This window comes from Ipomoea triloba, chromosome 2 (assembly GCF_003576645.1).
Source record: "Ipomoea triloba cultivar NCNSP0323 chromosome 2, ASM357664v1".
In the NCBI taxonomy this organism is placed as follows: Eukaryota; Viridiplantae; Streptophyta; class Magnoliopsida; order Solanales; family Convolvulaceae; genus Ipomoea; species Ipomoea triloba.
The window spans coordinates 25,024,881-25,096,969 of NC_044917.1; the positions used below are offsets into that span (position 1 = coordinate 25,024,881).

Below are 72,089 nucleotides of genomic sequence, written 5' to 3' on the forward strand. Positions count from 1 at the left end.
TTTAATGAATGATTTGTTTTTTGGAAATCACGTTTCGCGATTCGGTCGGTTTGTGTATGTGTTAATATTCTGTGTATTCTTTGAAGACATTCTATGTATTGTAGACTACAATTTTGTGTATTCATGTTAGGGGTAGTTGTGACGTGTTTTGTGTATTCGAATGTTAGCAGGATGATTTCTGTGTAGCTGTATTAATATTATGTGTATTCCCTCAAGTCATTCTGTGTATTCTAGACAAGGATTCTGTGTATTCATGTTAGTGGTACTTAAATACAGGGGTAATGTGTTTGTGTATTTGGTGTTTTCATATTCTGTGTATTCTTTGAAGGCATTCTGTGTATTGTAGATTACAATTATGTGTATTCATATTAGGGGTAGTTAAACATAGGTTGTGGCGTGTTTTGTGTATTCGAATGTTAGGAGGATGATTTATGTGTAATTGTATCAATATTCTGTATATTCACTCAAGTCATTTTGTATATTCTAGACAAGGATTCTGTGTATTATAGACAATGAATTTCCTGAAATCATTCGTATCCGCATCCACTAACATTAAAACGACGTTGTTGCGGACCAGGATCCACAGTGCACTGTGGACCCTGGTCCACGATATAACGATTGAGCAACAAGCCGACAATGGCCTCAAATACTGCCATAGCACTCTGCATTGCATGCTAGTTTTGTATGTGACACAAAGGCTGCCATCGCTTCCAAACTGTTTGAGACTCTGATTATTGCTTTTATTTTGCTGGAGTCTATGCTCTTAAAACATGCATATCTTTTAATTAGTTTACGGTTTTCTGGTGAACCATAATTAAGGTTGGCCTACATTGTTACAAGTCTTTGTCTAACCAAACCTACTACTGCACATGCAGTTATGCAAATTCATACCACGCAAAACTGTCTTACATTAAATGTCTTGCCGATTAGCTGCAGCTATCTTTTCCTTAAGAAATAAACAGAGAGAAACGTGCACTTATTTGAGCATAGCAGTATTATTAGTGGATTTTTTGTACAATCCAACTAAATTATTCAGACAATTAATTTAATAATCACAAATTTTAAGTTTTACATTCATTGAGAGCAGTCTAGCCATTGATCTTCTTATTTTTAACCCGTCGTCAACTATGGACAACTTAAACTAATCAATTTAACCCATTGTGACCCTTTGCCGACTAACATTAAGATTTACACTGTGCAAACTCTCAAATAATGATGATAAGTTTCCTTTGTTTTCGTAAAAAGTTTATTAGTGAATTTTTTGGACAACTTAGCTAAATTAACCAGACAATTAATTAACTTAATAATCACAAATTTCAAGTTTACTCTCAATAAGAGTGGTGTATTAATATTGGTCTTCTTATTTTTTATCAATCACTATGGACAATGGATTTAATTCATTGTGATCCTTACCGAGTAATATTGAAATATACACCACGCTTACCCTAAAAAATAATGATGAATTTCCCTTGTCATCCTAAAAAGTATTATTAGTGGAGTAGACCTTCTTCCCATCTAAAATTGCCAAAAACAAGTAAGTACCTCCATGGCCAACCAACAACAAGAAGTTATTAAAACAGAGATTGCACAACATAATAATAAATCATTTATCTTCAATTCACACCTAGAATCAAAGCAGTAATTATAGACTTTAATTAAGAGTAGTTGAAGATTTTCAGGTGGGTTTCAGGTTCTGAAACATCGAATCCCACTTGATGTCTTCTATGGTGGGTGACCAGTACTTTCCGTCACCGGCGCCGCCCATCTTCTCCTCGTCGTCCTCGTCTTCGTTGTAACGAAGATTCGGGGAGCTAGAAGCGGAGCTGTAGCTCCAAGCATCACGATGATCCACCAACGGGCTCCCATTCGTCAACATCATCAATCTTCCCTCACCACCCAAAACCTTATTAGTACGAGGAGTTGTGTTAACGTTATTAGCAATCATCCTCGGCGCCCATTCTTGATTATTATTAGTCTTCTTCCTCTTCAACATGGCCGCCTTCCATCTCAGACTGCAATTCCTCGCCGACACGATCGTGAGGCTGCCGGGGGAATCCTCCCGGCGAATCCAACCCCGGACCTGCTTCGCCAGATTCTTCCTCACTTGCTTCACCGCAAACACCAGCCACAAAATCTTCTGCTTCGAACTACTACTACTGTTACTGTTACTGTTACTGCTTCTGCCCTTTTCTTTCCTGGCGAGTTTGAGGATTTCTAGCCTGTGTTTGGCGACGGAGACGCCCATGCTTTGGAGGAATTCATGGTTGAAGAAGGGTATGTCTTCTTGGTTGAGTTCGTTGTGGGCGAAGGTGAGGGCGTAGTCGTAGACGAGAGAAGGTTCGAGGGTGGATTTGGAGAGCCATGAAACCCAATCCATGGTGGATGGGATTTGGATTGAATATTGATTGATGATTTGATGATGATGATGATGATGATAAGATGGAGTTTCTTGTGCGATGAAAAAAGGTTATTAAAGAGCGTTTCTTTCTTTGGTTAGGGGGTAGTTGAGTTCAGAATGACAAAAGGGGAAGAGGCTGTGACCTCATTAATTAAACCCATGTTCACGGAAGAAATGGCTAAAATATGATCACTCTTCCTTCCATTAAGTAGCACCCAACCCTAATTATAGCAACAAGAATACTAAGTACAAACCCTGGCCTTGGTGCAGTGGTTCATCACCTAATTTAAAGTTACGATTGTAGATGGTGGTGGGAGAGTTCAAATTTGGGTATATGAAAACTAAGGTAAGACAGGTAGGCAGTGGATTGATTGCGCGCAACTCGTGATTTATCTTTGCAGAGTGATTTTGAAAATTAAGATTTTTACCAAAAGAGGTTCACTTTAAAGATGAGTAAATTACTTAATGAAACTATTTTTTTTCTAGACATGTATGTCTTTACTAGTTTAAAAAGTATGAGTGTGTGTGTGTTTTTTATTTTATTTTTAATTATCTATATCAATTTATTTAGTATGAGTCTGTGTGTGTGCGCTTTTTTTTTTTTTTTTAATTATCTATATGAATTTATTTATGTATAAAATTTTATATCATTTTTGTTTTTCTTAAAATATAGGATCCGTGGACCCTTGGGAGAGTATTATACCGCCTGTCACGGCATAGAGAATGCGACTAGTCCCACTAATTGTACAGTTGTTTTGAGCATTAAATACTTTAGCATTTCACATGCATGCATGTCATAAAGTATTTCCAGTTTTGACAATTAACCTCGCATTGGTGTGTTGTTAACTGTTTTCCTTATGAAACCAAACATTTTATTTTCTTAATTCTTGCCCACAAAAAATGAAATTCTCTTATCATCATACCCATATACCATCTCTAACAAAATAATAGAAGGATAAATCACGATAATTCAGTAACCCATTTGGTAAAATATCGGTGCATGTGTGCCCACAAGATGACTAAAATTATATGTTTATCTCGAACCTGATTTCAATATATTTATATTAAAATAAAACTTGCATGCACTCCAAATCGTCTCCCAACACCTGTGTACTATAATAACAATTGTCAACTCAAGCGCTTATCCCTATCTCAAAACTTATACGGAGTAGTTAATAGTGAATATGCAATTTTATTTATTTATATTTTCGTAGCATAAGCTCCATGTTTCAATGATAAGATATTGAATTTGACCCTTCAAGCCTCCATCGCATAATAAGGTATTTAAGTTGTACAGGTTTGAAACAAATTAAAATTAATAAGTAGAACTGACTCTATAGCTATGTTGGCCTGTTGGAAAGGAAATATGAACGGAACATATTAGTCAACTTATTTGATTTTTTAACAAACTAGAGCAAATTATTTGACTTGAATAGATTGAACATAACATGATTCTCGGATATTGTTGTCCTAATCTATTGACTTGGTCGGGTTGGAAAGCACCACTTGTTTATTTTGAAGTATCCTGCACTCTAAAAAGTAGAAGTATGTGATATGGGCCTAATAAAAGATTGATTATGGGCCTTGGCACATATAAAATTGAGCAATTAATTTCTACCTATTATTGGGCAAATCATTCACAACGTTATTGGGCCAGGAGAAACCAACCACTTGATTTTAGTTTAATATCAATTGTTATACAATGGACCATGGTCCACACAACGCTATATGGATCATGGTCCAATATGATTTTCAAATTAGTAGTAAAATAAAAATAATACTTTAGTGTTACTAAAATAAACCTAATGTGTGTGAAAAATAAAGTTAAAAATAGAGCTCATGCAATAACGTAAATTTTCAAATAAAAATGTAGTAAGATTAAAATGATACTTTATAGTATTGCTATAATGAAACTAGTGTGTGGGAAAAATGAAACAAAAAAATAGAACTCATACAATAACATATATTGTCAAATCAACATGATGTGTATTTAAAAGTATACTTCAACATTACTATAATTAAACTAGTGTGAAAATGAAACTAAAAAAAATAGAGTTCATGCAATAACATATATTGTCAAATGAAACTGTAGTAGAATCAAAATGATACTTTAATGTTGTTATATATAATAAAACTAGTATGCAAGGAAAATGAAACTAAAAATAGAGAAATATTGTCAAATGAAACTAAAGTGTAATTAAAATAATAAGTCATTTTACTTTATGGTCTATGCTGCTACATGGACCATGGTCCACAGTAAAATTTTCCTTATTATGTAATGTGGACAACAATCCGTATTACAATTTACAAGGTAGATCACAAAAATATAGATTCATTTTTAGTATACTAAATGTTCATTTTTAATAGAGTAAATACCTAAAATGGTCCCTTGACTATAGCATAATTCACAAATTGATCCTCGACTATTGATTGAATCCAATTAAGTCCTTAACTTTTCAATTTTTACCCAATTAAGTCCTCCGTCTGTTTGACTTTTTGCTGACCGTGATCTTTAAGGATATATATGTAATTTCATGTTCAAAGCTCAATGGACCCAATATTAGGGAATGTTTGAGTACTGCCACCACTCTCCCTCTCCTCTCAGACCACCATTTCTGAGCTCTCTCCCCTCTCTGCAAATTTCACTCCCACCATTGCAGACCCAGAGAAGATCCTTTACCAGAGCGTCAATGGCGTCTTCTCAGTCATTGGGGATAGGCCAAAACCACCCAGCTACGTCGCTGCTATCCCACTCCCCCTCTTTCGCCACCTCTGCTATGTCGCCCACCTCTTTCTTAACCCAAACTACGATTATCAAGACTGGGTCTGGGTTTGGATCAGCAAAAAACCGAGCTTTCTTCTTCTTCTTCTTCCTCTCTTTCTTCACTCTCCCTTAAGAACAAAACCAAGCTTCTCAAACCCACTTCAGACTCTTCTAAGGTTTCCCAGAAGAATCAGTTCAAGAAGCTGAATTCTACTTCCAATTCATTGAAATTGAAAGCCTCAAATTCAACCAAAACTACCAAGAAATCCTCATATCTAACCAAGCTTAACTCCTATTTTTCCAAGAACAAAACCAGCAATGCTGCTGCTCAAGCAAAAGGACAGCCCAAATCCCAGCTAGAAGAGAAGCCTTCGACCAAACTCCAAGAACCCAAATTGCAATCCACCAAGAAAAGCTCCTTCGGTGGCACAAAACCATACTCGATTGACGAAGAACAAGACAACTTGATTTCCGAGTACAGAGACATGCCTCTCATCTCCTTCGCCTTCATCTTCATCCCTCTCATCCTCGTCTCCCTCATCTTCAACCGCTTCAAAGTCTATTTCTCCCTAAAAAAACTCATCATTTTCGTCCAGATTTACCTCGCCATTTACTTCTCCATTCTCTGCCTCTCCTCGTTGGTCACTGGGCTCGAGCCGCTCAAGATTTTCTACGCTACGTCGCAGTCCACCTACGTGGGATCGAGGTGGTTTTGGAAGTTGAGCAGATCTGATAGTAGATTCAATTCACGCTTTTTCTTCTTTGCTCAATCCTGGCTGACCACGATCGCCGCTGGTCGCGATGGAGTCGACAATGGAAGGCCGACCACGATCATCCCTGGTCGCGATGGAGTCGACAATGGAAAGGGAGACAAATAATAGAACGACGACGTATTTAGGTCTTCATTTTAGGGATGGTTTACTGTATAACTAAGGAACTGATGAAATTACTAAATTGACCTCAAAATTGACAGGCATTTAAACGGAAGAATTGACGGAGGACCTAATTGGGTAAATTTTGAATAGTTGAGGATTTAATTGGATTAAATCAATAGTCAATGATCAATTTGTGAATTATGCTATAGTCGAGGGACTATTTTGGGTATTTACTCTTTTTAATATACTACCAAAAAAATAAACACATAGTACGCTAAAAATGAATATTTATTAGTAGTCAATTTTAAAATGTGGACCATGATACAGTGTACTTTGTTGTAATTGTGACCATGGGGCATGGGCGAGTTCTAATTTGGAAAAAATGTAGGATATTATCTAAATTTGAACCATTGTAGTAAGGCTATCCTTATCCCTGCAAATAGAGCTGTCAAAACGGGCCCAATCCGTCGGGTTGGGCCCGTTTACCCGTGCTTTTGGGCGGGTTGGGTTGAAGAAATCCCAACCCGGGCCGTATAACCCTGTTCCCGGCCCGTTTTCCGACCAACCCGAGATGGGCCAGTCCGTATGGGCTGAAAACATAAAACAAAAAAACAAAATAAAAATTAATTAACGGGTTGGCCCGTTTAGCCCGTCATACATGGGTTGGGTTGGCCAAATCCCAACTCGTGGGAAAACGGGACTGTTCTCGGCCCGTTTTCCGACCAACCCGAGATGGGCCAGTCCGTATGGGCTGGGCTGGCCCGTTTTGACAGCTCTACCTGCAAATCTCTCTTACTTTCAAAAATGGGTCACACTTTCATATTATATTATAAATATAATAATAAAATAATATTAAAAGAAATAATAAAAATTACAACAAAGGAAAATGTGAAATGATTGGTGGACAAAGCTGCCACATTGCTTCTCTCTCTCCACTTGCTAAGTTATCAATTTCTCTCTTCCTTTGCTATCCACGTAGGTTGAAAACTAAAAAAAAAAAAAAAGCTATCTATCTTGCCATATCATTTAGCAAGGCATTCAATTTCTGGGATGAGGTTAATCTAACAATTTATAAATAATGTATCATGGTACACCTTATAAGATAGAACAATTGTATAGTAGTTGGAAACCGCTTTATTTATTTTCATCACATCTTCTAATTTTCAAATTTCCTATTTTTCAATCTTCAAATTTGTAAATTTGAAGTTCCAAATTCATATTTTATAGTCCAAAACTTATTATTTGATTTGAATTTTCAAATTTAAATATTCGTTATTTTTTTTTAGAATAAAATATTCGTTATTTATTATAATTATATTTTTGTTATTATATATATACACACACAATGTTTTTTGGGTCGAGGTTTTTATTATATTAAGGTTCAATTTCTACTGCATATAAGCAGGCCCGGCCCTGGGCAGTGCAATTTGGGGGCCCCATTTAAAAAAAAAATTTGTATATAGAGGTCGTAGAGGATTACATGCTGGAGGTTATTTATACAGTAGGTTTAATTAACTTTTATTTCCTTTATGAATTTAATAATTTATGGTAGAAATTCCTTACTGATAGATTTGATTACGTTAATTATTTAATGGTTATAGTACAATTCTTTTACGGAGACAGATTCTACAATGCACAGTAACTGTTTAATTCCAAGTTAATCCAACAAGTTAATTTGATAATCACAAGATTTCAAAATTCTCTTGTGAGAGCCTTCTAATAGCTTTCTTAATTTGACCGATCAACTATAAACAATTTAAGCTGGTTATTTCAATTTAAGCTGGTTATTTCTTTGTGATCATTTGTTGGTTATTAGCTGACATACAAATCATTTTAAAAATTGCGCATCAATTTCCCATCACCGCTCCGCTAGATAATTCAAATATTACTATATTAGTACATTATAATAATTATAGCGGAGCTTTTTTTTTTTTTTTTATTTGAATGATGATTATCACTTTTTATTTTACATAATGTATCAAAATAATTTTTTATAGTGCAATTGAGCTTTCTTGGTGGATGATTTTGCATCTAAATGTGCACGACACATGTCACTTTTTAAATGAAATTTAGATGCATTTTTTATACAATATTTATATTTTGAATTTCTAACACAACTTTTTGAACAATTATTATTTATATATAAAAATTACTTTAAAAAGGGTCCAGTTTAAGATATTGCACAGGACGCCAATTTTTATTGAAACGGCCCTGCATATGAGTTAGTTCGAACTAGAACCATGCATGACCATCTTTTAAGTTATTGTTGTTGTTGTAGGTTTGACTGCCGCGAGTACGGCGGAGTTATACTACCGTAAAATAAGAGAATTAATGAAATAAAAAAAATAATGAGACAAAGTAATTATACTTGCATTAAAATCAAAACCCTTTACAATGTAACTATAAGAGTATTTATAAAAGATTAATGAACCTTGAGAAGGAAAGAAAGAAGAAATTAACAACTTTAACTTTAGGAAAATTAGTTAAACTGTCTAAACCGCCATAAATACTATCTAATATGAATTAGAAAAGAATCTCACCAAATCCCCTAAGATTCCCCGCGAATCCACGATTCGCCACCCATGAGTGTCACACCCAGTCGGGCCCTGCAACCACCTACACCAGGTGGGCTGCTCGGGCATAATTATAATATTGTATGATATGATATGATATTATATTGTAAACTTTTATTTTAATAGTATGTATGTAAAATTTTCAATTTTAAAATTTATAATCTGTTTTGAAAAAAAAATTTGTAGTATCACAAAAATAGAAGAATCATATTGTTACCCGCTAGAAGGACTCCCCTATTTTGGGTTGAGAAAAAAAAAATCAATTACGCAACCGATGATTGATAATCAAATTGATCAAAATTTTCAAATATTAATTATAAAATTTTCAAAGAAATCAAAATATTCATTACTTTAATTTTTCAGTCAATTACATCTTAAAATTTTATATTATTTCAATTTTTTTGAAAGGGATATCATTTCAATTATTCCCCACACGGCCACCTTTCCCATTCATCACGAATTCACAAATTCAATTCCACCACTACATTCGGAAAATTCTTTCTTCAAACACGCGCATTAGAGCCTTTTTCTAAACCTCCAAAGTTCAATTAGCTGTGAAGTAATAAGTACTTTTGATACTCTTATTATTTTCAAACTATTAAGTCTATAATATCTACCATGCATGTGATATTGATCATATTTATGGAAAACAAAATTTTTAAAAAAAAAAAAAACAAAAGAAATTCATTCTCAAATTAAAATAATTTAGCTTATACAATAATTTTCTTTGTCCCAATTAAATGAAAATAAATTTTTGGGTTAATTTTGTTGCCATTTTCTAGCTTATAGAGGATTAATCATATTGAGAATATAATATATAAACATAAACGTACAATTCAACTAACAGCTTAGGCTTTTAGTTGATATGGAACACGTACTTCAATTTGATATTAGAAAGGTCATGAGTTTGATTCTCCGCCTAAAAAAATAGGCAACACATGCGCCACTCATTGTTTAGTTAGGTGTATGTGAACCATGGTCAACATAGTTGCGTTGATCATACTATCAAATAATGTATTTTTAGGATATTAAAAATTTACATTATATTCAGGGAAAGTACATTATTTGAGTACTGAAAGTATATTATTTTGTATAATGTACATTCAGTACACAAATAATGTACTTTTAATATATTAAAAATGTACATTTTGTTATGATCCACATAGCACTTTATGGACCATAGTCCACACAGCTGTGTGGATCATGAATATAAGATACATTTTTAATATACTAAAAGTACATTATTTTTTAAATGAAGGTACATTATATGATATATATATATATATATATATATATATATATATATATATATATATATATATACTTTCAGCATTTAAATAATGTATTTTCAGAGTTTCAGATAATGTATTTTACGTACAAAAATAATGTACTTTTAATATATTAAAAATGTACATTTGTTTTATGGTCCACATAGTTGTGTGGACCATGGTCCATGCAATTATGATTGGTAATTTGCCCTCTTGTTCTTAATGGGCTTCTAAATCTGGGCCGCCCCATAAATAAAAGATACTTTTTAAATATAACAAATGTACATTATTTGAATACTGAAGTTGGAAGGTAGATTGTTTTGTATATTATCAAATAATGTACATTCAGACAATCAATACATAAATAATGTATCTTTTTTTTTTGAGGAAAAATAATGTATCTTTAATATATTAAAATGTGCATTTTATGTTGGATATTTATATAGTAATGGAGATTAATGGTTCAGATGTCTACCATGCAAGCTTATATAATATTTGGAGTTGAGGAGTTGTAAGTATTATTATTTAGTTTGGTAGAGATGATTTTGGATAATCGAGAGATACCTCGAGAGGTCAGTTTATTCGAAAGATCAGTTCGCGGAACATCGTTGTCTCGAGAGATAGGAATGTTCGAGAGATACATCGAGAGATCAGTTCGATTGACAGATGTCCCGATGGTCTTTATGCAAACTTCCAACTCTCGAGAGATGCGAATCTGTAAAGCTTTCTGTGACTCGAATGCTGATGTGCTAGAATGTGCTTTTGACACGTTTTTCATGCATGAGTACGTAACTAACGTGAATCAGATTATCCTATCCAAAATCAGTTTGAATTTCAAATATATGGTTGAAGGTGGTTTACCAAACAGCCATAAACTTCCAGTAACTGCTCCCGATGCTTAGAATTTTCTCTATAAATTCGAGGGGGTGTCATATGATGAACGGGGAAAAAGGTTTTGCATTCTATCAAGATATTTCACAGTTCAACACTCTACAGAAAGTTTCTTTTAGAGCAACAAAGAACTTTGTTTCATCTTCTTGTATCCCATAAGATTTAATCTTGAAACCTCGTTGCTTGTATAGAGGGAAGATTAAAAGCTTATAGGAAAGTGTTATCACGCCTGAAGATTCCCTTTTTCTCTCTGTTCATCTATTTTCAAACCTCTTTAAACCAACAATCTATAAGCTTTTAATCCTGCTTTTGGAAAAGATGAATGCTGGGTTCCTTGACTTTGCTGTTAACATCCCAAAGTTGGAACACTTTGAAGGCGTGGGATTTCGCAGATGGCAAAAGAAGATGAAGTTTCTCCTTGCGGCCCTGAACGTGGCATATGTGTTGAGCACCCCGAAGCCAGTGGAACAAGAGAATGAGACGTTAGAAGCTACCCGTCGCCGGCTCAAGTGGGAAAATGATGATCTCGCCTGTCGTGGTCATATTCTGAACGGTATGTCTGACACCCTCTTTGATATTTATCAATATGAGGAATCCTCTAAGGACCTGTGGGATGTGCTTGAGGCAAAATATATATCTGAGGATGCCTCTAGCAAGAAATTCCTAGTAAGTGAATTCAATGAATTCAAAATGGTGGACAATCGTTCCGTCATGGAACAATTCCATGAGATTGTCAGGATCCTTGGACAGATAAGGCAACATGGCATGAATATGGATGACTCCATTGCCATTGCCAGTATCATAGACAAGTTGCCACCCTCATGGAAAAAGGTACATTGTTCCTTGATGCAAAGAAAGGATGAACTTACCATGGAGCAACTGGCTTCTCACCTGTATGTTGAGGAAGGGATCAGACAGGAGGAAAGTAAGAATAAAGGCGGGGCAAGGGTCACCGGGGCCTCGGGTTCTACCATCAACTTTGTTGATGAAGGCAAACCATATAGGAACCGCAAAGGGAAAGGGAAACCGGGAAAGGTCACCAAAACTTCTAAGTTTAAGAAGAATGGAAAAGGAAGAGGGATGGCTTCTGTTAGATGCTGGGTGTGCAACGGTCCACACCTTAAAAAGGACTGTGACGTTTGGAAGATTAGAAAGACACAAATGGAAGGTAAATCTTCTGGTGAACTTGGCCAAGTAAGTGGCCAATAGACACAAGGTAAATTCATTAATCTTGTTTCTGATAGTACTGAAAACTTCATTGCTAGATATCTGAAATTTGGGTCATGCAGTCTGATGACTCGTGGTGGGTTGACACTGGGGCAACCAGGCATGTCTGCAAGGATATAAATCTTTATAAGATTTATAAAGGTCTGGAAGATGGTCCAAGCCTGTACATGGGAAATGATTCCATGGTGAAGGTGAAAGGGATTGGACAAGTGGAGTTGCTTCTCACGTCTGGAAAGAAGCTGACTCTCACGGATGTGTATCATGCCCCAGATGTTAGAAAAAATTTAATTTCTGGCATTGTATTGAACAAGTGTGGTTTTAAACTTGTTTTTGAAGCAGATAGGTTTATCTTATCCAAGGCCGGTATGTTTGTAGGCCAAGGATATCTATGTTGTAATATGTTCAAATTGAATACTAGTAAAGTTGATGGTTCTGTGTATACAGTGTGTTCATCATCTTTATGGCATTTTCGTTTATGTCACGTAAATTATTTTCGTTTATCTGACATGGCTAAAGATGGATTAATTCCATCATTTGATTTGAACAAGGAACCATGCAGTGCATGCATGCTAAATAAAGTTACTAGGAATCCCTTTCCTAGCATAAAAAGGAATTCAACCTTGCTTGAATTGGTGCACAGTGACTTGTGTGACTTTTATAGCACCCCTTCCTTGGGAAATAAGAAATATGTTATCACCTTCATAGATGACTATTCGAGATATTGCTATGTGTACCTCCTGCATTCTAAGGATGAGGCCTTGGAAAAATTTAAAACATTCAAGTTGGAGGTTGAATTGCAAACTGGTCAGTTGGTGAAAAGATTACGTACTGACAGAGGTGGTGAGTATTATGATCCACCATTCTTTCAATCTGTGGGTATCATTCACGAGACCACAGCACCATATACTCCACAACAAAATGGTGTGGTAGAAAGGAAAAATAGAGTGCTCAAGGAAATGATAAACTGCATGTTATCAGTTTCCGGATTGAGTGAAGGCTTCTGGGGAGAAGATATGTTGACCGCCTGTTATGTTCTCAATAGAGTTCCTAACAAAAAAAGTAGGGTAACACCCTATGAACTCTGGTTCAACAGAAAACCCAACTTGAATTATTTAAAAGTCTGGGGTTGTAGGGCTGTGGTAAGGTTGCCAGATCCTAAACGTAAAAGTCTAGGAGAAAAGGGCATTGACTATCTTTATAGGATATGCAGTCCATAGCAAGGCATACCGGTTCTATGTGATAGAACCCAATGACTATGTTTCGATACATAATATTATAGAGTCACAGGATGCTATCTTTGATGAAAATAGATTCACTTCGATAGATAGAACCAAGGATCTAATTCCCAGTTCTAGTGAATCCATAGATGATGATCAAGTTTATGATCATGCAGTATCAAAGGATCCTGAACTCAGGAAAAACAAAAGGATACGGAAAGAAAAGACATTTGGCCCAGACTTCCAAATGTATTTGGTCGAAGGATCGAGAGGTTGCTTGGCAACCAAAAGTATATATTGTCTCAATATAGGGGATGATCCAGCGACCTTTGAGGAAGCTATGAATTCTCATGATGTTGCCTTTTGGAAAGAAGCAATTAATGATGAAATGGATTCCATCATGGGGAATAACAGTTGGGTTTTAACTGATCCTCCGAGAGGTTGTAAACCTATAGGGTGCAAGTGGATTTTCAAAAGGAAAATGAAATTTGATGGGTCTATCGAGAAGTTCAAAGCCAGACTTGTCGCACAGGGCTTTAAACAAAAGGAAGGAGTTGATTTCTTCGACACCTGTGCACCGGTTGCAAGGATTGCTACCATTCGATTGTTAATTGCCATTTCGGCTATACACAATCTGGTAATTCATCAAATGGATGTAAAGACTGCATTCTTAAATGGTGAATTAGAGGAGGAGGTTTACATGAAGCAACCAGAAGGCTTCGTGGTTGCTGGACAGGAACATAAGGTTTGTAAGTTGATTAAGTCACTCTATGGCTTAAAACAAGCACCTAAGCAATGGCATGATCGGTTTGATCAAGTGGTGTTGGCCAATGGGTACAAAATAAATCAGTCCGATAAGTGCATCTACAGTAAATTTAATGACCAAGGACTAGGGGTCATTATTTGCTTGTATGTAGATGATATGTTGATCTTTGGAACTAGTCTGGAAAAGGTAGAAGAGACTAAAAGGTTCCTCAGTTCTAGTTTCTCCATGAAAGATTTGGGAGAAGTAGAAGTCATTCTTGGAATAAGAATCACTAAAGACCAGGATGGTGTTCGACTAACTAAATCTCACTACATTGAGAAGGTATTAAAAAGGTTCAATCACTTGACTGGTTCGCCAGTCTCTACTCCAATGGATCCTTCACTTAAGTTAATTCCTAATGAAGGTAATCCAGTTTCACAGTTGGAGTATTCCATAGTGATAGGATGTCTAATGTATGCAATGACAAGTACTCGTCCCGATATTGCATTGGCAGTAGGGAAAATGAGTAGATACACTAGTAATCCTAGTGTAATACATTGGATGGCACTAAAGAGAATTCTGAAATACTTGAACAAAACCTCTGATTATGGTTTAGTGTATTCGAGAGGTATTTCCATCCTAGAAGGATATTCGGATGCCAGTTGGATATCGAATCAGGAAGATTATTCCTCGACTAGTGGATGGGTTTTTCTGCTTGGAGGAGGTGCAATTTCCTGGGCATCTAAAAAGCAAAGTTGCATTTCAGATTCAACAATGGCATCTGAATTTATTGCTTTAGCTTCTGCATGCAAAGAAACTGAGTGGCTAAGGAATTTAATCATGGAAATTCCTATTTGGCCGAAATCGATGTCGCCAATTTTGGTACATTGTGACAGCGCTACTACACTGGCCAAAGCATATAACAAAGTTTATAATGGCAAGTCAAGGCACATAGGCATGCGACATAGCTATGTGCGAGAGCTCCTAAGTAATGGTGTCGTGGCACTTGACTTTGTACGGTCCCGGTTCAATTTAGCGGATCTGTTTACTAAAGCCTTGGCAAGGGACATGGTTTTAAAGACATCGGAAGGGATAGGTTTGAAGAAACCCAACTCTAGTCGAGAGGTGAAGGAAAGCACAACTCACGCCTAATATTACGTTAGGTCCTGAGTTCAATGTTTGATGAGTACTTCATTAATCAGCTGCAAGTACTAAATAAAAGGTATCCCTGAAGTCAGTACTTGGTCTGCATGGGCGTAAAGGGTGAGATTTACTCTTAACTAATCCTTTGAGAAAATGCTTGTTGCAGGGCATGATGTGAAGGATTAGCCTATGTGAACATGAGGTGTGGCCGCTTCAAAGAGCTTAGGGGTTTGGCTTGGATATGTTCATGAATGGATACGGACACATGGCCTTCAATAGTGTCAAGGTTTTGAGTTTTGTGACTGTAAAGCTTGTGTGTATTTTACCTACATTTCTTCAAAGAGACTGCGTGATTCAAGGCTCGTCCATCACTGCAATCCGAATTAATGTATCGCGTATTATACTATGTGAAATTTCAATCTCTAAGACACTTTCATTTATGCACAAGTTTTGGATTTATCTTGGTAAAGCATTAACCTTTACTATATAAATAGAGGAGGATTGTTGGATATTTATATAGTAATGGAGATTAATGGTTCAGATGTCTACCATGCAAGCTTATATAATATTTGGAGTTGAGGAGTTGTAAGTATTATTATTTAGTTTGGTAGAGATGATTTTGGATAATCGAGAGATACCTCGAGAGGTCAGTTTATTCGAAAGATCAGTTCGCGGAACATCGTTGTCTCGAGAGATAGGAATGTTCGAGAGATACATCGAGAGATCAGTTCGATCGACAGATGTCCCGATGGTCTTTATGCAAACTTCCAACTCTCGAGAGATGCGAATCTGTAAAGCTTTCTGTGACTCGAATGCTGATGTGCTAGAATGTGCTTTTGACACGTTTTTCATGCATGAGTACGTAACTAACGTGAACCAGATTATCCTATCCAAAATCAGTTAGAATTTCAAATTTATGGTTGAAGGTGGTTTACCAAACAGCCATAAACTTCCAGTAACTGCTCCCGACGCTTAGAATTTTCTCTATAAATTCCAGGTAGTGTCATCTGATGAACGGGGAAAAAAGTTTTGCATTCTATCAAGATATTTTACAGTTCAACACTCTACAGAAAGTTTCTTTTAAAGCAACAAAGAACTTTGTTTCATCTTCTTGTATCCCATAAGATTTAATCTTGAAACCTCGTTGCTTGTATAGAGGGAAGATTAAAAGCTTATAGGAAAGTGTTATCACGCCTGAAGATTTCCTTTTTCTCTCTGTTCATCTATTTTCAAACCTCTTTAAACCAACATTTTATTCATGGTCCATATAAACATTTGTCTATTTAAGTTAAGCTAGATGAGTTAAGTCGAATATCAATATTCTATCAATCAAAACTAATAATAAAAGAGAACAATAGATATATAATCACTAAATATATAGTTTCAATATTTTCTTATTATTAGTATCGTATCATGTGTTATTCTAAAATTTTTATTTTCAAAATCCGTACTGTTTTTGTAAAAAATTGTAGTATCGCAAAACTATTAGAATCATATTGTTACCAAGTAGAAGAAGGGACCCTCGCCCTCCCCAAAAAAAAAAAAGAAAAAAAGAAAAAAACCCCAAACCCCACATACACCTTTTCCATTCATCACATGTATTGTTGTCTCAAAATTCAATTCTACATTTAGAAAATGAAAATGATTATTTTCCCTACATTTTTCACGTCAGGACCCATCAATAATATTACTAAGTTAAAACGATTCAGTAAATTAAAAAAAGAAATAGTCAAATAAATTTTATTAGTGAAAAGCATTATCAAATTTTGAGATTAAAATACAATTAAAAAAAAGAAAAGAAAAGAAGTCTTAGAGTGATTCTTCAAAAAATACTCCCTTCAAACAAGTTATAGCCATTTCCTAAACCTTCAAAGATTAGCGGTGAAGTAATAATTACTTTTAGTACTCTTTTTATTTTCAAAGTATAAGTCTATAATAATATCGTACCAATGGTACCATGTGAAATTGTTCATATTGCAACAACAACCATGTGATATTGTTCATATAGCAACAAATTTCATTCTCAAAATTAAATAATTCAACGTTAGATTTATATACGGAGTAATATTTTTCAATTCTTCATCCCAATTAAATTAAAATATATTCTTGGGTTAATTTTATATACTATATTTTATTTGTCAATTATATTTAATGAAACTAAGAGTTCATTCAACAACCTGAATTATCAAATGAAACTGTAATATAATTAAAATGATACTTACTTCATGTACCACACCGCTACATGGACCATGCTCCAAGTAAAATTTGCCGGCCTTGGCCTGCATGCCAATTTTTTTTTTTTTTAAATCTAAAATTAATATTTATATTTCTTATTTTGCTAAATGACTAAATCCAATATTCTGAACCCTAACGTTCTAACAAGGCATTCAAACAACGACCTAACACAAACTCTGTACTTAATTATTATTAGACTTCCTATTATTTTTTTTTTCTTTTGAATTATTTGGACAACTTATTGAATTTAAAATTCGTATTGATTTTTAAAAAAAAAAAAACTATATAAGTATATAGACTAGTGACTAATTTATGATGTAATTATTAGATTTTTGAATACACACATATTTTATTTGGTGGGCCAACACGTTAGGCCCATGGGCTTTGGTGGGGCCAAGGCAGTGTAAACTGTGACACCGGATGCCACTAGACGACAAGATATGAGAAAAAAGTGTAATACTTATGAGGAAAAATGTGATACTAATTATGAATAAATTAATTGTTACTTAGGAGGGAATTGAAATTAAAGTGTAAGTAGAGCTGTTTTCGCCCGCCGAGTTAGTCCGTCCTGCCCCGCGAAAAGGACGGGGAGGACTTTGATATTTTGGACCCATATTTTGGTGGGCTTTTTAGTCTGCCCCGCCTAACCCGCATGCTTTAACAGGGCGGACTTAATGGGCCAGCGGAGGCTCGCCAAATATATAATAAAAAAAATTATTAAAATACAAATGCTACAATATATATATATATAAACTAATATAGTTTAAATACATTTAGCATATTGTAAAAATGATTTGTTATTTACTTATGGACTAATACATTATGTATTCCGTATTTGATTATTATTTGTTATTATTGTGTTTAAAAAATTAAAAATGCATTAATATATGTTTAAACTATACAAATTATTTTAATATACATTTATTATTTTTTATATTAATTTTTATTTAAATTTAAAAATTTTAAAATTTGGCAGGCCCTGCCAAGGCCCGCGGCTTAAGGCAGGGCCGACTGACCTCCCATAGGCCCGTATTTTGGCGGGCTTTTTAGCCCACCCCTGCCATATAGCGGGTCCCGCCCCGCCGGCCCGTTTCGACAGCTCTAAGTGTAAGACTTATGAGGAAAAATGTGATATTCTAAAAAGAAAATGTAATATTTTTATATCAAAATATAATATTTAAGGGTTGAATTGTTACTTATAAGAAAAACATATAATATTAACTATGAATAAATTAATTGATCATTACTTATAATAAAATGTGAGTTTATTACCAAAATGGTCCCTTGACTATTGTGAAATTACCAATTTGGTCCTCAACAATTTTTCGTGTCCAATTAAGTCCTTCAACTTTGAAAACTTTAACCAATTTGGTCCTCCGTTTATTTTAACGTTAAACATCCGTTAAATCAGGACCAAGTTGGTAATTTTGATATAGTCAATGAACCATTTCAGTGAAAAATTAATTACCAATTTGGTCCCGATTTAACGGATTTTTAACGGCAAAATAAACGGAGGACCAAATTGGTAAAAATTTTTAAAGTCGAGGGACTTAATTGGGCACGAAAAATTGTCGAGGACCAAATTGGTAATTTCGCAATAGTCGAGGGACTATTTCGGTAATAAACTCATAAAATGTGTAATACTTATGAGAAAAAAAAATATAACATTCATCGTAAATAATTAATTGATTGATATTTATGTGTAATAAATGAAATATATACAAAATTGTGATACTTATGAAAAACGAGATTCAAGTTATAGATAATGGACGGTCTGAGTTTTTTGGTACTAAAATTGTTCAAAATCGACCTTTTATCAATATATGGTTCAACCGTAGTTGGAATTTGAAAGGAGGGATAAAGTATGTTCCTGACCATAAAAGCAATACATAGAATGGGAGAAAGTGCTACCTAGTTAGTATTCACTCTTTTCCTCCACCGACAATGATGCCACCATTTGGTAGTTTGAATTGGGTTTGACAACCTACCCCACCACTAAGTAAAAACTTTTAAAAAAAAATGAAAACCCAACCAAATTATGAGGTGATTAATCCGCAATTACAAAATTTTAAGTTTGATCTTTAGTGAAATCTGTCTATTAATTTTTTTAGTTTGAACTAATTAGCTATTGATAAATTAAAGTCGATTTGTTTACTTCAATGTAATCCTTTACCATCTATCACTATAAAAGGTGTTTCACCCAAAATACATATTGTGGTACTGACAGTAAACTTTAAAAACAAAACATTAAAAGAATAAAAATAAAAATTACACTTTCATCATCACACAGAGAATGAGATACAACAAATTAATTACTAATTCATCTATGTTGTTGGTTCCAAATTAATTCCCCCAAACAGAGATGATCAGATGAGCCTATAACCAATCTGGCGGAAGAAGAATTCCCAAAAAAAAAAAAAAAAAAAAATCTCTCTCACCATATATTCAAATCTACCATGATTGAAGATGAAATTCTCTGTTAAGTAATACATACAAGAAATGAACACATCAGATCAGGCAATCCATGTACCTTAGCTTCAATCATCAATTATGTTGGCTTCATATTCTGAAACATCGCATCCCATCTTATCTCTTCCACCACAGAAGACCCCCAATGCTCACTCTGATCATACACCATTTTCCCCGAAAAGCTATTGATTCTTGAGCTAGAAAACAACCTCGGCGGGCTGCCATTTGTGAGCAGCAACGTGGGAGTGTTCTGCTGGGAATTATTATTGGCCGCCACCACTCTCTTCTTGTTCCTCTTCAACCTCGATGACCCATTATGGCTTCTCTTCTCCTTCTTGGCAGGCACGATGGCGAGAGGCGAGTCGTCGCGGGGGCGAACCAGAGTGCGGACATACACAACAATTCTCTTCTTGATTGCACGCAGAAACCTCGTCATGGGAAACGGGAGATTCCTCCTCTCTTTCTTGGCAAGTTTAAGGATTTCCAGTCTGTGTTTGGCGACAGAAATGCCCATGCTTTGCAGGAATTCATGGTTGAAGTAGGCGATGTCGTCTTCTTCAAGCTCGTTCTGGGCAAAGGCTAAACCATACTCATAAACAAGGGAGGGATCCAAGGCTGTTTTGCACAGCCAAGAAAACCAGTCCATATTACTCTGTCCGTGAGCTTGGAACAAAGAATATATAAAATCAAAATCAAAATGGGGGCATGGGAAAAGAAAGTGGTGAATGGAATTGATTAACCACTTTCACTTTTTTCTTGTAGGGTGGATCTGCGTTGATTTATGGAGGATTTAGTTGAAATTTGAGAGGGACTGGAAGGCAAAAAAGATGGGTTACCTGTGGGGTCTATAAGGCCATGACATGAGCCCTCCAAAAATTGGCCAAATGTGGATTGGAACTTATAATATGAGTGAGGGCTAAGAAATCTTGCAGATCTGATCACTTATACATTGCCATCAATCACGGCTATGGTAAAAAGTTGTACATATATTGCTCACCCATTAAACCTCCTCTCTTTTAGTCCTTTACCCTTTATACATGCACCGACAAATACCTATTACAATAACCAATAAAGATTTTGCAAACTGGGTACGTATGTTTTTTGAGTTTTAATTTATGAGATACTATTAGCATCATAATACAGGGTTATACACCGGTGTTAATGGTACTAGTGCAGATTAAATTAGAAAATTATGTATGTGTTTGGATTGTATCAAGTGCTATCAACAACATACATTGTCATCGGGTGCAAAAGGTAAATAGTGCTGATAAAGATTTTGCAAAATTTTATGGGATTGACCAACACTGGGTATGTATGTTTTTGGAGTTGTATCAAGTACAGTTAGCATCACACATAATTATACCCTGATGTAAAAGGTACTCGTGCTGATTAGATAACTATATGTGTTTTTGGGTTTATCAAATGTTGTCAAGGATGTACATGGTTATAAAGGTATGTATTGGTGCTGATAAATAACGTACATGGTTAAAGATTATTAGTTGAGTGAAATAATTATGTACATAAATACATATTACGCATATGTATATGTACACATGCTTATTTACACAAAAAATCCAGGCTTCCAAGTCACTAGTCTCCAAGATCTCTATGTCAACCAGTCATGTCTATAGACAGCCCAGGTTTTAGCTGATTGTGTGGCTTCTTTAGGTTGTCATTTTCACTCTCCCAAACCTTATTTGCACTTGTATGTATGAATTACATGCTAGTGGTAGAGGGCTGCTTAGCCTAGATATAGTGCAGGTCCCACACACATATGAATTTGTACCTTAATTTTAGATCTTCACCCAATCAAATTACAACATTTCAAACCGTAGAATAAAAAGTTCATGTGTAGAAAATACCGTTAAAATTATTCTGACTCGTCTTTTTTACTTGTACAATTTTAAACTACACAACTTGAATTCAATAATATGCTTTTGAAGTGCACAAGTAGTGAATGATTGTGCAATTGTTTGAAGATTTACTGTATCTGCATGCCCTCATAATTCACAATTTGAACTGGAAAATAAAATTACTCAAAAGGGGCCAACAGTTATAACAATATATTTTTACTGTCTCCCATGTGATAGGATAAAGCTAAGGGAGAAGTATGGAGATGTTGTGTTTTTCACTTTGGAGCTTTTGATGAAAACAAAAACATTGGAGTCTCCAAACCCCTCAAAGCTGTCTGTGTTGTCCTTAATATCCACAACAGTGCTTACATATACCCTTCATTCATGGATTTCACTGTTTCATTACCCCTAAAATTGCAGGAAAACTTACATATTTGCTCTTAATGATCACCTCTATCTCATAACAAAGCCATCATTGATTGTCATTTGTCATAATGAAGATTTAAACAGAATCATGATCTTGTTTAACTGAAATTAAAGTAAAGATTACTACACATCCAAAAGTAATGATGTGAACAATGTTTAATCAATGCATGCGTGTGAAGAAGTATAGGGAAAATCCACATATTTATGTCACAAAAAAGACTAGATTTGCTTTACGTTCATAATTGGCACTCATTAAAATATAAATGGAAGATATGTAGTATTATGTGATACTTCTGAAATATCTATTTTTTTTGTTCCTTTTTTCAAAGTCATTATTAGTGATGAATGCTGAGGTACATATGACAAGCCGAGACACTCAAGGTCAACAATCAACCCAAGTTAGGGTGCAAAAGGCGATGCCATCACCCCTAGGGTTCCCACGCACACTCCGACCCATGCCAACAAGTTGGTGGATGAGTGATAGGTGCTTACAAGGAGTACAACACATTAGGTATTGCTCTCACATAGCGGCTATCAAAACTCGATCAAATGTCCTAGGGTGCAATTCGTCACTTGAGTACCAACTGAGCTGCTATGCGGGCACAACCAACCTAAGCTTTGGTAAGCACTTCACGCATTATGTAAAGACTTGACAGAATGGAGCAGTGCTTAAACATTGCCCAACCTCTTAGCTCGAGGTTTATTTGACCCTTGACTTGAACAACTAATTAGATCTCAATTCAAACACTTGGAAATGGTTGTGACGCCTGTATATTCATACTTGTAGCTCCACCTTTAAGACAACTCACTATAAGACACGTGTTAATGAATGATTCGTACTAGTCGGTAAAGGATCAAATTCTACTAAAATGAATTAATAAACCAATATGTTGTTCTTGCAACCCCGAGCTGCCAAGAACTTCTTTTGTTCTCTATTTTCTATCTTATTATATATATACATACTCTTACTGTATTTTTGAGCTAGCTTATAATCGACGTTAGGAATTATAGAATTTAATTAAGTTATTACACCAAAATGAATTTACCACCTCGTATCAACAATGGGGCAAATAATTGTTTCTTGAGTCTTAAGGGATGAGTTGTTGGTTTCTACCTACTGTCAGAGATTAAGTGATGACCAGGAAAAAGATTTGATGTCCAAAATGATAGAAGAGGATGAAGAAGAATCTCAAGAATCAGATATGGTATTGGCCTAATACTTTTTCATTTTTATAAGGGTATTCACTATTTTTGTTTTCTATGCCTAAGTGGTTTTAGCTATTTTTTTTGTATTTTTAGGAAGCTTCGAAGGGTGATGAGGTTAATAGTCCAGCAAGTACACAAGAGTTGAAACAAAAAGTGGTTGATTGTGAAGACAGAGATACTACCAAGAGATGCCTCCTGGATCAGTTCTCTTCATCAAATAAACTCAAAAAGTCAAAGTTTTCTAATATTAAACAGGAGAAACTGTAATTTAAGTTTGAATGATTTGGTATGTGTTTTGTTATGCTTTTTTTGGCACCCTACCTGAACTTTGTACGATGAACTGTTAATTTTTGCTTGAATAGCACTGTGTGAGTGCTATTAGAGGATTGTTGCTGCCATGCTTTTAAACTAATTTCACCATGACACTGGTGAAGCTTTTATCAGTATGCATTATTCTATACTGCCAGTACTGCTATGTTTTAACAAAATACTTATTCTATTACTACTTTCTATATCTTCTGTTATCATTTCTATATGCAGGAATATTCTAATCAAGCAGTGCAATGCCAATCAATCAAGCAAATTTTGAAGATGACACAATTGTGCAAGTTCTTAAAGGATTTCTACAATTCAGTGATAGGTTGTACCTAATTAGCTTAGGATAGTTAAGGTAGATTTTTATGTGCAAATATCACCTATGTACTGTTTTTTATATACTTAATGAATAAAAAAAGTGGACAACGCAATTCATTAATTCCAATAAGATTATGATAACACATTCTCACATAAAATTTGGCATACCAAAAAAAACACTAACTGATAACATTAAAAAAAAATGCAAAGTATACCTTTAATTTAAAAATCAGATTCTTTTTATAATGATAGATGAATAAAAAAAATTGGACAACAGAATTGATTAATTCCAATAAGATTATGATAACACATTCTCAAATAAAGTTTGAAATACCAAAAAAACACTAACTGATAACATTAATTTTTTTATTTTTTTTTTTAAAAAACATGCAAACTATACCTTTAATGCAAATATTAGATTCTTTACAACTTAACCAAATTTTGGAACAACAACATTTATTAATCTACTCAGAATATGCTAACAGATTAGAACATACACTTTGAAATGCCAAATAAACAATGATTAATAACATAAATCATATTTTAAGTAAAAATAAAAAACATGAAAGTTGTTGATTTAATTCCAGTGTATCAGATTCTTTACAATTGAACATATTGTAAAGACTTAGACTTAAATACTTTAAACAAAACTTAACTATTTGTATGTTGTCATTAACACAAAAATTCAGTAACCCTTTAAGTGATAAAATACTAGCTGTTGCTTTTTTAAGTGGTAAAAAAAATGGTAACAGTAAGAATGGTAACACTAATTACGGGCACTATTTTAAGTGGTAAAAATAGGAAGGAAAAAAAAAAGTTTTAAGATTAACTTAAAAAGTTAAAATGAGTATAAACAGTGCTGGTTCAAAGGTAAGTCAATTTTGAAATTTGAAAATTCAATTACAACTTATTACAGTAACCAATTATGAATAACACCACCAATCATTTTGTTTTATATTTTAACAAAAATCTTTTTCCTTATTTAACAGAATACATTAATAAACTGAAATTGTTTTCAACCTTTTGCACCTTTTTTTTTTTAATTAAAAGTATTAAGTAACAGAAACCTTTTTCATAAGTTAATATAAGCAAAGAATTACACAATTGTGGTAAATCTTAAGAAAATAACAAAATCTTATACATAACCCTTTTGATAATACACAATTTTAAAGAACAATTCTACACAATTACACAACAGTACCAAATCTCACTAACAAAATTTTATAAATGAATAAACTTCATGTTTCTTTATTGCATATGAAATTTAATAACATTAATAATTTTTAATAACATAGGATAATTTTAATATTTCAAATAACAAAACTTTATAAAATTCTTAATATTTATTTAATTTATAATAAAATATAGATCTATTGTATAAGACCAAAAGAAAAATGAATTATTTTTGTCCCAAAAACCTGTTTAATTGGCAAATTATTTTGTGGACTTGGCAAATGCAAGGTAAATTTGGATTCAAAATACATCATTTACATACTAAATGTTCACAATTTACATACTGAATTGTGTGAACATTTCAGTATGTAAATTGTGATGTGTCTACCATGCAAGTTGGACTTGAGTCATGGTATTTTCTATTGTGAACGGACTTATACTATTTTGGGCAAAGCATGTTTATTTTTACTTAAAAATTTATATATATGTATGTATACATTTTTTTAGTAAGTAATATTTCAACTAATTATTTTCCTATCTTACTACAATAAATTAATTGACATATTCGTTTTGACTTTTGTTGAAAATTTAGGCATATTGTCTGCTAATTAAATTTCTACACAACGAATTGAAGACATTGTAATGGAGCCGAGAATTCCATTTAAAAAGAAAAAAAAAATCTATTTTGTATATGGATAGCAACCATAAGGCTTTTAAGTTGTTAGTTCAAACCAAAATGGAAAGTACTCTTCTTTAACGATCAATGTGGTCTACAAGTTTTTGAATTTTAACAATTTGTAACTAAAATTTTTACATTTTAATATTAATGTTTAGACTTTTTGTAATATTTATATTGAATATATTTTAATGTATTTGTAATACATGAATTCAATTTATGTTTATATGAAGCTGTAAATTTTTTAATGAAAAGTAATATTATATAATTGTTTAATATTCTTTCAATGCATCGCACGGGTAACATACTAAGTTTAATTGTACGTTGTTGCGTTTAGGTTTAGCAGTCCAATTGGATTCAAAATATTAATATATATGTAGTGACTCAAATAAATTTAGTACTTCAACTACTAAAATTGTTTATCATGGAGTTTTTAATAATGTGTAATATTCAATTTACTTTTTATTAATTAATAATAAGTTTTGGTTTTTAATTTAAAATTTAAATTCATGTTTCTATTTCTTAAATTTATCATAAAGAAGTTAAAGTAATTATAATAATAATAATTATCTCACTATAACACAACAACAATATTTCTAATATCTAGTTCGTGCATGTCGGAGAAAACGTAAGAGAACGATGGGTGGGTGTGAGCAGAGAGATCGAGAGAGTGAGAGGCAACAAGGGTGAACAACGCCATTGCATAGAGACCAGAGGGTAAGAGACAAAGTAAAATAGAATTTTAGAAAACGGAAAACCAAAAGTCAGTATATACCTAGCCTCTGGAATATATATATATATATATATATATATATATATATATATATATATATATATATATATATATATTTGGTTGGAAACAAATGGCCTTTGGACTCTGAAGTTGGTATTATCTAACAATCATTATTTAATGGACCATGGTCTACATATTTATTTGACAATCATTATTGCATGGACCATGGTCCACACAGCTGTGTAGACCAAAAATAAAAAGTACATTATTTTTGTACTGAAGGTACATTATTTTTGTACTGTAGGTACATTATTTGATATATACCTTCAGTACAAAAATAATGTACTCTAAAATAATGTACCTACAGTACAAAAATAATGTACTTTTTATTTTTGGTCCACACAGCTGTGTGGACCATGGTCCATGCAATAATTTGCCTTTATTTGAACCATAAATAAAAAATACATTTTAATATAATAAAATTAAGTTAAGAACAAATTTGTCCATGGTCAATTATCGTCACTTGTGGGAATTGAACCCAAGTTCTCCCGAAGTTCCTTCCCACAAAAAACTCACTTGCCACTTGAATTACTCCATTGGGTTATTATTTCATATACTATTATACTCTTTTTTACACTACTTTTAATCTTTAGCCGACATTATATGTTCGTGTATCGCACGCACGGGTGCAACTGATTGTAAAGAGGCTTTGGTTTAAAGCGAGGTGACTGTTATGGGCTTTGGAGAGCTAGAAATGATTTATCATTTGATGGGCTGGGCTGGAATTCTCTTTGATTATTAAGTTTTGATCTTGCTCCAATTTGTATTTATTTTACCTGTGTTTTGTGTGTATTTATTTAATTGGTTTTTCCTAGCCTTAAAAACTTTCTGAGTTCTGACTCAAGTCCCAAGTTCAAGTTTGAGTTCCGACTCTTCCTCTCCCCCTCTCTCTCTCTCCTCTTCCATCCCCTCTCTCTCTCTGCCGAAATCTTTGTGCGCTGCGCTTTCTGCATATCTCTGCGTTGCAATGGGAGAGATCGACTGCCAATTTCGCTTCCGGTTCACAGGTAAATTGGATTTGTTTGATTTTAAAATCATTATATTGTTCATAGGATTGGAATTTCTGGCTTTCTTGTTCATAAAAATTGAATCTTTGAGGCTTTGCATTCATAAAAATCCAATCTTTCTTGTGTGTTTATTGTTTTGTTAATCAAATTTCTGAATCCAATCTTTCTCTCTCGTACTCGACTCTTCCTTCCCCGAAATCGACTCTTCATTCCTCCCTCTCTTTGCACGCCTTGTAGGCTGAAATTGACTCTTCATTCATCGTACGGCGTGTTTGAGGCGTGCTGTTGAGGCGTAGTAGGCAAAGTCCCAATTTATTTTTCTAAAACCCAGACCCAATCTAGCCCAACCCTCTAATTAGAAGAAAACAAATTGATCTGGGAAGAAACAAATTTTTCTTGTTTTTTTTTTTCTTGTGCATCTGTGTTCTGGGGGTTGGGGTTGAAGGGGTTCATTCAAAGCAGTATTGATTGCTTCAAATGTACTGTCAGTCCATTTAAATAATCTAGGAAATTGACAGCTTTCTGCACCATATAATCAAGTTGGCAAGGGCAGAAACTTCTTCTGAGTTTTAAAGATGTGATTTTTAATTATACAAGGCAGAGGAATTTGCAGCTTTTGCTTTGCCTAACCATACCCAGTAGTTTATGTCCTTGGAGCATGCATTATATCTTCTTTATTAAACAAAACACTGAGAACAAAAAAACATTGTATAGTAGCACACTTAAGTTTTGTCATTGGATAAAGAACATTTGTTTTATAAGATATGTCAACTTTCTTTGCAAAGAGTTAGTTGAATTTGTTGTTTCTCATAGTATTCCATCCCTACTAATGTTTGAAAGGGATGTATCACCTCTGGGAAGTTAATTAGTCCATGAAGAGTTCTTATAACAGCTGGAGAAAATGACATGCTTATCTTCATGCTTGTCCATTTAAAATGGTTAGGTTTAATAATTTTTTGCGTTCTGAAATTGGAGATAATGTTGGTGTATCCATCGTTCAATTTTGTATTAATATAGGCTGTGTGTCCCAAACTGTGAAGAAGTGTAGAGTAGTGCAGAACACAAATAGAAGTAACCTAGGATTGATATCTTAACCTAGGATCTCATTGGTTTTCAAATGTTCGTAATTAATGAAGAAACCTTCATGAGTCTATCTGATCTCTGAAACGCCATATATATGTTATATTTTTGATAAAAATTGAGGCTTATGCCTCAATACGCCTCGAGGCTTACGCCTCGCCTCAANATGGACCATGGTCCATGCAATAATTTGCCTTTATTTGAACCATAAATAAAAAATACATTTTAATATAATAAAATTAAGTTAAGAACAAATTTGTCCATGGTCAATTATCGTCACTTGTGGGAATTGAACCCAAGTTCTCCCGAAGTTCCTTCCCACAAAAAACTCACTTGCCACTTGAATTACTCCATTGGGTTATTATTTCATATACTATTATACTCTTTTTTACACTACTTTTAATCTTTAGCCGACATTATATGTTCGTGTATCGCACGCACGGGTGCAACTGATTGTAAAGAGGCTTTGGTTTAAAGCGAGGTGACTGTTATGGGCTTTGGAGAGCTAGAAATGATTTATCATTTGATGGGCTGGGCTGGAATTCTCTTTGATTATTAAGTTTTGATCTTGCTCCAATTTGTATTTATTTTACCTGTGTTTTGTGTGTATTTATTTAATTGGTTTTTCCTAGCCTTAAAAACTTTCTGAGTTCTGACTCAAGTCCCAAGTTCAAGTTTGAGTTCCGACTCTTCCTCTCCCCCTCTCTCTCTCTCCTCTTCCATCCCCTCTCTCTCTCTGCCGAAATCTTTGTGCGCTGCGCTTTCTGCATATCTCTGCGTTGCAATGGGAGAGATCGACTGCCAATTTCGCTTCCGGTTCACAGGTAAATTGGATTTGTTTGATTTTAAAATCATTATATTGTTCATAGGATTGGAATTTCTGGCTTTCTTGTTCATAAAAATTGAATCTTTGAGGCTTTGCATTCATAAAAATCCAATCTTTCTTGTGTGTTTATTGTTTTGTTAATCAAATTTCTGAATCCAATCTTTCTCTCTCGTACTCGACTCTTCCTTCCCCGAAATCGACTCTTCATTCCTCCCTCTCTTTGCACGCCTTGTAGGCTGAAATTGACTCTTCATTCATCGTACGGCGTGTTTGAGGCGTGCTGTTGAGGCGTAGTAGGCAAAGTCCCAATTTATTTTTCTAAAACCCAGACCCAATCTAGCCCAACCCTCTAATTAGAAGAAAACAAATTGATCTGGGAAGAAACAAATTTTTCTTGTTTTTTTTTTTCTTGTGCATCTGTGTTCTGGGGGTTGGGGTTGAAGGGGTTCATTCAAAGCAGTATTGATTGCTTCAAATGTACTGTCAGTCCATTTAAATAATCTAGGAAATTGACAGCTTTCTGCACCATATAATCAAGTTGGCAAGGGCAGAAACTTCTTCTGAGTTTTAAAGATGTGATTTTTAATTATACAAGGCAGAGGAATTTGCAGCTTTTGCTTTGCCTAACCATACCCAGTAGTTTATGTCCTTGGAGCATGCATTATATCTTCTTTATTAAACAAAACACTGAGAACAAAAAAACATTGTATAGTAGCACACTTAAGTTTTGTCATTGGATAAAGAACATTTGTTTTATAAGATATGTCAACTTTCTTTGCAAAGAGTTAGTTGAATTTGTTGTTTCTCATAGTATTCCATCCCTACTAATGTTTGAAAGGGATGTATCACCTCTGGGAAGTTAATTAGTCCATGAAGAGTTCTTATAACAGCTGGAGAAAATGACATGCTTATCTTCATGCTTGTCCATTTAAAATGGTTAGGTTTAATAATTTTTTGCGTTCTGAAATTGGAGATAATGTTGGTGTATCCATCGTTCAATTTTGTATTAATATAGGCTGTGTGTCCCAAACTGTGAAGAAGTGTAGAGTAGTGCAGAACACAAATAGAAGTAACCTAGGATTGATATCTTAACCTAGGATCTCATTGGTTTTCAAATGTTCGTAATTAATGAAGAAACCTTCATGAGTCTATCTGATCTCTGAAACGCCATATATATGTTATATTTTTGATAAAAATTGAGGCTTATGCCTCAATACGCCTCGAGGCTTACGCCTCGCCTCAAATTAGAAAACGCCTCAAGGCATGTCTTAGCCTTTTAAAACTTTGGTTGTTTCCAAAGAGATTAAAGAAGGGAAAAGTGAAAGGTTGTTTTGTCTCAGTTTACCTAACTGCAGGTTCTTTTCATACCCCTTGAAATTACTCGGTTGGATTTGATTTGTCACATTCACTCAACTCACCTAAGTCTTAACCCCTACCTGACATTTTAACAGGGTTGGGACCAGAAGCAGGTGCTCCTTTGGCGTCTCATCCTCATGTTGACAAGGTTTGCTGCTTTTGGATTTTCTCATTTCATTAGTGTATATTTATCATTGTTTCCATTGACTTGACATTTTATTGTACCATGATTGTGGGGCTTAATCCTTTTAATCTTTTTGCAATGATGCATAGATTGCCTTTACAGGCAGTAATGCCACAGGGGTTAAAATCATGACTGCTGCAGCCCAGCTTGTCAAGGTATGTTAACCTCTTTTGGTGTTCTTTGATAGTAACTTTCATTTTTGAGTTTTTAGGTAAGATTGATTCTTTCCTTCTTTTTTATTTTCATTTACAGCCCGTAACACTTGTGCTTGGTGGCAAAAGCCCTATAGTTATATTTGTGAGGATTGTAGTGACCTTGATAAAGTCTTGTGCATCCTTCAACCTCACGCCCTGTCCTCTTCCCTTGCCACACCGGAATCACTGCTGTCCCTTGCCTCACTGCCTTCAAGCGAAAGCTTCCAGCCGCTGGTCACGCACTCCGAGCTCCATCGTCGGTTGCCAGTCCAAGCTAGGGCTGCAAATGAGCAGTTCGCGAGCCGCTCGGTCAAAGCTCGATTCGAGCTCGGTCAAAGTCGAGTTCGAGCCGAGCTCGAGCGGCTCATTTAACAATTGAGCCGAACTCGAGCTTTAATGTCTTAGGCTCGTGGCTCGATGAGGCAGCCAGAAGAGGCGCAAGTGTTAGAGAGAGTTGGGGTTTATGGATTTGGCGGCGGCAGCCAGAAGAGGCGCAAGTATGATGTTCAGGAAGAAGATGATACCATGGAAATGGTGCAGATTGGAGCTGAGAGGACCAAGAATGTGTTGATTCTCATGAGTGACACCGGCGGCGGCCACCGTGCTTCGGCAGAGGCGATTCGTGATGCCTTCAAGCTGGAATTTGGTGATGAATACAGGGTAAGGTTGAAATTGCATTTCTGAAGCATTACCTTTATATTCCTATAAATCTGTAATCTTTTTATTCAGAGATTAAGCTTTTTAAAATAGGAATTTATGGCCCTGGACTGGTTAGCTAAAACAAATTGTTTTGTTCTGTTGGCAAATTTAAACTTAAGAATTGATGGTGGTGTTCAAACAAATCTTGGCTCAGCTCCTTACTACCCCATGCTTCTTCTAGATTGATTATATTACTCTTTAATGCTAAAGTTTATGATTTTCTCCAGCTAGTTAGTATGATAATATCATCTGTTTTTAGTTTTTGTTTCCTTTCATAGTGTTTTTCAATATGTAATGATGTGTTGTTTTAAAATTCTTGTCTTATGTTTTATTTTCGCAGGTTTTCAATATGTAGTGTTTTTCATTACATTCTACATTTTTTTTTTGTTTGGTTGCATTATAACTCTAATAAGCAAAACTGGATTTATGTTTAGCTCCTTGACATACATGTATTTTTATTTTATGTTTGAGATTTTAATTTTAAAACAGACAAAGTGTCATGGCTATTAAACCCAAAGGTGCAATCTGGAAAGTCCCTCACCAAAATTTTTAGCCACTGCCTACAATCTTGTCTTTTTATTANCATAGTATTCCATCCCTACTAATGTTTGAAAGGGATGTATCACCTCTGGGAAGTTAATTAGTCCATGAAGAGTTCTTATAACAGCTGGAGAAAATGACATGCTTATCTTCATGCTTGTCCATTTAAAATGGTTAGGTTTAATAATTTTTTGCGTTCTGAAATTGGAGATAATGTTGGTGTATCCATCGTTCAATTTTGTATTAATATAGGCTGTGTGTCCCAAACTGTGAAGAAGTGTAGAGTAGTGCAGAACACAAATAGAAGTAACCTAGGATTGATATCTTAACCTAGGATCTCATTGGTTTTCAAATGTTCGTAATTAATGAAGAAACCTTCATGAGTCTATCTGATCTCTGAAACGCCATATATATGTTATATTTTTGATAAAAATTGAGGCTTATGCCTCAATACGCCTCGAGGCTTACGCCTCGCCTCAAATTAGAAAACGCCTCAAGGCATGTCTTAGCCTTTTAAAACTTTGGTTGTTTCCAAAGAGATTAAAGAAGGGAAAAGTGAAAGGTTGTTTTGTCTCAGTTTACCTAACTGCAGGTTCTTTTCATACCCCTTGAAATTACTCGGTTGGATTTGATTTGTCACATTCACTCAACTCACCTAAGTCTTAACCCCTACCTGACATTTTAACAGGGTTGGGACCAGAAGCAGGTGCTCCTTTGGCGTCTCATCCTCATGTTGACAAGGTTTGCTGCTTTTGGATTTTCTCATTTCATTAGTGTATATTTATCATTGTTTCCATTGACTTGACATTTTATTGTACCATGATTGTGGGGCTTAATCCTTTTAATCTTTTTGCAATGATGCATAGATTGCCTTTACAGGCAGTAATGCCACAGGGGTTAAAATCATGACTGCTGCAGCCCAGCTTGTCAAGGTATGTTAACCTCTTTTGGTGTTCTTTGATAGTAACTTTCATTTTTGAGTTTTTAGGTAAGATTGATTCTTTCCTTCTTTTTTATTTTCATTTACAGCCCGTAACACTTGTGCTTGGTGGCAAAAGCCCTATAGTTATATTTGTGAGGATTGTAGTGACCTTGATAAAGTCTTGTGCATCCTTCAACCTCACGCCCTGTCCTCTTCCCTTGCCACACCGGAATCACTGCTGTCCCTTGCCTCACTGCCTTCAAGCGAAAGCTTCCAGCCGCTGGTCACGCACTCCGAGCTCCATCGTCGGTTGCCAGTCCAAGCTAGGGCTGCAAATGAGCAGTTCGCGAGCCGCTCGGTCAAAGCTCGATTCGAGCTCGGTCAAAGTCGAGTTCGAGCCGAGCTCGAGCGGCTCATTTAACAATTGAGCCGAACTCGAGCTTTAATGTCTTAGGCTCGTGGCTCGATGAGGCAGCCAGAAGAGGCGCAAGTGTTAGAGAGAGTTGGGGTTTATGGATTTGGCGGCGGCAGCCAGAAGAGGCGCAAGTATGATGTTCAGGAAGAAGATGATACCATGGAAATGGTGCAGATTGGAGCTGAGAGGACCAAGAATGTGTTGATTCTCATGAGTGACACCGGCGGCGGCCACCGTGCTTCGGCAGAGGCGATTCGTGATGCCTTCAAGCTGGAATTTGGTGATGAATACAGGGTAAGGTTGAAATTGCATTTCTGAAGCATTACCTTTATATTCCTATAAATCTGTAATCTTTTTATTCAGAGATTAAGCTTTTTAAAATAGGAATTTATGGCCCTGGACTGGTTAGCTAAAACAAATTGTTTTGTTCTGTTGGCAAATTTAAACTTAAGAATTGATGGTGGTGTTCAAACAAATCTTGGCTCAGCTCCTTACTACCCCATGCTTCTTCTAGATTGATTATATTACTCTTTAATGCTAAAGTTTATGATTTTCTCCAGCTAGTTAGTATGATAATATCATCTGTTTTTAGTTTTTGTTTCCTTTCATAGTGTTTTTCAATATGTAATGATGTGTTGTTTTAAAATTCTTGTCTTATGTTTTATTTTCGCAGGTTTTCAATATGTAGTGTTTTTCATTACATTCTACATTTTTTTTTTGTTTGGTTGCATTATAACTCTAATAAGCAAAACTGGATTTATGTTTAGCTCCTTGACATACATGTATTTTTATTTTATGTTTGAGATTTTAATTTTAAAACAGACAAAGTGTCATGGCTATTAAACCCAAAGGTGCAATCTGGAAAGTCCCTCACCAAAATTTTTAGCCACTGCCTACAATCTTGTCTTTTTATTACTTAAATACTTAACTATTAGTTCAAGTTCCTTGCTCATTTTAAATACAGAAATACAGATACATTCTGCTTGCGACTGATTCTGGTCTTCAATGAAATTGTAGTTATGGCCAGGAACAAAGGACTCGTTCCATCAGCACCTGGAGAGATTTCAGTTCAAAGAAAACAGTTAAAGGCCATTATCCAGTCACTTCTTCCAGCTTGTACAGAAACGGGACAGCCTTTCAGGGTTCAAGCAATTATTGCAAATCCCCCTGCATATGGTACTAACTCTTGCTCACTTTAGTTCCTCAGCTTCTTTACATTATAGTTGATTTTAATCTTTAAATATTCACTGCTGTGCTCTGGAGTGTGTGGTGTACTTACTAATAAATCACTATTTAGCAAAGAGTGACATCTATGATGTGCAAGGGCTTTTGATAGTTGAGAAGCAGTAGGTGGTATGCAAAGTTTGACAAATTAGAGAAGATGATGATATATTGATTATTTATTTGTTTTTGTGTATAGCAATGTGAATTTGACTTGGATCACATAGTAAATGTTGGCTTACCAACTGTCCTAAACAACTAGGTTGGATTTCGGTATTTTAAAACTTTAGAAAGGAAGAGTATATAAACGAATTGAATTGTTGAGAAGCAGTAGGTGGTATGCATTAAAAGTGCATATAGTAAGATGATTAAACTTGATTCATAAATGGCATAGGTGACCAAAAGGCCAAAGGGAGAGAATTTATGATAAAAGATGCACAACATACATACATACATACATCTCCCACAAATTGAACTCACCCTGTCCATCTGCAGGACTACTGCAACTCTTTCACGAGAGACCAGATTCAGATGAACCACAAAAAAGTAACACAAATAATGCATCTTCTAAACCATCCACACGTGCAACACATTCCTTCCTAGATAATATACATATGACTAAATCTAGTACTCTTATGTTTTTTTGCACAGGCAAGGGTATATATACATGCATGTATGCTTGACAGATTATGTATGCTGTTGTTAACTGAGCCACATATATTCTTCTTTACTTTGCTGCTTCCTGCAGAGTGCAGGGGCTTCCAACACCTATGAACACACAACCCCTAATGCCAAAACCGTTTCATGTCAACATTACATTATTAAACCATCAATTCTGTGAAAGCAACTAGATAGTGCTTGCCAAAACTCACCAGCCAACCATCAAACGTGTGGAACACAACACACCTTGAGGACCTGAAATCTGTGGTAATTCCATTCCATTTTGAATGTCTCTCTTGGTTAATTCTAAGAGCAGAACAGCAGCTAGTTTCAAATGTGAGTGGTTTTTTCTTGTAATGGATTGAGACATTGTTGCATCAGAATCCTTCCCATCCCAGCAACTCTTTGAAAAGAGTTAAAAACTTTTCTTTTAAGGATTTCTTTAGAATATATTGAATATCATTCTAGATTAAAAACTGCTCTATCTGCGGTTAATTGTAAGCATTAATCCTGTCATATCGTATTTAATATGCAGACAAAAAAGAGAATGCTGTCTTTAATATGCACATAGAATGGGTTCTGTCATATCGTATTACACCTTTCTCTGGTAGTGGTAGTGATTGAGCAGTGCTGAAATTTTTTACAACTACTCTGCTGCCTTCCTTCCCTTTCCCTTTCCTCCTTCTTCCTTCCTTCCCTTTCCCTTTCCCTCCTTCTTCTTCTTCTTCTCCTCAGCTGCTTTCCTCTCAGCAGCCTCCTTCGCCTCCTCTGTTTCTTTAGCTGCAGCAGCTTCTGCTCTAGCTACTGGGCAACTGCAAATCCCATCCCTAATTATTGTAAGCATCCTATCTATTAAACAATTCATAAATACCAATCTCTTAAACAATTCATAAATATATTAAACTATTCAAATTCCTAATACAAATATATTAAACAATTCATATCGAATGTAAGTATACCAATCTATTAAACAATTCATAAATTATCGAATGTAAGTATACCAATCTATTAAACAATTCATAAATACCAAAATGTAAGTATACCAATCTATTAAACAATTCATAAATACCAATCTATTAAACTATTCAAATTCCTATACCAATATATTAAACAATTCTTATCGAATGTAAGTATACCAATCTATTAAACAATTCATAAATTATCGAATGTAAGTATACCAATCTATTAAACAATTCATAAATACCAAAATGTAAGTATACCAATCTATTAAACAATTCATAAATACCAATCTATTAAACTATTCAAATTCCTATACCAATATATTAAACAATTCTTATCGAATGCAAGTATACCAATCTATTAAACAATTCATAAATACCAATCTATTAAACTATTCAAATTCCGAATACCAATATATTAAACAATTCATATCGAATATATAGACTTACGGGAAGTGACTTGTGAACTCATTCAGCCCTCCAAATTGTTCCTTGCATTTACTGCAAATCGCTTTCCCCTTCAAGTTTCCCATACTAGTGTTGATCTGAAGAGTGCGATGGAATGAAATGAATGCGAATGAAATTTACCAATATGTTATATTATATATACTAGGGTTGTATCCGTGCAATGCACGAAAAAATTAAGAAAATCTATAATAATAATAATAATAATAATAGAAGTGATTGTCAAAATTTTCTTGCCCAAACTGCAGGGCATTTTAGTAATAACATAATGAATATAATTAAATTAAATTAATTCTTAATTCTTAATTGGATAATAACAGGAGTGATTATATTACTAATAAAGGCAAATTGCAATGATTTAGGCTCTGTTTGGTAAATGGCTGTTGGCTGATTGGATTGGTTGTTTGGGTTAGAATGTATGATTTGTTAATAACATTAGCTGATTTTAAAAAGTTGGCTGATTGGGTTAGCTGTTAGCTGATAGCTGTTTGGTATAATTTTTTTCTCAAAAAGCTAATTGAAAATGCTACTTTGAGTAGCCTTTTGAATTTTAGTATTTTAGAGTTACAAAAAGCTTATTAACCAAACAACTAATAGTGATCAAATAAGCCAAAATTGGCTGATAGGCTGATTATTTACCAAACAGGGCCTTAATAAAGACAAATTGCATACAATAAAAGAGAAATTGCATACTAACATACATTATAAAAAAAGTAATAATTCTTAATCGTTAAAAAGGTAAATTGATTTAAAATAATAACAAGAGTGATTAGGCAATAATTTTTTATCATTGAAAAACGGTAAATTGATTTAAGGAATAAGGTTCAAATTGGCCACTGAACGTAACCTGAAAGTGCAATTAGGCCACTGAACCAAAAAAAAAAAAGTTCAATTAGGCCACTGAACATTCCTAATGTATTCAGGTTACAATGCATGTCATCAGGTTACTTGCTTATGTGGACTATGAGTTGACATTTTAAAATAATTTTTAATAATAAACTATTAAAATAAAAATTAAAATAATGTAAAAAATTTTAAAAATAATATAAAAAAATACATGCGGCCATCCCCTACCCCCTTTTAATAATACCCTTGTCACCTTGATAGGAAACCTGTGGATGAATCAAATTTAATTTATTTATTATTATTACTATTATTATTATTATTATTATTGTTGTTGTTGTTGTTGTTGTTGTTGTTGTTGTTGTTATTATTATTATTATTTACGGAAACTAAAGTTTTTTCACAAAACAATTTTTTCTTTATTATGGTGTGTGTGTGTGTGTTTTTTTTTAAACTTTTTATTTTAATAGTTTATTATTAAAATTATTTTAAAATGTCAATTCACCGTTCACGTAAGCAAGTAACCAAGTAACCTGATGACAATTTTTTCTTTATTATGGTGTGTGTGTGTTTTTTTTTAACTTTTTATTTTAATAGTTTATTATTAAAAATTATTTTAAAATGTCAATTCACCGTCCACGTAAGCAAGTAACCAAGTAACTTGATGAAATGGATGGTAACCTGCTATCAGGTGAAATTGCATACATTTAGAGTGTTCAGTGGCCTAACCGCACTTTTTTTTTTTGTTCAATGGCCTAATTGCACTTTGAGGTAACGTTCAGTGGCTAATTTGGACCTTATTCCTTGAATTAAAATAATAACAGGAGTGATTAGGCAATAATTCTTAATCATTGAAAAACGGTAAATTGATTTAAAATAATAACAGGAGTGATTATTTTTACTAAAGACAAATGGCAAATTCTTAATTCTTAATCGGATAATAACAGAAGTGATTATTATTAATAAAGGCAAATTGCAATGATTTAATAAAGGAAAATTGCATACAATAAAATAGAAATTGCATGCTAACTTTAAAAGAGAAATATTTCAGACCTCCCCACTGTCAAATTTGCAAATTCTGTTGCTGCGCCTGTTTTCTTTCCATTTTACAAATCGAAAACAATTTTCTTCTTTCACTAATGGAGTCTGTTTTTGTCTTCGATTGATTCGTTGTTATTTGTCCCGGGAATATCTCAACATTCTGCAGTCAACCAACAAGACAGTGGAGTGCCTACTCCATGACTCCCATGTAATGTTCCAAACAGCTTTATTTTATAATACCATTCCTGCAAAAGAAAAAACAGCATAGAGTAATGATAACTATACTTATTAACAATTTTAGTATTAGATATTACAAATTAATATATAATTTACATAATAATTAAATATAGAGTTATATTACAAACTCAATAATTTTGTAAAAGAATGTAGTGTTATTACTTTATTTGATGGTATAGTTAGTGCAATGAAAAGGACATGTGATATACCAAACATATGTTGGTACGGGTTCATTAGAAAACATCTATACTATATATAAAAGTAATATCCTCTTATTTCATTTTTTCCGCTCAAATTTTTATAGTCAATTAATTAAATATTTTATTGATCAAATAATTAATAAAGCTTATTTGGTAAGACAATGTAAAATGAAAATTAACTAATATCCATTAATTGGTAATAAATGTAAAATGAAAATTAACTAATATCCATTAATTGGTAATATTGTTTAAATGAAAATTAACTAATATCCATTAATTGGTAATATTGTTTCTATATTCACGTATCAAGACTATTAATAAAAGTAAAATCCTCCCCTTCAAATTTCTCGCACAAAATAATATTATTAATTAATTGGTAAAAAATTAATAACTTTTTATTGGTAACAAAATTTTATTTACCAAATCTATCTATATCTATACTGTATACAAGTTTTATACGGGCATTGCGCGAATGGGTTAATGCCTAATGTTTATATTTAAATAAATATTTGAAAGTATATCAATGCAAGATTATATAGGAGAAGTTTATACATGAGTAATTGAATGTCGAATTTTTTTATTGAAATATCTAACCCAAATTATATGAATCCAAGATAATATAGAAAATTTATTATAATTATTACTAAAATAAATGTTTGCAACCTTGTAAAATCGATAGTCTAAAATTGATAGTCTAAATAAATACTACTTTTAATTTGAATTTTTCTAAGTGTTCTTAATTCTCTTTTGAGTAACATTCTCATTGTCTTCATCTTTACTATTTGTTCTCTTCCTTTTTGTTGGTAGTGTATTATTTGCAATTCGGTTATTGTTGGTAGCATATATATATACTAGTTTTATACGTGCATTGCGCGAATGGGTTAATGCCCAATGTTTATATTTAAATAAATATTTGAAAGTATATCAATGCAAGATTATATAGGAGAAGTTTATACATGGGTAATTGAATGTCGAATTTTTTTATTTAAATATCTAACTCAAAGTATATTAATCCAAGATAATATAGAAAATTCATTATAATTATTACTAAAATAAATATTTGCAACCTTGTTAAATCGATAGTCTAAATATTTGGTCTAAAAATGATAGTCTAAATAAATACTACTTTTAATTTGAATTTTTCTAAGTGTTCTTAATTCTCTTTTGAGTAACATTGTCATTGTCTTCATCTTTACTATTTGTTATCTTCCTTTTTGTTGGTAGTGTGTTATTTGCAATTCGGTTATTGTTGGTAGCATAGATGACAACGTCATGCAATGAGATTATGATATAGGAGCTATGGACTTTCCTTTAGGTGTTTTGCTTGGGGTTCATTTGGTTCAACCATTATTGTTGAATGAGTTATTGTGGATAAAGAAATCCCTATTTTAAGAAAAAAGATTAAATAAATTAATAAAAATTTGAAAATTTAAAATATTATGTATTCCAAAGATATTAAAAGGTAATTTCTCGCTTCAATTTGCTGGGTAATGGGTTATTTGAGTACTTTCATTGTCAACAAATCCCCCAAGTAGTTAATATGATTGGTTTCAAACTATTCTTTTTTATTTTTTTTTCATGGTATTAAAGAAATGCATATGTACCATTTTTTGGTGTAACTACTAATTTATTTAATTCAATAAGAGTAAAATAGAGTGATTCCGCTTCAATTTGTTGGGTTATTATTTGAGTACTCTCTTTGTCAACCAATCCCCAAGTAGTTAATATAATTAGATTCAAATTATTTAAATTTTTTTTTTCATAGTATTAATAAAATACTTGGTAAATAAATATATAACATTATTTTGTACTATAACTTTGATATTTAATTACAAGATATTGTAAAAATAAGATAATGGACAATGTAATGAATATCAATTGATAAATTCGAATGTAAATAATCTTTGCATGAGAGAAAATAAAGACAATATAACTAATGAAATTATTTTCTCTTATTTAATTTAATTTTTTGATAATGAATAATTTTTTCAAATAAAGGTATTGTAGACACATAATTCTAAATTAAAGAAATACATATGTATCATTTTTTGTTGTAGCTACTAATTTATTTAATTTAATAAGAGAAAAATAGAGTGAGGAACTTAATTATGTCAAATTTGATTGAGATGAGGTTCGGACCTAAGACCTTTCTTATATAAATTAATGGGTAAGTTAAAAGTTAATGGAATGTTAACGGAGAAGAGAATATTTAACGGAAAACTTAATGGATAATCATAAAAGTAAGGTTAAATTAGGTAATCTCTATTAATAATATTAATCTGAATTATCTTAACGATCTATTTGATTAAATAATTCATCTGAACCATCCATTTGATTAAATAATTTGACCGCCATTTTTTCTACCCATTTTAGGCCTCTCTCTTTGGCTCTTATTAGTATAGTAGATATAGTAGATAAAAACAAAATCCTCACTTTAAGCTTCTTGCCCAAAACAGTCCTAAAATATTTAGGATGCAATTATTTCCTATTTTCCTATTCTTTGTACAATTCTACATTACAATTCCTATCGTACTACAATTCTACATTACAATTCCTATCGTACTACAATTCTACATTACAATTCCTATCATACTACAATTCTATCGTAATAAGATACAACCTTCTATAAATCTCTAATCCTATACTGCGAATTATTCCAGACCTCCCCACTTTCAAATCTGCAAATTCTGTTGTTGCGCCTATTTTCTTTCAATATCCCCCAAGACGAAGAAAAGTTGTATAAGGCTTTGATTAATGATTCATTGTTATTTGTCCTGGGAATATCAACGTTTCGCAGTCAACCAACAGACACTGGAATGCCTACTCTATGACTCCCAGGGAATGTTTCCAAAAAGCTTGGTTTTGTGTTTCCAAACAGCTTGATTTTGTAATACCATTCATGCAAAAGAAAAAACAGCATAGAGTAGTGATAACTATACTTATTAACAATTTTAGTATTAGGTATTACAAATTAATATATTATTTACATAATAATTAAATATAGAAAGACTGATTATATTATAAGCTCAATAACTCGAACTTTGGTGCAATTAATTGTGTTATAAGTGCAAGTAGTTGGTGCACATTTGCAAGTCATATTACATATCAATCTTTTAAAGATAATTTTAGACAAACAAATCATATATTATTCAATTAATTGAGTAATACTTTTTGCACTAATCTTATAATCAAATAAATGTACACATTCAATATTAGATTTTTTATAATTTCATATTTATTTTTAATATCTAAATGTATAATAAAAAAATTTATCCGTGCACGGGTAATTGGACAATTATTTGATCTAATTCAAGCAAAGGAAAACATCAGCAAACATAATCGATCTAACCAATTTCATCAATTGCGCTATATAATATTTGATGTTATAATTTATATAATTGTATATCGATCCAAATATTCTTAAAATATTATAACAAATCTATTCCGTGCAATGCACGAGCGAAAATACTAGTTATGAATAATAACTAAGAAAATTATATTTAAAAAAAAAGTTACAAATTTTAATTTTTGTATTAGTAAATTTAAATTCTAAGTAGATGTATTTCCTTATATAATATGCCGCATATGCGAACAATATTTATTAATATGTATATAGGCAAATTCTATAATACAAGTTCCGTAATTATAATATATATTGATGGATTTATAATTAAAATAATCACATATTGACTAGCGTGTAGCATTTATTTATATATAATAGTTATAGTAATACAAAAAGCATGTAGATCTATATGGAATGACGTTAGTAGTTTAGGGAATTAATAAAGTAAATTATAAAAATTAGGGTATAATAATATATCTATATATATATTATTAGGAAGATTAAGTGTAATAAATAATATGGGCCAATTAAGTTTAGAAAAAAACTTATAATAATTCCGGATACGGAAATTAAGGTATAATAATATATTTAGTACTCTCTCTGTCCCATTTTACCTGTCATATTTACTATTCATTGGTCAAACCAACTATTTATTCATTGCTTATTTTCTTTAGTAATTTTTTATTATTTTTAAATTTAATTTTTTGTGTTTAATAGTACTTTTAATGTAGTTTCTAAATATATAAATTTTATATATTAATACTAAACTTAATATTATTAAAAATTGAATTAACAATCAACCAGACAACCAAAATGGGACTGAGGTAGTACAATATAATAGAAGTAAGATTATATTAGGAAGATTAATATTTATATTTAAATATTAATTCTCAATGGTATTTTTGTCCGAATGTTTGATATTACTAAAATATCCATGAGTTTGGGCGGGAAAACTCGTAATAGAAATATTGTAATTAGTACTCAATTGGTGCTACCAATTAGTACTTATATTTGGTCTAATTAGTGCTAATTAGTACTCAAATGGTATTCATTCGGTCTAATTAGTACTCAATTGGTGCTAATTAGTACTTATTTGGTGCCAATTAGGACTTATTTGGTGCTAATTAGTACTAAATTGGTGTAAATTAGTACTCATTTGGTTTAATTAGTACTCAATTGGTGCTAATTTGTACTGAATTGATGCTAATTAGTATTCATTTGCTCTAATTAGTATTGAATTGGTGGTAATTAGTACTTAATTGGTCTAATTATTAATTATTTGGTGCTAATTAGTATTCATTTTGTCTAATTTGTACTTAATTTGTGCTAATTAGTACTATTACACATTTGGTGCTAATTAGTACTCATTTGGTCTAATTAGTACTTATTTGGGGCTAATTAGTACTCATGTTTAGAGCTGTCAAAACGGGTTTTTCCGCCTTGCACTGTGAAAAATGCGAGGTGGGCTTTGATATTTTTAGCCCGTATTTTGATATAATAGTTATAGTAATACAGAAAGTATGTAGATCTATCTGGAATGATGACGTGTAGTAGAATAGTAGTTTAGGGAATTAATAAAGTAAATTATGAAAATTAGGGTATAATAATATATCTATATATATTATTAGAAAGATTAAGTGTAATAATGAATATTTTGAACTATACTTATAGTAAAACGTAAAAGAACATTGTGGAAGAAGTGATTAGCACGATTTGAAACTCTCAAATGATATTTATAGGTTCTTTGAGTTAATTGTCAAAAATTATTAGATTGTTAAATTTGGTAAAGTAAAATTATTGCAGCTAATTGTAAAGTGATACCAAATTAAAATGATTTAAATTTAATAATGTCAAATTATATTTTGAGCATAAATAATTACCGTTATTTTGAGTCTAAATCAATACAAATATGGTGTTAGTTGATGAGGAAAGTGGATCGTGGGACATCTCTATTCTAAACGATATTTTCATTCCGGCAGATGTGGCAGGAATAGTCAGGATCCCACTATCACCTGACTATGAGGATTTATGGTTTTGGCAAGGTGATCCCAAAGAATGTTACTCTGTGAAAAGTGGTTATAGGGCCATGATTACGAATTTGTCACGGGAAGTTTTCTTAAATGGAACACTATATGGAAGCTTAAACTCCCACCAAAGTGGAAATCCTTTCTTTGGAGAGCCCTAGATGATAATTTGCTTAAAAAGATGGTAGATGTTGATCCAACATGCCCAATGTGTGGTCTAGGTCATGAGGATGTTATGCATGCCTTATTTTGTGTGATTACTCTAACCATGTTTGGCATGATTCGGCTTTACCTGTTCATTCTATTAATGAAGACACGTTTACTGCATGGTTCTCAAGTGTGTTGCGTGTTTTATCTGAAGACAGTGTGGGTTCGATTGTGGCCACCCTTTATCACTTATGGCGCGCCAGAAACTCTGCACTATGGGATGCCTATCTCCCTCTGCCCAGGAAGGTTACGTTCACTGCTGCTGCTTCATTGCGAATGTGGAGGGAGGTTCATGGGGGTTGTCGCCGTGCCTGCTGCTGCTGCTCCGCCGACGGTGATGGTTCAGCCAGAATCACACCAGCTGCTGCCCAGATGCCTGTTCGACGCAGCGTATCACCCATCAACAATGAAGGCGGCGTTTGGGGCGGTACTCTTGTCACCCTCTGGGGAATTCATCCCTGCTTGCGCCGGTTCTCTCCCCGACTGCTTCTCACCGTTGATGGCGGAGGCGGCCGCATGCAAAGAAGCGCTTTCGTGGCTCAAAAGCAAAGCTTTGGTTTCATCTTTTACATTGCTAACAGACTGCTCTCAGCTCCGTTCTCTCCTCTCCAGCCCGATGAACGTTTGCTCTTACGTTGGTTTTGCTGTTGATTCTTGCAGAGCAACTATTTCTACATTTTTGAATTGCTTCATTGATTTGGTTCATAGATCAGCTAATGTTTTAGCTCATACTCTCGCAACGGCTGCCTTTTTCATAGGCTAGCGTTTTGTATTGGGACTCTGTCCTTCCTGTTACAATCTCTTCTTTCTTTGAGTAATAATATTACATTGTTGATTTCAAAAAAATCAATACAAATATGAATCACTTACCTCAATTTACCAATATGTTATATTATATATATTAGGGCTGTATCTGTGCAATGCACGAAAAACTAAAGCCCTATTTGGTAAATAATTCCAATTTTGGCTTATTTGATCACTATTAGTTGGCAAATAATAAGCTTTTTGTAACTCCAAAATGCTAAAATTCAAAAGGCTACTCAAAGCAGTCTTTTCAATTAGCTTTTTGAGAAAAGAAATTATACCAAACAGCTATCTGCTAACAGCTAATTTATCAAACAACTTTCTACAATCAGCCAATGTTATCAACAAATCATACCTTCTAACCCAAACAGCCAACCCAATCAGCTAACAACCATTTACCAAACAGGACCTAAGAAAATATATTTAAAAAAAAGTTGCAAATTTTAATTTTTGTAATCAATTCAAATTAGGAAACTATATATACATTTTTAAAATTATATTGAAATCTTTATTAATGTATTATTCCTTATTCAATTCAAATTAGGAAACTACCACATACATAGAAATCATTACTCCTAATTTACCCCAAATTAAGAAACAGATTGGCTATATATACCAAACTAATGCTTATACAATTTAGTTATTCTTTTAACCTAAACTGATTGACGTAAGAAAGCATTGCAACAATCTAGCCATCTAGGTATGTACATTATTGCTTTTTATTTCTTTCTCTTGTATCGTACTTGTGATCATGATGTATGCGTTTTTGCATATTGAATTTCTTTCTTTAATAATCATATCAATATTCATTGTTTAATTAATTATAGTTTTTGTTATATTAATTATTAAAACCAAAAATTTTGCCCCCTAAGTGTACATCGATGGTGAATTGCCAATCCGAATGGACCATCACTCGCCAAATCCATTAACCAAACTTCCTTGCTTGCTCCTTTAATTTGCTCGAAATCTCCTCCGAATATATTTTATATATTATTTTCTTGTTTGTTATAGTATTATTATTATTATATTATATCATATATATATATATATATATATATATATATATATTAGACATGATAAGTCTCAATCAAAGTTATATCCCTCATTTATGTTCATGTTTTGAGTGTTGACCATTTTGTACATTGTGATTTTAGAGGTGTAGTATACAATTTTTGGACAAAAATACCCTTATCATTATAACTTTCGTTAATTTTTTTTCATTAACTTTACCATAAACATGCATCCACCATATCTTTTCTTATATTATATTCTTCAATGATAATAATATTTGTAGAAATTATCTATTGGATTAATATAAAAAATAGTTTTTTTTTTCATTTAGATTTTAATTAATAAGAATTCGTTAGTTATTTTTTTAAATATAAATATTGGACATATGCTTTTGCGCATCACGCATAAAAAAGACTAGTGTATGCGTGTGTCTATATATATATAATTCTTGATTCAGAGTTGTGTTACTAGTCTGTCCATCTTTTATTTAAGAATTTAAGAATTAAAACTTTGTGATTACATTATAATATTATGTTCTTATTAACATTTTATTCTCTAGTTTATATTTACAAAATAAATAAATTAAATATTTTAGTTATACATTATGTTTTGTTTGCAGATAATATGACAAAAAGTAACAAAAGCATTTCTCGGCCACCTACTCCTTCACATTTTCCATTGCTCGTTTATTTCCATGGGAAAAAATCTAATACTCAAACCTTTTACGATATTGAAAGAGACAATTATGAGGTCAAGAAAATACCCGATATGTTTAACAAATATGTTGGGAAAAGCTCTCATGGATGGACTGTGATGATAGATGTCAATATGAGATCAGGCACTTGTTTCTTATTAAACATTGCTTCCCTGGAAAAGATAAAGTTGCCACCTTGGAAATTTAGAACACCCATGTTTTCCATTCTTACATTGCCTCCAAGTGACCCAAAAAGCATAGTTGCATTCTTCCATCCAGGAATATCATCTGTTATGTTTTGTCATCTTGATGAGAAAGTTTGGACAGAGTGGGAGCTTGATGATGATGATGATGATGATGATGATTATGATTATGAGAGCGTTATTAGTTGTGAGGGGAAGATTTATTGCTTTTCCTTTAAGAAAATGAAAGTGTTGGATGTTGAAATGAGACAATCACGAGTTGAGAAGATTAAATTGCCTGAATGGGATGTTCCTGGGGCAATGATCTTTACCCGTTACTTTATTGAATCTATGGGCGAGATTTTTGTTGTTATCATCATACGCTATAGTTGGATTATATTCAAAATTAGAGACGTATTTGTATACAAATTGGATTTTGAAAAGGCAAAATGGATAAGAGTAAATAACTTAGGTGTCAAGAGAGTATTTTTCATCAGTGGCGAAACCACCTCTATGTCATGCTCAAGTATTGGATCATCGGGTCGTGTTAAGGAAAATTCGATATACATCATTCCTCCTTTTTCTAGTGAAAATGAAAAGATGTCTTTTTCTAATGAAAATGAAAAGATGAGCATATACATTTACGATATGGAAGAGAAGACTATCACAACACAAAAATTTTGTTCAAATGTTGTTTACAATGTTAGTGCAGGACAGTGGATAATGTGAAATTTTTATTAGTGGACTTATTATTTTGTTTAAATAAGCAGTTGTGAAAGGGTTATGTCATTTTCATTCTAGTATTGTCTCAATCATCAGTAATAATTATGTATTTTTGTTTTAGTGGAAAAATGTAATATAATATTTATTTATTTATTTAGATGAATACTCTCTTATTAGAGGAGAGATCCAATTATTTCAAGTATATTATATTGAAAATATAATTTTTTTTTTCTCAAAATGATAATAATGTTATTACTTGAATAATAGTTACAAGATACAATTATTACCAAGAAGAGAAAAAAAGAGGATTTTGAGTAATTAATAACGTTATTTTTAATGTCATTCAAACATATTTGTTGACGAAAGATAAAAAAATGATCATGCTAGTATGCCACAATAATGTTAGCCCCAAAAATCAGGGATCATTTAAACTAAATTACACTGTATAACAAAAATTACAAATATTGTTAAAAGCAGCTGCACTGAAATATTCTATATCATTGAACATTGGATTTTAGCTTAGCCTCAAAATGAAAGTACACATGTTTACTTGCAGATGACATATGGCTTCTCACTAGTGAAAATGTCCTTCAAAATAGTAGTATGGGGATTATTAATGAATCTCCAGTATTTCTCTTTACTAGAAAAATACTTTCAAGTGGACTAACCTGTACAAAGATATTGCCATCTTCCAATTGTGCCAAAAGGAAAGATAAAAAGGAAACAGAGAATAAAAAAAAAAAAAAAAAAAAAAAAAAAAAGAAAACTGCCAAACTTCTTAGTGAACTTAATATCATATAACTAAACAAAAAGGTGGAAGAAAACAGAAAAACACAGAAACAAAAGGAAGCAAATAGCTTACTGCATCATTTAAGACAGATTCACCAAACACCAAAAGCATAAAGGTTGTTGACATTTGTTCCATGCTCCTATAGTATCATGTAAAGAGAAGTTAGTTACAATACAAAGAAAACTTAAAATCAACAGTGACAAATTTAGATTGTAGGTATGTCTCACCTCTTTGCTTTCTTTTTCTTTCTTTAAATTGTAACTATCTTTTTGTCTTTATTTGGGCCCCTACTTTGTTGAAAAACATTTACTCGGTAATTTTACCTTGCAAATTCTATCCATTTCAAAACTGGGAAAAATATTTGCAAATAAGAACCTACCATGCATGCCTTATTAAAGGGCATAAAGAACAAAGAAACAAGGGAAAGGCCTTTTATCATGTAAATCAGTAAATGTCAACAACTTACTGTCTTAGCGTCAATTGGTTTAGCATAAAGGCACTGTGGAGACAAAGGAACGCTGCTATCATGCACTGCTTGATCTATGGCAATTCCAAAAAAAGCATCATTAGTAAAGAATAGTAAGTACATAGTATTGAGAAGCAATTAGTCTACTTCTTTAGGCTATATCAAGTATTGAGCTAGCTTTATAAATGCAAGCATACCGCGGCACAAAAGCACTTGCAAGAATCTGTAGATGCCCTACTTTTCGCAAGATATGCCCTCAAAAAGCAAAAAGAATTAGCCCTAAACAACAAATATTTGGTTATACATGAAATGGTCCATCACTAACAATCAGAATGGACCAAATAACTATAAAACAGACCATGCATATGGTTTAGAGGCAACCATACTCTAGATCGATCTTTTAAAATGTCTTCTCAAATCACATAAAGGTTAAAAAAAATCAGGGAATTAAGCTGAAGCAGGAAAAGCTTACTCATGGCATTAGTCCTCAAAGGATCCCTCTCTTCCTCATCAAAAGGATCAATGCCCAATCCATTAACAGAGACTACATCAGTCTCTCTCTCTGCTTCTGAATTTTCTTTAGTTGTCTCATCAGTATCATCCTGCAAAAGAATATTGTCACTTTAGTAACTTCTGTATGGTTAATGGTTATGTAATTGGTGATTGTATTCAAAGGCTACAACAAACTGGCAACACTACATAGTAGGACAGTGTCCATACCTGATGTACTAAGCAGTTTATTGATGGATGTCTCCTTAAAAGGTTGTGGATTAAAGCAGTAATAACAAGAGATCCTGAGGGAGGAACTGAAAGTGAAAGCCTGCTCAATTTTTTGCAGAAAGCAGCAGCCAAATATGCAGGAAGAAGTGGTGATTTCAGGCAAGAATCAAGAAGCTGCAAGTCGAACTCTCAGGTCAAAACCCAAAAAAATAATTTTCACCCCCTATATAAATGTTTGCCAAGTGTAAATGAGAAATACCAAAAATTCAGAAAGCAATTTTATCTTTCTATATAAAAAAATATTAAATAGATGAGTGCAGATTTAACCTTTCTCAATAAAGAACAAGTAAAAAGTTATAGATGTGCCTATTTTCATCTAAGAAGTGAACAATCAACATCAAACTTTCAGTAATAAATGGAAAAAAACCAAGGAATTTGCTATAACCTGAAAGAATTTTGCCCGATGTTTTGCCAAAAAAATAGAAGGCTCTAGAAGAGCATATAGCTTTCCATAGAAGTTTGGATACTCTATACCATGTTGAGTGATGAGGATAAACAAGCTACTAAGAGCCATGACACTGACAACCCCACCAATATCATATGATCGTGTCAAGAAATCACTGCACATATAAAGGTCAAGGAAAAAAAATAGTTGTCATTCTGTCGACAATGCAAAAAATTCAAACTACGACATTTGTATATTGATTACCACAACATGATAGGCTTTGACAAGTAAGGGATGACTGTCTGATGAAGGCTAACCAGAACCTGATTACCAAACCACCAAAAATGTTAAGAACAAAAAAATCAAAACAATGTCTTCATGTAACTGATCATATAGTATGTGAATGTCCAACTTAAAAAGAAAAATGGGGGCCATCTATCAAGTCTAGACAAGATTCCTGACCATTTATATTTATGACAGGGAATTCAATTATTTGAAGTTGGAAACAAGTTTCAGAACAATCAGAGGGGATGCATATAGATCCTTTCTAACAAGGAGCATTTCTTTAACCCAAATCATTAGAGTTGAGAATGGATAGGTATTACACCACACTGATTGATAATGACAAAACCAAGATGAAAAGCAGGTGACTATTTGATACAATTTTGAAAATAACCTAGTTTAACTTCAGTCTAGTAAGAGGTTTAAAAGAACAAAATTAAAAATTCAAACTCTATGTACAAAGAGAAATAACAATCCAAGAACGTCGCAAAGAACTGTTAGTTTTACCTCTTTGTACACATTGAGTGGGAGTGGTATTTTTAGAAATGATATCCATGCTTTTGTAAATTTCAGCTTCATCTTTTTAGCAACTTTCAGAGAAGGCAAAACCTGAAGGCAGTAAAATACTTAACAGCCTATATTTATTTATTATAAAAATAATTTTTTTTTTAAAAAAAAAGCACCAAAAATATTGATAAAGTAGGAAAAATGGCTGAATACGAATTTTACTTTTATCACTAGAACTTTCAGCTTTGCCCATCTTGCTTTCTGCTTTTGAATCCAGAGCATTTTCCCTGTTATTGTTTTTCCCAACAAAAATACCTGAATGGCAACAAACACAATTAACAAAAAGCAGTTCTACATGAGTTCCATTGAACAATTATAAATTTTGAAGTCAATAAACTCAGCAATCAAATAACATGAACTTTCACCTGAGTAACTCCAAGCGAAATTCACCCAATTAATATGCGATCCCTATCTATCTTTTACTCACAACTCCTACATCACTGCTTATTAACATCATCCATCAACACAAACTAACTAAATACTTACTCTCTTCAGTATTTCAGCGCATAAATCGACATAATACCTGGACGGTGCTGGACGGCGACGGGGCTGGAGGCGTCGGTGGGCAGCGGCGTTGGCTGGAGTGGCGACGAGAGGAGACTTCGGCTTGCAGCTGGAGTGGTGGAAAATGGTGAAGGCAGTGATCGAATCTGTGGTGGAAAAGGGCGAAATAGCCCTAATTATCGCAGATCATCATACTTTATAGGGGGATTATATTCAAAATTCGATACATATTTGTATACAAATTGGATTTTGAAAAAGCAAAATGGATAAGAGACACCTCTATGTAAATGTAATGCTCAAGTATTAGATCATCGGATTGTGTTAAGGAAAATTCTATCTACATCATCCTTTTCTTTTTTTTAACCAAAGCATCAAAACTTATATTAAATCATCAAAAAGAACACGAAATACAATCCAGAAGGGAAACATCCCAGAAATCAATGATAGAGGAAGAGCCAATCGCCCCTAGGATTCCCAAGCACACTCCGACCCAACAAGTTGGTGAATGAGTGATAGGTGCTTACAAGCAGTACAACACATTAGGTATTGCTCTCACATAGCAGCTATCGAAACTCGATCAAATGTCCTAGGGTGCAATCCGTCACTTGAATACAGCTGTTATGCGGGTACAACCAACTCAAGCTGTGGTAAGCATGCATTATGTAAAGACTTGGCAGAATGAAGCAGTGCTTAAACATTGCCCAACCTCTTAGCTCGAGGTTTATTTGACCCTTGACTTGAACAACTAATTAGATCTCAAACACTTGGAAATGGTTGTAACGACCCTATATTCATACTTGTAGCTCCACCTTTAAGACAACTCACTATAAGACACGTGTTAATGAATGATTCGTACTGATCGATAAAGGGTCAAACTCTACTAAAATGAATTAGTAAGCCAGGCCAATATGTTGTTCTTGCAACGCCGAGCTGCCAAGAACTTCTTTTGTTCTCTATTTTCTATCTTATTATATATATACATATTTTTACTGTATTTTTGAGCTAGCTTATAATCGACGTTGGAATTATAGGATTTAAGTTATTACACCAAAATGAATTTACCACCTCGTATCAACAATGGGGGCAAATAATTGTTTCTTAAACAGGGAGCTAGGCATCTAGATGATGAGAACTTCATGACTTAATTTGATGATTAAAACATATTTAAAGTTTCTAAAAAAAAAACATATTTAAAGATTCATTAATCTTAAAGTTTCACTTCAAGAATACTCCACCACTGGCTTCATCATTTGTCAGTTACACCTGATGCAAAAAAGAAATGAAGGAATTAAGCTCCAAGTGTGTGTGCGTCTGTGTATATATATATATATTGGGTTTATCGAGGCAAACCCCACTTCTCTTCCGAGTATGTGAGTAAACCCTCACCCTGTGATCCAACCCGGGTGGCAGACGGTTTTGAACTCAGGACCTCACGGCCGCGAGCGTCTTGGTCTTGCCACTCAGGCTGCCCGTACGGGCATATATATATATATATATATATATGATGCTCAGTAATGATGACTTCACAATTGAATGCTGTGTTTTGCAGTGCAGTTAGGATTGAAGAGACAGTTTCCAATGCAAACTGATAGAGCAGCAGGCTTTTTTGCTTTTCCAATTCCATTTACAAAAAGCAAAAACATGTGCAAAACTATCAAGATTCAAGAATGACTTAGTACATATAGCCAGTGGCGGAGTTAGAAATCTTTTTCAGTAGGGGTAGCAAAAGATTAAAACTAAGTAGATATTTTGAAAAAAAATGAAAAATTTAGATACCAAGTCATAAAAATCAAAATACATCAAGATAAAAAATATTTAAAACAAAATATAAAACATAATTAATTTGATATAATAGTTTGAATGAAAAACATATTATAAATCATTCACCTCACTATTAATATTAAAAAAGAAAAAAGAAAAATAAAAAAGAGAAGAAGTCACAATGTTACAAATAAAAAATCCAATTAGAATTCACACTATTAATATTAAAAAATATCAAAAAAAAAACAAAATTTCACTCATCTCACTATTAAAATTAAAAAAAAAAAAAACCACAAGTTACAAATAAAAAATCCAATTGAAATGTATTAGAAAATTTAGAGAGCTAAACTAGATGTTGCAAGATTTGAACTATTGTCCATTTCATGGTAAATTATTGCCTTAAAATCTAAGCTAACTTAACTTTTGTTCAAATTTTGGTATAACTAATATATATATATATATATATATATATATATATATATATATATATATACATACATACATACATTATATGGGGTGGGGCCGTGGGGGCAGCTGCCTCCAATGCCCCCATTGTGGCTCCGCCAATGCATATAACCCAACGTTTGTGAAGCTACTATTAGCTTGGTAACTATGCCACAATGTTTTAACTTTGACTCTCAGTAGGAGCAACTTATTAACATTTTTTATTGTTAGTCAGCTATGAGCAACCTAAATTGATTTAGCTCCTTGTAGTCCTTTGCAGGCTAGAGTCCCACGACAAGGTTTATGTATAGTAGTGGCTATGTGTTTCATCCATCATTAAAAAAAAAAAAAGACTTTTGGGGGAGTACTAAATATGGAGTAGCACAAACAACTAAATGCATAACTACTAGTTTCCATATAAAAATTTGATGGCTGCGGTGAACAAAGAATCATAATTTGATTAGTCTTTTTTATACCTATGAAGCTTACAATTGTTCAATAATGCAATAATGCTACCATGCTGCTGCGTTTTACCTTTTGTGATTTGCAGACTATTGCATAGTAGTAAAATTTCACGGGGCATTTGGTTGGAGGGAAGGAATTATGTGGAAAAAGAATTGTAATTTCATGGGAAAAGAATAATGTGAAAATAAAGTGAGATTTTAAATTTCAGTATTTGATTTTCAGAAATAAAATTACTGGGAATTTCAATTCCAAAGTTTGGTATACATAAAAATTGGAGTTTATTACCGAAATGATCCTTCGACTATTGCAAAATTATCAATTTGGTCATCGACAATTTTTCGTGCCCAATTAAGCCCTTGACTTTGAAAAATTTAACCAATTTAGTCCTCCGTTTATTTTGCTGTTAAACATCCGTTAAATCGGGACCAAATTGATAATTTTGCTATAGTCAAGGGACCATTTCAGTAAAAAATTAATTACCAATTTGGTCCCTTGACTATAGCAAAATTACCAATTTGGTCCCGATTTAACGAATGTTTAACGGTAAATAAACGGAGGACCAAATTGGTTAAATTTTTCAAAGTCGAGGGAGTTAATTGGGCACGAAAAATTGTCGAGGACCAAATTGATAATTTCGCAATAGTCGAGGGACCATTTTGGTAATAAACTCTAAAAATTGAAAGGGAATAAGTAGTATAAAGTCCAAAATGCCCATTATTATTATTATTATTATTATTATTATTATTATTATTATTATTATTATTATTATTATTATTATTATTAATCATCTTATATGACAAGTATCTCTTGGACCTTGTCCTTTCGAACTAAGGGCAGGGATGTAGATGAGTTGGGCTCGTGAGAGGCCGCTATCGCACACACTCTCACTTCCACTAGGTTCACTAACTATTCTGGCCGAAATAGAAGCAAAGTTTGAACAACATCATCCACACAAAACTTCAATCCTACTCCACAATTCTCATAATCATAAGGCAAGATTTAAGCATCAATCAAATGTCTAACATGGGCACACACACCCCAAACTATTCTATTCAAACATGATGAACATCCAAGCAACAAAGTAAAATTACACTAAGCAATAATTTTAAAGAAACAATCTTAAGAAAAGAGTATTTTACCTACGGAAATGAGTTCTACATCTTCAATCCATCTTCATTAATCTAAGAAACTACTCTAATCTAGTGGGAAATGAGTGTGTTCTTCCTCCCCAAAGGGGAAGGAATGAAAAAGAAATCAGATCTGAAAGTTGGAAAAAAGTCTTCTTCAAAAATGAGAAAGGAAGGTTTAAATAGCTGTCCAAAAAGTCAAAATTCCGCTGTTGCCCTACTGGACGCGTCCACGCCCGTCACCACGCGTGTGGTGCCGTGTGGTTGCATTCTGGAATTGTTCCACGTCCACCACCACACGTGTGGTGGTGCGTGGTGGCCTCCTGCTGGTCGATTCTTCGTTTGTTGCTTCTTTTTGGTCCAAGACTTTGCTATATCCTGCGGAAACGACTCAAAACACATCCGTTGAGTTGGATTTGTCAATTAGGTGTTAATAAGAGGTTTTATCTATGAAAGATGATCACAATTGGGTGTTGAAAATGTAAAATGTTATCAAATATGACCCGAAACTTGACTGTTTTTGGCGCTTATCACCACAGGTTGTCTACACCATATCACTCACAGACCTGTGGGTAAGTTGAGCTGGCAAATAGAGAAATCAAATCAATTCTGGAGAAAGTGGTGAGTCCAAACCGGAAGGATTGGTCACTGAAGTTAGATGATGCTTTATGGGCGCTCCGGACTGCATTCAAGACCCCAATTGGTGTGTCACCATTCAAGCTTGTTTTTGGGAAGTCATGTCATTTACCAGTTGAGTATGAGCACAAGGCATATTGGGCAGTTTCAAAGTTGAATTTAGATGAGAGTTTGTCTAGAGAGAAGAGGTTGTTGTCTTTGAATGAGTTCAGAATGGATGCTTATGAGAATGCCAAGATTTACAAGGAGAGGACCAAATACTTTCATGATAAGAGGATCCTGAGAAGGAGTTTTGAACCGGGTAATCAAGTATTGTTATACAATTCCCGGTTGAAACTGTTTCCTGGGAAGCTCAAGTCTAGATGGTCAGGACCGTTTAAGGTGATTGAGCAATCTCCATCTGGTGCGGTCACTATTGTTGGCACTACTGATGATCCATTTGTGGTCAATGGCCAACGGTTGAAGTTTTTCAATGTTCTAGAACCAAAGGAAGAGGTGGCTAAAGTAGTTTGGGATCTCTTTATTCCCGTCTACAATTGATGATCATATGGCTGAGTCGAGCTGACGACAGTAAACTCAGCGCTTTATGGGAGGCACCGCCATGTTATCCTTTACTTTTTGCATTTTATTTTTTTGCATTTTTCTTTTTATTTTTTATTTTAGTTCGAAGTAGAGTTAGGAGTTTTTCTTTGTTTACGGGGTGTTACTTGGGTTATTTTTGGTGTGAGGTTTGCACTATTTTACTTTTGAGAGAGTGGGGAATAGTTAGAATTGAAATGGTTATGCTTTGAAAAGGTTAAGAGGTGTTTGGGGAATATTTTGGACTAACTTGCAGGTGAAACCGAGCTTGGGCGCGAAACAGACAAAAATGCAGAAGGAAGGCTCGGGATCACGGCCAGGCTCACGGTCGGGTCGTGACGCCATGGCGTCGATTTCAGCACAAACTGAGCAAAAGAGGGCTCTGGGTCACGGGCCACATCCCGACCGTGACCTTGCCCGGGACGTTCGTCCAGAATTTCTAGTGCTGAGAGCACTATAGAGGGCTCTGGGTCACAGGCCGCATCCCGGCTGTGACCCAGGCCGTGAGGGGCTCCGCAAAATTTCCAGTACTGACAGCTTTATAAAGGGCTCTGGGTCACGGGCCGCATCCCGACCGTGACCCATGCCGTGAGGGCGAGCCGTATGAAGCAGTACGCAGAAGCAAAATAAGGCTTCAGGGTCACGACCCCGATCCCGACGGTGACCCTGGCCGTGATGCGGAATGGGTTATAAAACCCAGTCCGCGATCCCCACCCCTCTTTCCCCCAATTTGCAACCCTAGCTCTTCCTCTCTCCAATTTTCTTCCCCCTCCCCCCCAATTTCCCTACACCATACTTGCCTCCAGAAATTTGTGATTGCTTGCACATTGTTCTTCTTTATCATCATCTTCTTCAACTACTCAAGGTTTGGACTTCAATTTCTTTGATTTCTCCTTGCAATTTTTGAAATTTCTTGTTCATGTTCATAGAGTTGCTTGAGTTTTCACTTGAATGGTTGAATAGTTGTTAGCTTAAGCATGTTTAGGGTTTGTATTGTTGATTCCATGTTCATAGAGCTTGATTCATGCTTTAATGGTGTTCACATTGATGATTTGGGTGAAACTTTGAATACCCACTTGAATTTGAATTGAATGTTGATTTTGGATGGAATTCTTGCTAGTTTTAGGGTTGTGGAGTAGTTGTTAACTGTTTGGCGATGATTCTTGAGGAATTTTGTGATGTTTGAGCCACAATCTAGGTTAGGTTTTGGAAAAAAAAATCAGAGTGCTTTGAATAGTTCGATTTTTAGCTTCCTTTTAGTTTTAGTTTTAGTCATCCATTCTACTCCACAATCCTGTAACCCATTGTGCTTTCACTTTGCCTAACCCCTCACCCCATGGATATATTTGGTTTGAGTTTATTAGCAGATGCCTCCACGTCAGAGAAAGAAATCAGTGGCACAAAGGCAATCCCCAGTTGAACAGCCTCTTGCCACACCACTCCATGATCTGACAAACTTTGAGCGTTTTCAGTTCTTCTCTGGAAGGCAGATATTCCGGCCGTACGTCCTCTCTTTGGACGTTGCGGATGAGTTTGGCATCCGGGCAGAGGTGGAGGAGATGGTGGATCTCCCGGAGTGCAGATACTTGTTGATGGATTTCGCGGAGGACACTTATAAGTCGGTGCTAGTCAAGGTCATGACCACGATGAAACTTCTCAAATTTGATGGCCTCACTAGCAGCCCATGTGTGCAGTTTCACGTGGGCCATACGATGTTCCGGTTCAGCCCGGATGATTTGAGTGACTTGATGGGTTTCGGCCCAGTCCAGCAGCTCACAGAAGAAGAAAAATTTGACCGAGTTGCCAATGTGCCTAACATCCAACAGTTTTGGGAAGAACTCACGGATGGCACCTCGGTCTACAGGAGCTCCCACAGCCGCTCTTCTGCATTCCTCAAGAAAGAGCACAAGTTCATGCAATATCAACTCAGCCATTCAATCACCAGCCGGCTCGATGCAAATAGTTCTGTCAACCACGCTGACATGTTCTGTCTGTATGGCATGGTCAAGCGTGTCAGGCTTCATATGGGAGTGGTGATCTGGAACTTAATTAAGAACCAGTATCACCCTAGAGGAGTGGCGTTATATCTGGGCCCTTATCTCACTCGAATCCTCCGTGCTACTCAGCCGATTGTGTTGGTTGAGCCCAGGGCTCCAGGCATGCAGCCTTTCACAGCTGATGCTGTTGCGAGGATGCGTGACAAGATTAGGCCCAAGAGAGCCCGCACTGGGAGGATGGCTGACATGAGGATGGAGGAGGAGGCTTATGAGGCCCATCCTAATGCGGTTGATCCTGCCTATGCTAGGGCAGGCGAGGGTTCATCTTCTAGTGATTTCCAGCAGCAGGTACTGGCCCAGCTGGCGGCCATGAACATGAGGTTCGACCATATTGACACCAGGCTGGATGAGATGGCGGCAGCAAATGCTCAGAGCCGCGCAGAGGCCCATGCTTACTACGAGTGGATGCGAGGGCATTACCCACCTCAGGGGGCCCTCCATTCCCACCTTATGATCCCTTCTCTATGGGATGATGTGCCTAGTGAACTTCCTGACACTCTACTCTTTTTTTTATTTTCTGTTTTGCTTTATTTTGTTTATTTCTTGGATTGTATAATGTTTAACTTGGATGTTGATTATTCTATTTTCTGCTTATTGCTTATTTTCCTGCTTTCTAGTTCGATATCTCTTTAATTGTTCGTAGGGCTTTGGTTGTCCATCAGGGACGATGTCCAGTTTTAGTGTGGGGGGGGGGGGGGGNGGGGGGGGGGGGGGTGCTATTTCTGATGAAGTTGAAAAATGAAATTTTTGATGAATTTTTGCTTGAAAGACTCAATTTGCAGCTTAGGGTAGTTTGCTTTCCTTGTGTTGTGGATGTGACCACTTTCCTTTTTGCTGGTTTGTGGTTTATTTGGTGGTACTTGTGCAGCCTAGTTTGTCAGGGATGATTCAAGGTTGAGCTTGTGTTTAATTCAGTCTCTTGCCAATAGTTGGGTTAATATCTAACCTAAATGTTTCCCCTGTGTGTTATGCATTGCTAGTGAAGGCTTATGTGTGATTCCGGTGATACTTGTTCTGTCATAGCTTGTCTCAGTGCTCTCATAGTGAAGTTTAAAATTTGCATGCTTTGAAGTGATTTAGGCCATTTTTGTTAACCCAAGCCTTTAAACCTACCCCTGTGTTATAATTGTTTTCCCTAGTTGTCCCCTTGAGCCTTGTTTTTGTTTAATAAGTGCAAAGCACTTAACCCAGTTCTTTGTATTGTTTTTCTTGTTTAGCCCTATTATTTAACCCTTAGCCCTTAGCCATATATTTTCCATTCACCCTTAGAGAGAATATAGCATTTGTAGACGATATTTCCCTTTTTGAGCTTACTTTTGATAGAGTTATTCCTGTTATCTTTGTTCTAGTGTGGGGGTGTGGTGAAGGAATTGTTTGGTTGGTTTGAATTGAAAGAAAGAAAGTGTTTGTTGGTTGAAAAGAAAAAAAAACAAAAAAAAAAAGAAATAAAAAACAAATGAAGAAAATTGAAAAAGAAAAAAAAAAGAGAAAAATGGTTGTTAGAGAAAAGTTTGAAAAAGAAGTTTGAAAGTGAAGAAAAGGTTTGTGATAAGAAAGAAAAAGAAGGATGAATAAAAGTACAAGTTAGATTGCTGGAATAATTGTCTTCACCCCCACTAGTTTAGAATACTCTTGTGTTTCCAATTATGTGTTGCTCTCTTGATTCATATTTTCTATGTCTCCTCTAGGTTTAGTTGTGAATAGATGTGAAATTCTCTCTCTTTTGTGCATTTTTCCATACCCTTTCTTTGTTTAGCCACTCACCCTTAGCCCCATTACAAGCCAAATAAAGACATATTTGATCTTAGCATGCAGTTTTACAGTGATCTATGTGAGTATGAAGGGCATAAGGGCATTAGCATGCAGTTTGAAAGGGAATAAGTAGTATAAAGTCCAAAATTATTATTATTATTATTATTATTAATCATCTTATATGACAAGTATCTCTTGGACCTATTTGCATATTCAAACACCCAAAAAATATAACATATTAAATTCAAAATTTTGTTATTCAAAATGTAGGCAAATACACTATATACATATAAAATTTAAATACTTGAGAGTTTTTAGAAAACATACTTGATTAAGGTTGGCCTAGAATGATTATTGCCCAGGAACGACGTTCTTTGTTGAAAGTAGTTAAAGAATAATTGATACACATGATTTTATACCATTATTTGCCCAGGAATCTAGTCAATATTGTTGCTTATTTCCTTCACCTTGATATATTTAAGGCTCGTTTGTGTGTTACATTTGATCAATCTTAGTTTATTCGCAAATGAGGAGCAAAGGAAGGATTTTCGGTCATCTCGGACAAGTTTTCAAGACACAAGGAATCTACCCCAGGACGGAAAGGAGCAACGGAGCACAAAAGGAGTCAGAAAAGGACCAGGAGGCCGCCTCACGGCCAGCCTCCCAGCCGTGATGGCGGCTGTGATCTCCCACGCGGACAGCAGTTGGCCACGACACATCACGGCCCCGTGATGGTGGCGTGACCCGGCTGCTGTCCAGTATTTATTCCGCGTTTTCCTGTATTTTGGTCATTCCGAGCCCTAGTTTAGTTCAGTACAAATTTTCCATTCTTTAGAGTTTTCCATAGCATAGAATAGAGCAGATTTACCCCCTTGAATTCGGTTACAAGCTTGGAATCATTGTTTGGATTGGAATTGCTGCTATGATTTCAGAATTAAATTCTTGCTTTGCTTTGTTTACTTCAATCATGCGTGAGTAATTCGCTTATGGGTTTGGATTAGGGGGTTATTGTTAATCTTGATGTTACTTCCCTTGATTCCATTTCCATTCCTAAAACTGTTAAGGAAGCCTTATCTCATCCTGGGTGGCGAACTGCCATGATTGAAGAGATGAATGCTTTGGACCACAATGGTACTTGGGAATTGGTTGCTATGCCTGCAGGTAAAAGGCCTATTGGTTGTAAGTGGGTGTTTACTGTCAAGGTAAATTTTGATGGGTCTGTTGTTCATTTGAGAGCCCGTCTTGTGGCTAAAGGATATGCACAAACTTATGGTGTTGATTATTCTGACACTTTCTCTCATGTGGCTAAGCTTGCTTCTGTCAGGTTACTCATTTCAATGGCGGCCATTAAAGATTGGCCATTGCATCAACTTGATATCAAGAATGCCTTTTTGCATGGGGATCTTCACGAGGAAGTGTACATGGAGCAACCTCCTGGGTTTGTTGCTCAGGGGGAGTTTGGGAAAGTATGCCGACTTCAACGATCATTGAATGGACTGAAACAAAGTCCACGTGCATGGTTTGGAAAGTTCAGTCAAGCTATGGAGAGCTTTGGGATGGTGAAAAGTAAATCGGATCACTCGATGTTTTACAAGTAGTCCAAGACAGGCATAATCTGGTTAGTGGTCTACGTGGATGACATTGTCATTACAGGAAATGACACCGAAGGAATTTCATCTCTTAAATCATTCCTTCATAGTCAATTTCAGACAAAAGATTTGGGACCACTGAAGTACTTCCTGGGTATTGAAGTCATGAGGAGCAAAACAGGTATATTACTATCTCAAAGAAAATATGTACTTGACTTACTTTCTGAAACAGGGAAACTAGGGGCTAAACCATGCAATACTCCTATGATACCAAACATGCAATTGTCAAAGGAGGGAGAGTTGGTTGAAGATCCTGAGAGGTATAGGAGATTAGTTGGGAAGTTAAACTACTTGACAGTAACTCGTCCAGATATTGCATACCCAGTTAGTGTTTTGAGCCAATATATGGCATCCCCAACTGTTGAGCGTTGGGCAGCTGTAGAACACATCTTGAGTTATTTGAAGGGAGCTCCAAGACATGGAATTTTGTATAAAAATCATGGTCACACTAAGATCGAGTGTTTTACTAATGCTGATTGGGCAGTATCCAAAGAGGATCGTAGATCAACAACTGGATATTATGTTTTCTTTGGAGGGAATCTGGTCTCGTGGAAAAGTAAGAAACAGAATGTGGTCTCTCATTCGAGTGCAGAGTCTGAATATAGGGCAATGGCACAATCAACGTGTGAAGTGATGTGGATAAACAACCTTCTGAGTGAGGCTGGCTTTAAAGCCCCAATTCCTGCAAAGTTATGGTGTGATAACCAAGCTGCCCTGCATATTGCATCAAACCTAGTATTTCATGAACGAACGAAGCACATAGAGATTGACTGTCATTTTGTTCGTGAGAAGATACAACAAGGGTTAATCTCCACTGGATTTGTAAAGACTAGGGAACAACTCAGGGATCTATTCACAAAGGCCCTAACTGGGACATGAGTTTGTTATCTGTGTAACAAGTTGGGCATGATCAATATCTTTGCTCCAACTTGAGGGGGAGTGTTATAAGGTATATTCAGCAAATATGGTATCCTGCATATTAGGAAACCTGGAAGCTAGTGTTTTGAGGTAGTGGTATATGGAAACTTGTTTCCATACCATATGTCCTTTAATTCATATATATAGGATGGTGTACTTTCCTCAAAAGTGTGTGAGACATAGAGCTGCCAGTCGAGGTATTCTCCTAAAACCCTTGAACAACGAACAAGAACGTTCCCGATGTCAATAGCAAGTTCACGACACTGCTTAACTACCATACCAACATACGAAAAATCATGATTATCAGAATTGAAAGTTGAGCACAAATTTAAAGACTCTTACTATAATATTATTGAAATTTCGGCTCTTGATCAGGATAGAGGAATTCACTGTCATTGATTAAACGGAGTAAAGATTGGGTGGACAGTTTAATCGACCACTGTATGCAGCAACAAATGAACTATCTTGACTCCTAATTATAGCGTCAAAACCCACTGCCTGTGCATGAACAGCTGCGTCAATATTACATTTCAACATATTAGAGGGTGGCGGAGTCCATGTAGTAATGGGCTGCAAACCATAGGTCACATTCCCCAGTACTGGTGTTGACAAATAAGCCCGTTTCCAAGAAACCACAAAAGAATCATCCATGCTTCTCATTTCCTCGATAACAAGTTGCTTATCATTCCACACTATCTCATTGCGAGTCAGCCATAAAGTCCACATGTGAGCAGCCATAGTAATAGCTAACAAAGGGGTTGGTGCATTAAGAACGTAACTTTACTTACAAACTCTGGTAATGGGCTCCCATCGTATAATTCAAATCCATTCCAAAGCTGAGCAGCAGTAGAACAATCACAGACAATATAGTTAATGGTTTCAGGCGTTGAGGAACACAAAGGACAAACTCTATTAGCACCCACTCCCCTCGAACGTAAAACTTCACACACTGGTAATATATTTTTAAGGCAACGCCATAAGAAATTACGCACCTTAGGGGGAATTTTTTAGCTCCATAGTTTCTTCCAATCCATAAATCCGAAACCAGTGTCTATAATCGGAGCATTACACATCAAGGCTGTGTACATCCCTTTCAAATCGTCTTTCCAATCAGGATAAAGCGGCGATACCAGAGTGTTGATAACTCTAGGGATGTCCTGATCAATGAAAATATCACGGAGTAAGTCCAAATCCCACTCCCCATTGCTATCCAGTAGATTATGGACATGTGCATGTTGTAACTTGTAAGGGAAAATGATTCTCGAAATCCAATAGAAAATGGAAAATACAACAAAATATCCACGAAGGATAATACACAGGAAAATAAAACCTACAAAAGGTTGAATAAACCTGGAAAGCAACTTTGGATGAAAATCGGACGATCTCAGGTGGTTGGAAGCACGAGTCGTGTTGCCACTATCCTTAAAACCTTATTTACCGCATCCCGGGGTGCTGGAGTGTTGCGGTCTAGGTTTCCCAGGATAAAACGTACTACGATCCTACGTTTGAGCACACAAACTTGGATCCAGCGAACTAGGACGTGGGATGAACGCAGGTGGCTAGAAGGAATGATGAGCAGTGTTTTGAGGGAGAAAACCAGTGTAGTTCGTGAGTTCTTGGTGCGATTCTTCGTGTGTTCCAAAACCTGCTGCTCACCTACGAATATATAGTAGAGGAGAATGGAGCATAGCATTAATCATGGCATTGATAATCCATTAGTAACCTCCACCCACTAGCAGAAAATTAATTCTGCCACTAACCAATATTTACACCCACTACCAAGTCCATTATTCACAAAATAACTCTGAAATAATGATTGGAATTAATCAAATTAATTCCGTAATATCAAGAGTCATTTTTGAACGGACACAATAGGTGAAACGTCGCGTTCGAGAGGTTACTAGAGTCGTAGTGCGAGACATGGTCCAGTCTCCGAACCATCGACACATCGAGTTCGAGACGTCAAGTAGTGCATGCTTCGAGACATTGTGACGGCAACGAGACATCGGACGCGTGCGCCACATCGCACTTGCACGCAAACGACCTCTCGCGAGAGGTCGACTCCGCCAACTGCGAGACATTGAACTACCTCTCGTGAGAGGTCAGTTTTGATGTCTCGAGCGAGAGATGTCTCCCTCTCGCGAGAGGTCAGTTCACCTTGATGTCTCGAACGAGAGATCACGGTTCTGAGATGGAAAAGTTGTTCGAATCCGAACGACATTCGTACCCGCAGGTGCCGGCGTACACGAGTCAAGCCTTATCAGGCTCAGTTTGGGATTTGATTTGCACCCCCCTGCGCGCGAGAGAGAGCCTTTATGCCATACAAGTCAATTAGCCTTAAAAAGCCTCTTGTATTTATAGTGGGGCAAATCCTCATTCCAAACCAATGTGGGACAAAGCTTCATAAGCTTTTCCTCACTTCAAATTCCGTCTCCAATGGGTCTACTTTGAGAACCAATTTCTCATTCACCCATTATTCATTTTGAGCGTATAATATATGGATCTCTTCGTCTCACTACGAAGAACCCGAATCCACTGTGACCCGGCCCAAATCGGTTGTGGACCCCACTTTAAATTGTACTACAAAATGGCCACTTAAATGCCATTTTAGTGCTATTTTTCCAACATAACTCAGTAATGCATGCAGTCCTCACAAAGGGATCGATCTTATCAAATAACCACGGGCAATCCCAAACTGGAATGTCCTTCCTATTCCCGACTCGCCGAGCAATACCTCCTCGAATAAGCTCTTGACTGGACATGATACTATGCCATATATAACTAGGGTTGTTTCCAAGTGTAGCTGTCAAGAAATTCCCAGTAGGATAATATCTGGCTTTTAGAAGCTTGCTGACCAACGAATCTTGATTAACCAACAACCGCCAACCCTGCTTTGCGAGTAGTGCAATAATAAATTCGTGGATTCGCGTGACGCCCATACCTCCTTTTGACTTAGGAACCACCAATTTAGACCAACACAACCCGTTCATACCTCTTGACTCTCCCTTTCCTTTGTTCCACCAAAATCGGTTCATCATTTTATAAATGGAATCACATACACCGATAGGGAGTAGAAAAACCGACATAGTGAACACCGGCGTTGATTGTGCTACAGCTTTCAACGGAACTTCCTTTCTAGCCTTATTCATACATACATCATTCTTTCTTTTTCTAATGAAAATGAAAAGATGAGCATATACATTTACAATATGGAAGAGAATACTATCACAAAACAAAATTTTTGTTCAAATGTTGTTTACAATGTTAGTATAGGACATTGGATAATGTGACATTTTTATTAGTGGACTTATTATTTTGTTTAAATAAGTAGTTAGATATTTCTTGTGAAAGCCTGAAAGGGTTATGTCATTTTCATTCTATCATTGTCTCAATCCGTAATAATTATGTATTTTTGTTTTAGTGGGAAAATGTAATATAATATTTATTTATTTAGATGAATACTCTATTATTAGAGGAGAGATCCAATTATTTCAGTATATTATATTGAAGACATAATTTTTTTTCTCAAAATGATAATACTTTTATTACTCGAATAAAAGTTACAAGATACAATTCAATTCTCCGATTCATTAAAGGTTCGTTTATGTTTTGCAGGCGGCTTCACAATAGTTTCATCGTCCCTAGGTCGTCGCTTCTTCTTCAACCACCTCTACTTCATCGCCGACTCAGTTAATCTCCTCCATCAGCTAGCAACACCCGTCGCACTCACAACAACTTCGTCGTTACTTGGTCGCCACTCTGCTTCTCGCACCTCTGCATCTCGCCAATTTCAGCTTCATCGTAGGCTCCAGCCGTCGCTTGCTACCCAAACCCCCATCACCGACTACAATGGACTTCATTATTTGCGAAAGGACTCCATAATATTATAATTATACATTTATTAAAACTAGTATTCGCACTCGTGCGATGCACGGAATGGATTTGCTATAATATTTTAAGAATATTTGGATCGGTATATAATTATAGAAATTATAACAACAAATATTATATGGTGCAATTGAAAATATGGTTTGGATCGATTATGTTTTGTAATGTTATCCTTACATGAATTTGACCAAATAATTGTTGAATTAATAGCTAATACATTACTACAGAATTGGTTTACTACGGCACTTAATAGATGGAGGTTATTTTAATAACTGCCGTCTAATATAGTTTGTGATATTTCGTCACATAATAGACGGCGGTTATTTAGATAACAGTCGTATATATCTTAATTAATTTTTTTACGTCACTTATTAGACGACGGTTCTTTGAATAGCCGCCGTATATACCTTAACTCAGTTTTTACGTCACATAATAGAGGGCGGTTATTAAATAAACGTCGTATATATTTTAATTAATTTTTTATTTTATTTTTAATTGATGTATATACGGTGGCTATACAATTAACTGCCGTATTTACCTTACTATTTTTTTTTTTACCTTAACCACATATACATTAATGTAAATATTTTATTTTAGTTTTTAATTTTATATATATACTGTGGTTATACACAAACCGCCGTATATACGATAATTTAAAAATTAATTTTGATTGTTTATAATATATACCTTAAATAAGTTAACTACAAAAATATAGAAGAACTAATAAGTTAACTTAAAAAATAAGTTAACTAACTATATATATATATATATATATATATATATAAGGCGGTTAAATTAATTACACCAATCGCCCTATATGTATTTTCTTTAAAGATTTTATAGATTAGGGCGGTTAGTTATTATACGTATTATTATTGCGCGCCTAGATCATTCTCTCTTCATTATTAAACTACGTAGGCTTTTAGGGCGTATATGTATTCATCTTCTTGGACGGTGCTTATTACGAGAACTGCGGACAGCTTACAATCGACAAAATACTATACGCAGAAACGCACACCACCATGACGCCGCCGCTACTCACACCACTGCACGCCGTTGTCGCCACTGCACGCCGCCGACGTGGCTGCTGCACGAAGCCGTCGCCGCTGCTCAGGTACGTAACTTACCTATTTTTATTTTATACTGATTTTTTTATTGAAAAATTAATATAATTTAATAATTTTAGGGTTTATAAATCTTGTGTAGTATTTTAATAATCTTGTGTATTATGTGATATTGCATGTATTCATATTTTCTTTTCAACAATATATGTTATTTAATTATTTGTGAATTTCTTTTTCTCTAGCTAAATCACTTGTGTATGGATTTATTTATGCGTAGAAGGTGCTTGATAAAATGTCTACAAGAGAAAAAGAAACCAAAATCAACAAGTAAATAATTAAATAAAACATTAGGGTAGAGCTGGACAAAACGGTTTGGTTTAGTTTAAAATCGAAAAGTCGAACGGTTCTAATATATTATATAAATTCCATTGAAAACTCATATCTTCAATTTTGGAATTTCATTCCTGATTTACTGGAATGAATTCCAATCAGTAAATCTGGAATGAAATTCCAAAACTGGAGATTCATTCCAGTAAAAACTGGAATGAATTTCCAGTTTTGGAATTAAAAATATAGTTTTATTTTTTATTTTAATTTGTTTGAATTGTTAATTTGTTATGTTGGTATTTAATTTCTAATTAAGTTAATGTTTTAGGAAGTTCTTTTTAACGGATAAAAGTTGGATAGTAGCATCTCGTATTAGTGTTGAGTATGAAGATGGGGTTAAGAATTTTTTAGAATTTGCAAACACAAATCTTCATAACAATTGCGGGAACTTCCTTTGTCCTTGTACGAAGTGTTGTAATGGTACGAATTTGGATGAAGATGATGTATTCGACCATTTAATTTGTAATGGATTTAATCCACGATATACAAAATGGATATGGCATGGAGAACATATATCAAATACACCTAGCACATATGTTGAGACCGAAAGATATGAAGATGAGGACAAAGAGGATCGATTAGAAGATATGATTCGTGATGTCGGAGAGGAGTTCATTAATCAATCAGAAGAGTTGAATAGATTATCAAGTGATGCTGAGAAACCTTTGTGGCCGGGTGTAGTAACTATACACGGTTATCAGCTGTTTTAAAACTATTCAACTTAAAAGTTGAGAATGGGTGGAGTGATAAGGGTTTTACGGCCTTACTAAAGATTTTAACAGATATGTTTCCGGAAGGTAATGAACTTCCGAAAAGTACATATGAGGCCAAAAAGATTTTGTGCCTTATGGGTATGGGATATAAAAAAAATACATGCTTGCCGTAACGATTGTGTATTGTTTAGAAACGAATACAACGCGTCCCATGTGTGTCCAATATGTAGGGCATCTCGTTACAAAGAAAGGAAGGATGTTGATGGTGAAGTGATCTTAAATGGGCCCCAAGTTAAAGTGATGTGGTATCTTCTAATAGTTCCAAGATTGAAAAGGGCCCCCAGTTAAAGTTTGAATTGCACATTATTGAAAACCTCTTTGTAGACGACATTGGTAGTACTAATAGAATCTTGTTCATCCTCGTCTAGAGCTAGGGATGGCAACGAGGCGAGGAGTATACTCCCCGTCCCCGTCCCCGAAACCCCGACCCCGTCCCCGGTCAATTTTTAGCCAACATATTAAATTAGTGTAATTTTAATTTTAAAAACTATGATTTTGATTTTAAAAAATTAATATATATATATATATATATATATATATATATATATATATATATATATATATATATATATATATATATATATATATATATATATTAGTGAATTACGTACAGTGGCAGTGTTTATATATATAAAAATTACGTAATTCACTAATTATATATATAAATAAATTAGTGAATTACGTACAGTGGCAGTGTTTATATATATATAAATTACGTAATTCACTAATTTATATATATAAAAAAATTAGTTTCGACTGTTTATATATATATATATTCGGGGACGGGGCAGGGCGGGGGTATCCCCGTCCCCGTCCCCGATCCCCGAAATTTTTCCCCATCCCCGTCCCCGTTTCAAACGGGGACGGGGATCCCCGGCGGGGACGGGGCACATTGCCATCCCTATCTAGAGCTAACACATTTAGACCATCTGGATGGGTGTTTCGGGAAAAAGTCACCTACAATTGACCGTGATTAAACACCAGTTTGTCCAACATGAGTTAGTGTTTGGCCCTGACTTTTCTTGATAGTCATGACATATGCGAGCATCAATGAGAATTGTTTATGCTAAAACTTGAAGGGCAATCTCAATAAGGAGCGAAAGACATTCGCGAGATAAGAACTTTGTTTCCTTCATGTGTTCCATAACTATTCTTGCTTCGACAATGTGATCTGCTAATCTTCTGACGATGAGACGCGTATCATTGCAAATGTTATTATCAATAATTTAAAACAACAAATAAATCAAAATTTATATAATAAAATGTAATGGTTATTACAAATAATTTGAATTTTAGTTGTATTACCATTTCTAGGCATATTAATAGGTGTTCTTGGAGAGCAAACCATAAATCTACCGTACAATGGTTCACTACTGGCCACTGCAATTGTTTATACCCGAGGGAAGAATATTAAAATTTGCATTTTATTTAAATAAAATAGTTATGTACGGTATTAAGATAACAACTTTGCCTACAATTAACATTGTGATTAGCTGGACTAAATGGTAGTGCACAAACAGCTGGTTCTAACAACGATTGATCATTATCGAACAACCTATTTGGTTGGAGCAACGATGCCTGTGTATTTCTTTGGTTAGGTACGCTATTAAGATAACAAATTTTCTTACAAACACTGAGATTAGGAATTAAAAATTTGTATTACGAATAAGAACAGTATGAAAGAATATATTGTATTAGTAATTGTATTAACATATTTTAATGTACAATTGTAGTATGAATAGAAATTGTATTACCATATTTTTCAATATTACTCAAACCTTAATTTTATAGGACTGTTATGGGCGGGAGTTAAAATGGAGGATTTTGTTTTTATTAATAGTATAAATTACGTTGACTGGCCTTTGGTTAGAGGAAAGGAATTAAGTGGGGAAATAATTACAATTCCATAGGAAAAGAATAATACGGGAATAAAGTGGGAGTTTAAATTTCAGTGTTTGGTTTGCAGGAATAAAATTACTGGGAATTTTAATTCCAATGTTTGGTATACATGGTAATTGAGAGGGAATAAGTAGTATAAAGTCCAAAATGCTCATTGTTGTTGTTGTTGTTACTATATATTATTATTATTGACAAATTAATTCACAAGTTATTAGTGTTGTTGCATATAAAGAATGCAAATTTTGAAGAGTTCTGCATATAAAGAATTCAAAGAAATATACACGAAACTTGCTGTATATAAATATATAACACATAAAGAATGCAAATTTTGAATAGTTGTTGCATATAAAGATTTAAATTAAATGAATATACACAAAGGAAAGTCGAAGAATAATACATGCTATAATTTAGAAGGGAAGGTCGTGTATCAATTTTATGTTAAAAAAAAAAAGGGAAGGGTAATTTTGTCTCGAAACTATATTTTTTTCTTCCTAAAACTCATGGAATTAAAATT

The 72,089-nt window shown here is 34.5% G+C and overlaps 4 protein-coding genes across 19 annotated transcripts; 1 reads left to right on the forward strand and 3 right to left on the reverse strand.

Annotated features, from left to right (window-relative positions):
- Positions 1–1,469: 1,469 nt before the first annotated feature.
- On the reverse strand, positions 1,470–2,559 carry LOC116009680. The gene has a single exon (XM_031248799.1). The coding sequence runs from the start codon at positions 2,375–2,377 to the stop codon at positions 1,676–1,678; it is 702 nt and encodes a 233-aa protein (XP_031104659.1). The 5' UTR covers positions 2,378–2,559; the 3' UTR covers positions 1,470–1,675.
- Positions 2,560–19,884: 17,325 nt separating this feature from the next.
- Positions 19,885–20,451, reverse strand: LOC116010966. The gene has a single exon (XM_031250458.1). The coding sequence runs from the start codon at positions 20,449–20,451 to the stop codon at positions 19,885–19,887; it is 567 nt and encodes a 188-aa protein (XP_031106318.1).
- A 6,955-nt stretch (positions 20,452–27,406) lies between these two features.
- LOC116010005 (aldehyde dehydrogenase-like) lies at positions 27,407–36,251 on the forward strand. Of its 3 annotated transcripts, none has more exons than XM_031249264.1 (6): positions 27,407–27,572; positions 30,930–30,982; positions 31,108–31,173; positions 31,271–31,872; positions 34,806–34,964; positions 35,758–36,251. In XM_031249264.1, exons 1-4 carry the CDS (start codon positions 27,533–27,535, stop codon positions 31,589–31,591), a joined length of 480 nt encoding a protein of 159 aa, XP_031105124.1. In that variant the 5' UTR covers positions 27,407–27,532; the 3' UTR covers positions 31,592–31,872; positions 34,806–34,964; positions 35,758–36,251. The 3 variants fall into 3 exon arrangements, with proteins under 3 accessions (XP_031105124.1, XP_031105123.1, XP_031105122.1); XM_031249263.1 differs by lacking the exon at positions 27,407–27,572 and adding an exon at positions 29,311–29,476 and having other exon boundaries at positions 35,661–36,251; XM_031249262.1 differs by lacking the exon at positions 27,407–27,572 and adding an exon at positions 29,311–29,476.
- A 12,490-nt stretch (positions 36,252–48,741) lies between these two features.
- Positions 48,742–52,942, reverse strand: LOC116010001 (nucleolar complex protein 4 homolog). 14 transcript variants are annotated; one of them, XM_031249248.1, is made up of 10 exons: positions 51,835–52,694; positions 51,613–51,714; positions 51,088–51,146; positions 50,824–50,998; positions 50,379–50,552; positions 49,856–50,260; positions 49,659–49,732; positions 49,265–49,540; positions 49,071–49,090; positions 48,742–48,990 (listed from the first exon to the last, which is right to left on the reverse strand). In XM_031249248.1, the coding sequence occupies exons 1-6, from the start codon at positions 51,892–51,894 to the stop codon at positions 50,072–50,074; spliced, it is 759 nt and encodes a 252-aa protein (XP_031105108.1). In that variant the 5' UTR covers positions 51,895–52,694; the 3' UTR covers positions 48,742–48,990; positions 49,071–49,090; positions 49,265–49,540; positions 49,659–49,732; positions 49,856–50,071. The 14 variants fall into 14 exon arrangements, with proteins under 14 accessions (XP_031105108.1, XP_031105115.1, XP_031105109.1 ...); XM_031249249.1 differs by lacking the exon at positions 49,071–49,090 and having other exon boundaries at positions 48,759–49,070; positions 49,265–49,331; positions 49,420–49,540; XM_031249246.1 differs by having other exon boundaries at positions 48,759–49,090; positions 49,265–49,331; positions 49,420–49,540.
- Positions 52,943–72,089: the final 19,147 nt, after the last annotated feature.

Coding starts and splice junctions, on each gene's coding strand:
- LOC116009680 (XM_031248799.1), bottom strand. CDS start 2,377: ATGGATTGGGTTTCATGGCTCTCCAAATCCACCCTCGAACCTTCTCTC.
- LOC116010966 (XM_031250458.1), bottom strand. CDS start 20,451: ATGGACTGGTTTTCTTGGCTGTGCAAAACAGCCTTGGATCCCTCCCTT.
- LOC116010005 (XM_031249264.1), top strand. CDS start 27,533: ATGGGAGAGATCGACTGCCAATTTCGCTTCCGGTTCACAG. Junction 27,573..30,929: donor ATTTCGCTTCCGGTTCACAG/GTAAATTGGATT, acceptor ACATTTTAACAG/GGTTGGGACCAGAAGCAGGT. Junction 30,983..31,107: donor CTCATCCTCATGTTGACAAG/GTTTGCTGCTTT, acceptor AATGATGCATAG/ATTGCCTTTACAGGCAGTAA.
- LOC116010001 (XM_031249255.1), bottom strand. CDS start 51,894: ATGCTCTGGATTCAAAAGCAGAAAGCAAGATGGGCAAAGCTGAAAGTT. Junction 51,715..51,834: donor TGAAAGTTCTAGTGATAAAA/GTAAAATTCGTA, acceptor TACTGCCTTCAG/GTTTTGCCTTCTCTGAAAGT. Junction 51,147..51,612: donor CACTCAATGTGTACAAAGAG/GTAAAACTAACA, acceptor TTTGGTAATCAG/GTTCTGGTTAGCCTTCATCA.